This window comes from Bos mutus, chromosome 19 (assembly GCF_027580195.1).
Source record: "Bos mutus isolate GX-2022 chromosome 19, NWIPB_WYAK_1.1, whole genome shotgun sequence".
NCBI lineage: Eukaryota > Metazoa > Chordata > Mammalia > Artiodactyla > Bovidae > Bos > Bos mutus.
In genome coordinates this window covers 1,706,021-1,776,671 of record NC_091635.1, presented here as the reverse complement: position 1 = coordinate 1,776,671, position 70,651 = coordinate 1,706,021, and the positions used below count along the sequence as shown (strand labels likewise).

At 50.7% G+C, this 70,651-nt stretch overlaps 1 protein-coding gene and 1 long non-coding RNA gene across 3 annotated transcripts in view; both read left to right on the top strand.

The window, feature by feature from the left end:
* Positions 1–13,346, top strand: part of LOC138983961 (uncharacterized) — a 20,609-nt gene extending 7,263 nt beyond the window's left edge. The window contains exon 3 of the long non-coding RNA XR_011461319.1: positions 13,021–13,346. This is a non-coding gene — a long non-coding RNA (uncharacterized lncRNA). The remainder of the gene's footprint in view (positions 1–13,020) is intronic.
* A 16,027-nt stretch (positions 13,347–29,373) lies between these two features.
* Positions 29,374–69,745, top strand: FAM20A (FAM20A golgi associated secretory pathway pseudokinase). 2 transcript variants are annotated; one of them, XM_070388975.1, is made up of 12 exons: positions 37,942–40,416; positions 40,895–41,013; positions 58,670–58,854; positions 59,716–59,766; positions 61,328–61,406; positions 63,809–63,901; positions 64,771–64,886; positions 65,532–65,712; positions 66,514–66,623; positions 67,094–67,175; positions 67,875–67,934; positions 69,084–69,745. In XM_070388975.1, exons 3-12 carry the CDS (start codon positions 58,680–58,682, stop codon positions 69,346–69,348), a joined length of 1,212 nt encoding a protein of 403 aa, XP_070245076.1. In that variant the 5' UTR covers positions 37,942–40,416; positions 40,895–41,013; positions 58,670–58,679; the 3' UTR covers positions 69,349–69,745. The 2 variants fall into 2 exon arrangements, with proteins under 2 accessions (XP_070245075.1, XP_070245076.1); XM_070388974.1 differs by lacking the exons at positions 37,942–40,416; positions 40,895–41,013 and adding an exon at positions 29,374–30,093.
* The last annotated feature ends 906 nt before the right edge of the window (positions 69,746–70,651 follow it).

The following is a 70,651-nucleotide window of genomic DNA, read 5'->3' as shown; positions in this document are numbered from 1 at the left end:
AAACCACAAGCTACAAAAGAATTAGAAAAATAGACAAAATATTTTTGTAGCTTTAAGGATAAGGAAGACTTCACAATGAAGACATAAAACTGAGAAGGTCAAAATGAGAGACTCTGACTGACCTGACAGCACCGGGATGGGAGACCCGCAGACGGAGGGCGTCAGAGTCAGAGACGCCAGAGAGTCAGTCAGACCCCAGCCAGTCAGACCCCAGCATGGGACACCCGCACACGGAGGGCGTCCAGAGTCAGAGACGCCAGCACAGTCAGAACCCAACAAACCGATAACAGCCTGGAAAGAAATGTCTCTAGCAAAGAGAAAGAAGCGATATCCAGAATGCTGTGTTTATTACAAATTGACAAGAAATGGGTGAACATGGCACAGAAAACTAGCAGACAATGAGACCAGCTGAAGGGAAGACCCGGCAGCAGGAAAGGAACCCAAATCACGAGCACACACGAAAATAGGCTAAACTCTGTCTAAACTCTAGAAGGACAAAAATGGTTACAGCAAGTATTTTCATAATATTGATAATATTCACTGTTAGCAAGAAGGCAAGATCAAAGACCCTGCCACACACTGTTGATACGATTGTAACCCCATAAATATTAACTCATTAACGCCCACATCTCTGGAATCAGAAATTCCATTTCTAAGAGTCTATCCTCCAAAAATATCAGTACTACCAAGAAAAGTCATTTAAAAAAAAATTATGCAGTTGCCCGTTGCCACGATACGGAAAAAACCTAAGTGTCCATCAACAGATGAGCAAATAGAGAAGATACGGTATACACATGGGCTTCCCAGGGGGCGCTAGCGGTCAAGAACCTGTCCGCCAATGCAGGAGAGGTAAGAGATGAGGGTTCGAGCCCTGGGTTGGGAAGATCCCAAGGAGGAGGGCATGGAAACCCACTCTGGTATTCTTGCCTGGAGACTCCCATGGACAGAGGAGCCTGGCGGGCTATATAGTCCACAGGGTCACAAAGAGTCAGACACAACTGAAGTGCCTTAGCATACACACACACACGTACATACACAGGCAACAGAATACTACTCAGCTACAAAAAAGAACAATTTTTTTTTCCATTTGCAGCAACATGGACGGACTTAAAGGGCGTTGTGCTAATTGAAACAAGTCAGGCCGAGAAAGACAAGTACTGCATGGTATCCCTTACGTGGATGGACTTAAAGGGCGTTGTGCTAAGTGAAACAAGTCAGGCCGAGAAAGACAAGTACTGCATGGTATCCCTTATGTGGAGTATAATAAAAACAACAAACCAGCACATATAACAGAAAAGAAGCGGATTCACAGATACAGAAAGCAGACTAGTAATTACCAGTGGATTGGGGGAGGGGCAATGCAGGGATGGGGAGAGGGCACAAACGATCAGTGTAAGACGGGCTCAAGGCTGCACTGTTCAACATGGGGGATACGATCAACACTGTGAAATAACTGAATGAAGTATAGTCTTTAAAAATTGCATAAAAAATTAAAATGAAAAAATAATTTTAAAAAATTAGAAACATCCAAAGGCAGAATTCTTGGTCAAAGGGTAGGAAGATTTTTAAGTCCTCTATTTTAAACTGGCCTATTTCAAAAAATACTCTGTACATGTTCCACACAGGACTCAGGATAAAAATACTTACCCTACCCTATAACTGTTCATTCCGCTATATTAGAGTTCTGCTGTGTTCTGTAAGCCACGCCCAGCCTGGGCCTGATGGTCATTATGGAATAAGCGAAACTTTCCCAGCCTTGATCAAACACCAAATTCTAATGAAAGAAATAACTTCAGCTATTTATGAGAGTATGAGACTTAATCCGAAGGGAAGTCAACTCTGAATATTCACTGGAAGGACTGTTGCTGAAGCTGAAACTCCAAAACTTTGGCCACCTGATACGAAGAGTTGACTCACTGGAAAAGACCCTGATGCTGGGAAAGATTGAGGGCAGGAGGATGAGATGGTTGGATGGCACCACTGACTCAGGGGACATGGGTTTGAGCAGGCTCCAGCAGATAGGGAAGGACAGGGAAGCCTGGCAGTCCACGGGGCCACAAAGAGTCGGACACGACTTAGGGATGGAACCACGACGTGAGCCTCCAAGGACCAGGCTTTGTCTAATGAAGATGAAATTAAACTAGCAACTGGAAGACGAGATGACCTGAGTCAGATCCCCTTGCTGTTTAGCCCCTAAGTTGTACCCGGCTCTTCTGTGACTCCATGGACTGCAGCCCCCAGGCTGCCCCACCCATGGGATTTCTCAGGCAAGAACACTGGGGCGAGTTGCCACCTCCTCCTCCATTTCCAAGTCACCTTAAGCAAGCTATTTCACCTCCCTGACCTCCAACGAACACGTTTGCAGAATGACGATAATAACACCCGTCCTTCTAAAGGATTCTTGTGAGGATTCACGACACGAACTAGGAGATCGAGCTCTATGGAGACCTGGAGGATTATCAGGGCTGAGTCTCTTGGGCAATAAAGTGAAAACTGAAACACATGCCTGACAGCTAACTGCCTCTCTCAGGAAATGGTTTCTCCTAATTCTTAGAAACACCAGCGACGGTTTACCCCGTCCCTGGCACCTGTGTGTCAGCAGCGCCAAGAGTGAGCAGAAAGGACACCCCCCCTGAGCTCTCAGGAACCAGGACTAAGCTTCAGGAAATGAGCCCTTGTCACTTTGTTTCCGTGTCAAGCTGGGGTTCTGACATACATCTAATCTTCGCATCACCTCCTGACTTCGTGTGGTGGGTACTTGAACAGGGTGGGTCCGGAAACCCAGGACATGTCCTTGGGTCCCTCTGCAAAGCCATGAATGCCTGGGACTCATTCTGGGCGTGGTCAGTCCCTGGCCACAGGGTGAGAAAGGGGTGGATGCCCAGGCTGGTCCAATCAGAGCATCTCTTCTAGACTCTTGCAAAAGGTCAGCCTCTCTGTTGACAGAGGCTGTTAACTTTAACCCTGAAACGGTACAGCAACCTGGCCCTGCCTCACCGTAGAGGATTTACAGCAGAGGTGAAGCCGAACTCACAACCCCTTCCGTGGCTCTGGCCCTGGCTTTCCTCTCTGTCTTCCCCTCTCCCTCCATCTCTTCCTCTCTGTCTCTCTGATCAATCTCTTGATAAACACGCACATAAATGGGGGCAGAGAAAGTCACAGAACGTTCGTACTTGTTAGGAACAACTTCCCCCACCACTGTGCATGTTGAAAAAGCAATAACAATAGTAAGCTTTCTCATGCACACCTCCCGCTCTCCACCAGCGGTTGATATTTTATGCACCAACAAAACAAGCTTGTGGCTGGACAAAAACAGCACACCATAAACAGACAGACTGCTTCCCAGGTCAGAGTTCACCTGGAAGCAATAGAGAACTCTGTGTGGCTTCTCCCAGGCATCAGTGCAAATTTTTGCGGCAGCGAACACATGAGCAGAAGCACGTGACCTTGGGCTCATCAGTCAATATGACAAACGACTTTGAAGAAGACCTGTGTCACCAGTATGGAAAGTCCCCAAAAAAGTGTTGTAAAATAATGTCTTGCAAAGCCAAGTTCATACAGATATCCTCCCAAAATCCCCTTCCCCACAAAAAGTAGCTGAGAAGTGAGTCTGATGGGTGGGGTGAGAGAATGAAACTTTCAGCAAGGGAAAAGTAGAAAAGAAAGAAGTTTTTATTCCTGGATTGCCACTGGCTTTCCTGCTCCTGGTTTTTTTTTCCTCTTAAGTTACATGAGGTAAACCTGGGGTAGGGAAAGAACCATGAAATTAAAAGACACTTGCTCCTTGGAAGGAAAGGTATGATGAACCTAGACAGCTTATTTAAAAAGTAGAGACATCACTTTGCTGACAAAGATCCGTCTAGTCAAAGCTATGGTTTTTCCAGTAGTCGTGTACGGATATGAGAGTTGGACCATAAAGAAGGCTGAGTGCCAAAGAATTGATGCTTTCAAACTGTGGTGCTGGAGAAGACTCTTGAGAGTCCCTTGGACTGCAAGGAGATCAAACCAGTCAATCTTAAAGGAAATCAGTCCTGAATGTTCATTGGAAGGACTGATACTGAAGCTGAAACTCCAATACTTTGGCCACCTGATGCGAAGAACTGACTCATTGGAAAAGACCCTGCTGCTGGGAGAGATTGAAGGCGGGAGGAGAAGGGGACGACAGAGGATTAGATGGTTGGATGGCATCACCAACTCAATGGACATGAGTTTGAGCAGACTCCAGGAGATAGTGAAGGACAGGGAAGCGTGGCGTGCTGCAGTCCCTGGGGCCACAAAGGGTCAGACGTGACTTACGGGCTGCACAACAGCATGAGACACAGATGCAGACTTAAGATAGACTGCTGAGGTTGTCTTGAGTGAGGTTCCAACGTTTATAACAGAGGAAGTCTGAATATTTCTGATAGATGTTACGGGTCCCCTTTCTTAATGAGAAAACAGAGGGTTAATGAAGAGAAGGGACTTGGTCAAGGGCAAATGGTTCTCCACCTCTCTCCCCACCACCAGGCTCATCTAACCCAAAGCCTGTGGTCTTTCCCCTGAGCTGATGAGCACAGGATGCGTCCAAGCCCCCAGCGGTCTGAATTATCTGGGTACACTGTCTCATTGATTTCCTTCTTGGCTCCAGGCAGTAAGTTATCCAATGAGAGAATCTCGTTCCTTCCTTCCTCCGCTGCTTCCCATTCTCCTGGTCAGGACTGGGATTCCATGCCCGGCCACAGCCCTTGAAATCTCTTGGTCATAGCAGCTCAGGGAGAGAGGAACCTGGGGAAGAAAGCTTTGCGTACCTCTCCTCTCAGACTCAAGACTGGAAACTGTTGACCCCTGTATTATCTGACTGTGCTCTTAAAGATTAAATGGCAAGAGATAAACTCAAGTCCTTCCAAAGGTCAACTCACTCCATCTTACCTCCCACCTTGCCTCACAGAGAGGCATTTCTGAAATCAAGGATGTGGGCCCTGCTGTTGAACAGAATTAATGAGTTATCCTTATTTGAATTATCCTTATTTCAGTAAAAATTAGAGGAGGGCTTCCCTGGGGGCTCAGTAGTAAAGAACCCGCCTGCCAATGCAGCAGACGCGGGTTCGATTCCTCGTCCAAGAGGATCCCACACGCTTTGGAGCAGCTAAACCTGTGCACCCCAACTACCGAGCCTGTGCTTTAGAGCCCGGGGGACACAGCTACTGAGCTGACGTGCGGCAACCACTGAAGTCTGCGTGCCCGAGGCTGCGCTCCTCCGCACAGGAAGCCACTGCCGGGAGAGGCCCACGCGCCACAACTAGAGGAAAGCCCGCACGGACTGAAGACCCAGTGCAGCCAAAAATAAGTAAATAACACATGTTTAAAAAATAGAGGACCAGAAAGATGTGTCACACAGAATCCTCCCATTCTAGCACTACCAGTGTTAGGAGTTTGGTACATTTTTTCCCATCCTTTTTCTTAAGCATCTGTTTCAAATACAGTTGTTATGAAGAGGTCTAATTTTGTAGCATATTTTCTTTAATCAGCATTTTCCATGTTGCTGTATGTTCTTTACAACCATAAATGTAAGGATAGAGCAGTCCTAAGGATATCGTATCATTGCGATGGACATTTACAGGGGTTCTTCGCAGGGAACTGAGTCCCTTTGCTGTCCACCTAAATCACCGTAAATCAACTTTAATTTTTAAAAAAAGGTTAAATAAGCCCTAGGGATGTGCACAGCAGGATGACTATAGTCTCTATTGCTGTGTGATATGTAGGAAAGTTAAGAGAGTAGAGTCTAAAATTTTTCATCACAAGAAGAACATTTGCTGCCTTTTATTTCTATTGTTTCTACAAGTGGAAAAAGTGAAACTTGCTCAGTCATGTCCAACTCCTTGTGTGACCCCATGGAGTGCAGCCCACCAGGCTCCTCTCTCCGTGGGATTCTCCAGGCAAGAATACTGGAGTGGGTTGCCATTTCCTCCTCAGAGGATCTTCCCAACTCAGGGATCGAACCCGTGTCTCATATCTCCTGCATTGGCAGGTGGATTCTTTTACCACTAGGGCCACCTTGGAAGCCCCTTATTTCTCAGTAATACTGGGAAAATACATATACAGTTAGTGGGTTTTGAAAAACACACACATCTGAGTAACTACCAGCATAATTAAGATGTGGAGCTTTGTCTTCACTCCAAAAAGTCCCCCATCTCCACCCTCAGCCCCAGACAAGCACTAAACCGCCACTGTGGATGAGCTTTCTCTGCTACAGAATTTCATATAAATAGAAACATACATTTATTCTACTTTCATGCATCATAATATTTTTGAAGTGCAGCCATGTTGTTGCATATGTAAGTCATTTTTGTTTCTTTTTATTGCTGAAGTATTCTACTGAATGGACGCGTTACAGTTTCTTTACTCATTCACTATCTGATGAACATCTGGGTTGTCTCCAGTTTTTTTTTTGTTTTTTGTTTTGGTTATTATAAATAAAACTGCACTAAGCATTTCTGCATAATTCTTCTTATGGATGTATGTTTTCATTTCTTTTATGTACATACCTAACAATGAAATCTCTGGATTGTATGGTAAACGTATAAACATCATAAGAAGCTGTTTGTAAAGTGCTTCTACAATTTTACATTCCCCCCAGTAATAAGTTAGGTTCTCATTTCTCCACATCCCCACCAACACTTTTTATTGTTAGCCATTTCAATGTGAGGTGGATGGAGGCAGGATCAAAATTTCAAACTTTTTTTATTTTTGGAAAGAGGTAAAGTATTATTCTACTATATAAAGATATAACTTGTGCCATGCCAAATGATACTGGTTAATTTCTGTGATGTTCGTTTCGTTAGAAAGCAGACTAGAAAGACTCTAGAAAGACTCTACTACGGTGGAGGTAGAGATGTGGGAATATTAAAGAAGTGGAGGAGAGTCTATCGGTGGGAAGAGGGGCCCTATGGAGACACTCCAGGAGGATTAGCTGGGTGACATAGGAGCCACCCACATGAGCCGGAATTCAGAGGTGGGCAGATGTTTATCACTCCCAAGCTTAGGGTCCTGGATTTAAACTCTATAAAAGGAGTTCCTTATATGTGGAATCTAGGAAAATGGTACAGATCAACCTATTTGTGAAGCAAATAGAGTCACAGACGTAGAGAACGGACGTGTGGTCACAGGGGCGAGCAGAGGCAGGGGTGAATCGGGAGGTCGGGCCAGACGTGTACACCCTGTTGATGCTGTGTGAAAAGCAGACAACGGCCGGGCACAGCTGCTCAGCACAGGGACCTCCACTCGCTGCTCTGTGACGGCCTGAGGGGAAAGGAAGCCTGAAACAGAGGACCAGATGCATCTGGTGCCTGATTCACCGTGCTGCACAGCGGAAACTAGCACATTATAAAGCAGCTGTACTCCAAATGAAAAGTTAAAAATAAATAAATTTCACCTTTATAAGTTAAAAAGCGGGGAGGAGTCCATAAAATTGGAGCAGAAGCCCAGAAATCACACTTATGACAGCAGACAGAGATTCCTCCATATTTATAAACTTCCCAATGGTAAGACGCAGCTTAGAGTTCTGTGAATTTGATCAGTCCTTACTCATGGCCTTGTGAACCCTTGTCTAGAGTTGAGAATATCTAGCCTCAGTTACTGAAATGAGCTGTGTGCTCAGGGTGAAAGTACTCTTTCCCTTGCCAACTCCAAACCACACGTCTCGCTTTTTGGCCGTAACCAATCATGAGGTCAGCAGGTTCAGCCTAACCTAGCCTACCTAACACAAGCATTAGGGAATATTTTGCAAGTGGCCATGCTTCAGATCTTGTATGTTAAACCCAGGGTCTGAGGTTTGTTGAATCAACACACTCACAATAAAATATGCGAGAGCCATAATTCCCATGCAGAAAGACACAATGGTTAGTGTACATCATAGGCTTTGCCCGCTTTCAGAACCTCACACAAGTTAAATGATGTCTTTGTGCCTCTTGGGTTTTTTCCATCTTCATAAACAAGGACCGAACAAAGGACCTCCTTGATGATAACTGAAGGGGGGAAATTTTCAGAAAACCAATGCTATTTGTACAACGATCATCATAAATTAACATTTATTCTGTGCTGGCCAAACTCCAGGCACTTGTTGTCCTGAGCTCTCACCATGCATTAAGCAGCCCATTCTGTCATCAGACAGTCCTGCCCCACACGCCCTTCCCTTGGCACCCATGGGGAATGGGCCCCAGGGGTCCCTGTTGATGCTAAGATCCAACGATGCTGAAGCCTCTCGTGGAAACACCTTCTAAGGGAAGAAGTGCGCTTCCCAGGTGGCTCAGTGGTAAGAAATCTGCCTGCAATACAAGAGACCTGGGCTCAGTCCCTGGGTCAGGAAGATCCCCTGAAGGAGGAAATGGCAACCCACTCCGGTGTTCTTACCTGGGAAATCCCATGCACAGAGGAGCCTGACGGGCTGTAGTCCATGGGGTCACAAAAGAGTCAGACACAGCTGAGCAACTAAACAGCAGCAATGAAGTGAATACGCAGACCGTCCACACCTGCAGATTCAACCACAGTGAAAGTCATGGTCGCTCAGCCGTGTCCGACTCTCTGCGACCCCATGGACTGTAGCCCGCCAGGCTCCTCTGTCCATGGGATTCTCCAGGCCAGAATCCTGGAGTGGGAGCCATGCCCTTCTCCAGGGGATCTTCCAGACCCAGGGATCAAACCATGGTCTCCTGCATTGGAGGCAGATTGCTTACCATCTGAGCCAGCAGGGATTCAACGAAGCACAGATCTAAATTTCACGACTGGAAATCCTCAGTGGGCTGAATTCCCAGAAATAAAACCCCAGGACGCGGAGGGTGGGTACTGCACTTGCCCACAGTCAACCACATGAGGCGTGTGAGACCCAGGAACCGAACACAGGCTTTCTCACCCCAACGCTAGTGTCCTTAACCACCCCCCAGCCATAGCACACAGTAGAATGAACTTGCCTCCAGCACTGTCTTGATGAATTGAACTGAGTTAGCTTATCTCACATCGCGACAAATGCACAGAGGTTGGGGCCTCGGTGTAAGTCACATTTTTTGAAAGCATAATCCAGCCAAGTTCCTGGGCGAGTTCTTTTATTCTCCTTCCTTTTCCAGCCCTGAATTTCCCACCTCTTGGGATTTGGTACTACTTTAGCAGACATGGGGTGAAACTGAAGGAAAAAAAAACAAATGTGAAGAGCACCTTCTAGGAGAAACATAGCATCATTAAAACGCCTACAAGGTGGAAAAGGAGTCGAAACACACTTATTACACACAGATTACACGGCAATTCATCTGAGGCGTTAGATTTTGCAGCAAGGTTAGCATATTTCAAATACTCTTCACTTTGGCTCTCTCCTTTTTGGCCCTTCGTTTTTAACAGCAAAGGTATTGTATGCTTTTGTTTCAGGGGATGATGTAAAGAAGGAAGTAAAGAGGGGAAAAAAAACAGTATTTTCCTGGCTCTACTGTTTTAAAAGCTTTGGATGGCAGGAGCCTGGAAAGGACTCTCAGTTTTTACAAAATACTTCTTGGAAAACATCTTGAATAAGAGGAAAGCCAGGTAGGAACTGTGCAGACAGGAAAAAGGGAGTTCCTACAGAGACAAGCTTGGGCCAACAAAGGAGGACGGAAGTGGGTGGCAGAGGTCTCATCCAGGAGCCTGACAACCAGATTAAAGAGGAGACGCGCCCACGGGACGTTTATTTTCCCAGATTTAAACACAATCCTGGAGCAGAGAAAGAAAAAAAAAAAATTAACTGAGGTGAAATGCTTTTCCACTCTGCTGAAATGAGGGTTGGAAAGAGAAGTTAGACTGAATCTCAAAAATCCATCGAAAGTTGTTTTTCCTGTATACTCGGGCTTCTGGGCTAAGATTCGATTCACACCTACAGCAGCTCACACAACGGAGTGCAAACCAGGCGCGCACTCCCGGCAGGCTGCTGTCCCCCAGGGTTTCTCAGGGAAGAAGCGAAAGGAAGAGGCTACAGGCCACGAGTCAGGGAAGTTTCTGGACAGCCGAAGGGACGGGCCACACTCTCCTGCCAAGTCAGCCCGGGTGAAAGGACAGCTTGTCTCTTTACAGATGTCCCACAGCAGGGACGGCAGGCGGTTTCGAAACACTTCTTCTCAGGAAAAGGGCCAAAATGTTACATAAAGTTAAAAACCAGTGTGCAGCCTAAACCCCAAGATGAGCGAGCACTGAACCTTCTCTGAAGGCTCTGGGAGCCCTGCTAACCTCCACTTCAGTGCTCCGTGGACGCCAGGCCACAGCTCGCTCTTCTCCTTAAGAGGAGCTAGACAGGCTTCATTTTTAGCCCAAAAAGCGATAGGAGAAATCCATAGAAACACAGGTGCTGAATCTAGCTCCCCTCTGATTGCAAACATCCCAAAGTGCATCCAGTTTCCTACACACTTTTGACTCAGTCGATGGCTTGGGGATGGTGCAAGAACAGAAAGGACAACAGAGGTGCCTCCTGCAGACAGAAGATTCTGGGTCCTTACGTGCAAGGTGTGTGTTCCAAGGATCCACAGGAACCGGGGCGCCCAGGAGCTTGTTAGAAATGGATGGTGGACCACACCCCAGGGCACAACAGAGGATTTCTATAGCAGTGAAAATACGCTGTCTGATATTATAATGACAAGTACGTGTCGTTATATCTGCCTGCAATGTGGGAGACCTGGGTTTGATCCCTGGGTCGGGAAGATCTCCTGAAGGGGGACATGGCAACCACTCCAGGGTTCTTGCCTGGAGAATCCCATGGACAGAGGAGCCTGGCAGCTACAGTCCATTGGGTCACAAAGAGTTGGACACGACTGAGCGCATGCATGCGCACACACTCACAGACACAAACACACACACACACATCATTATAAATTTCTCCAAACCCATAGGATGCTCAACATCAAGAGTGAACCCAGGGACTCCCCAGTGGTTCAGTGGAGAAGACTCCCTGCTTCCACTGCAGGGGCTACAGGTTCAATCTCTGGTCGGGGAACTAAGATCATGCATAGCAAATGGCACGGCCGAAAGATGTTTTTTGAAAAAGAGAGTGAACACAACGGTGAACGAGGGACTTGGAGCGATGGCGATGTGTTAATGTAGGTTCGTCCGTTGTACCAAACGTCCTGCTCTGGTGAGTGATAGGGATCTCGGTGGGCGGGGGTGGGGAGGAGGGGCAGGGCTATGGAGAAAACTCTCTGCCTTCCTCTCAACTTTGTTTTAAACCTAAACTTCTCTAAGAAATATTGTTGCTACTGTTGTTTAGTAGCTAAGTTGTGTCCAATTCTTTGAGACCCTATAGACTGTAGCCTGCCAGGGTCCTCTGTCCATGGGATTCTCCAGGCAAGCACACTGGAGTGAGTTGGCGTTTCCTTCTCCAGGGGATCTTCCCGACCCAGGGATCGAACCCAGGTCTCCTGCATTGCAGGCAGATGCTTTGTCCTCTGAGCCACCAGGGAAGTCCAAAATTCATGGGCAGTTCAGCCAATTCTAGGAAGGAGAGGTTTACATTGCTGTTTCTCAAACTTCATTCATTCTAGAAACATTCACTCTTTTTTTAAAAACCATTTCCATATACAACCCTTATACATTATTTTTACATTAGTCAATTTACAATGAATTTGGTTTCTTTAGAAGCAACCTTCAAGTCAATAAATAAGACCAATGAAATCAGAAATCTGATGGTCTAAGTTGTGTTTTTTTTTTCCCTAATCCACTTTAAAGGGAGACTATTACTTAGGAAATAAAAACAGTCACACCTGCATAAAAATGTGACTTAGAACTCCAGGAAGCCCCTTCGTTCCCACATTCGCTTCTTATTAGCTCTCAGTGGTAGCTCTGTTTTGACATGGAATCTCTTCACCCAAGTGGTGGGAGCAAAACTTCTCGGCTCCCAGCTCGTCCAGGTCAGTCAGGGACCAGAACTGACAATCCATTTGCCCAAAGTGACGCGCGTGCTGCGAGGTGGGAAGACTAGAGCGCGGCTCTGCCCCGCAGGGCTGAGCGTCCACACCCCACCCCAAGCCCCAGCCGCTCCGGGACTTGGGTCTTGCTCCTGCAGGTGTATAGCACCCCTCCCTCATGTCAGGATGACTGGTGGGTCTGTACCGCAGAGTGAGGAGAAACTATTCCTGAGTGTCAAGCCTTTCATTTTGCAGCTTTCTGACATCCAAGGGGCCCGATTTCTTTCAGAGCCGCTCATCAAAGTTTCTCTTCACGGAACCAAAGCCGCGTCTTGCTCTTCCTGCCATGCTGCTTGTCACAGAGCAGATTTCAAAGGCTGAGCTTCCCAGGCCAAATTCTATCCTCCTTAAACATGTTTTTTAAAAACAGCTCCTACAAAAGGAATGTGTGAGCAAGCTCCCGTGACTGACAGCCTCTGGCCCAATGATTTCTTCTCAAAGTTTTTTTTCTCTGTGACTTTCCTGGCGATATTCTAGTGATTCTTGGCAATATTGATTCATGTCTGAGGAACGAGGGTAAATTAGCAGTGTCTTTCTGCTCTGCTCTATGACAAGCATGAGAACATCCTTGCACACTATATTATCAATTCTCAGTTCAACTCTGGAAATACGTTTTGAGGGTCCCAGACAAGCCACAGGTGGTAAATGCTTCCGGGTCACAAGAATTCCATGTGACATATTGCAGTCTTCGCAAAAGAGGGATGTGTCTTTTCCACCCAACAAAAAAGTTGTCAACTTCTATTTTTCTAAATCATGTGTCGTCAGTGGGGGCAAAGTTTGTTCTTGGAGGAGAAAGTATCTTGGCTATGAGAATGGTATGTGGCCCTTCAAAGCTCACCTCAACTCAACAAAATCTTCACCCTAGAATTTAATTTCTCTCATCAGACTGAAATTTAATTTTAATCAATTTAAGTAGTCCATTGAATTTAAAATTCAAGTTTAATTTTTTTTTTCCTTAGGGACAGTGATAATGGCGGCGGGGGGAAAGGTTGAGAAACACTGAAAACGCAATGAAATTGTATTTCAATTGTACTTCTCCTCTGACCTATAAATTCTTCTATTTCCCTCCTAGAGAAAAGATTCCCAAAAGAAGCATTTACACGGAGTTGCTGACAGCACCATCTTTTTTAATGGTGGAAAAACCTGAATGTTCATCAGTTGAAAATGGTTAAAAAAAAGAAGAAGAAGGTCTGTATTACGAGAGGCTGTGTATGAGTGCTCCTTGGAAGGCAAGCTGTGACAGACCTGGACAGAGGATTATAAAGCAGAGACATCGCTTTGCCAACAAAGGTCTGTAGTCGTGGACTGATGTGAGAGTTGGACCATAAAGAAGGCTGAGAGCTGAAGAATTGATGCTTTTGAATTGTGGTGCTGGAGAAGACTCTTGAGTCCTTTGGACTGCAACCAGTCAATCGTAAAGGAGATCAATTCTAAATATTCATTGGAAGGACTGAAGCTGAAGCTCCAGTACTTTGGCCACCTGATGGGAAGAACTGACTCATTGGAAAAGACCCTGATGCTGGGAAAGATTGAGGGCGGGAGGAGAAGGGGACGACAGAGGATGAGATGGTTGGATGGCATCACTGACTCACGGACATGAGTTTTCGCAGACTCCGGGACACGGCAAAGGACAGGAAATCTTGACGTACTTCCAGCTCCTGGGCTCACAGAGAATCGGACACAACTTAGCGACTGAACAACAGCAAAGGACACGCTGGCATTTTCTGTTCCTCCTGGAAGTAAATGAGACGCTCCCAATAAAGTCACAGCACAAAGTTTACTTATCACTTTGAATTTTCTGTCTACTTATTGAAAAAGCTGCTTTAGACATCAGCGATTGTTTATCACAGATTCCTCGTATGTCTTAATGAGAAAGAAAATATAAGAGATATAAAGTGTTCAGAGTCTGAATGATCTAAATTGTTTTTCAATTAGAGTCAGCAACCATCACATTTTTCCAAAATCACCCGTCAAGCGACCAACGATTCTCCTCCAGGATTTTCTTTTAACGCTGACACCCGTTCTGCAGCTTTTGATGTCGGCACTTTCTTGATCAGCAACAATCCATCACAACAACCTTTCATGGCTTTGAAATTTTCTTCATCCAGTCTGTGGAACTTCACAATTTCTCCTGCCTTCAATCACATGGCTTAGCATGGGATAATAAAAGGAAAAAAGCCCTCTTGTGTGCATTTCCAAAATAAATAAATAAATAACAGCTTTATCAACTTAAGAATCCCTTCCTTAGGTCTCATGAAGCAGTCATCATCTGGCAAGAAAAAAAAAACATGGAACCGTGATCATTTCTCTAATGATGAAAACTTGCTTCACAAATATGCAATTTATGCACCAGCTGGCAATAATTGTAAGATGCATCACTGATTTCAAAGATGTTAAAATATGTACTATATACACCCTAGAATTAATGACATATAGTGTCTTACTTGGGGCTTCCCAGGTGGCACATTCGTAAAGAATCCACCTGCCCACGCGGAGGACACAAGAGACTAGGGTTCGATCCCTGGGTCAGGAGGATTCCCTGGAGTAGGAAATGGCAACCCAGTCCAGTATTCTCGCTGGAGAATTCCATGGACAGAGGAGCCTGGATACATTAAGTGTCCTGTTTGAGCCTCCCAGCAGCCCTGTGAAGTAATTACTGTGTTTACAGACGAAGAGGCTGAAACGTAACTAGTGAAAAGAACTCTCCCAAGGTCACAGAGCCATCGAGCGAACACAGATACTCAACTCCAGAATCTTCTGACGCTATACCCAGAGCACATGACCTCCGCACTCTGGCTTCTCAAGTCAGCAGAGTCATCTTCATCCCTGGCACCATTATCAACACGATGGTCATTGTCACCACCAGTCGTCCTGGGCATAGCCCTCATCATCAAAGTCACAGTGAGACAGACGGGGCCTCGGACTCTGCTGCACTGCCTGTGCCTGGACGGACGTCTCCCTCAGCAACAAAGCGCAAAGTGACCATGAAAGTGCTGCTCGGCTCAGCCACGTCCAACTCTGTGGCCCCATGGACTGTAGCCCGCAGGGCTCCTCTCTCCTTGGAATCCTGCAGGCAAGCAGTTGGAGTGGGTTGTCATTGCCTTCTCCAGGGGATCTTCCTGCCCCAGGGATCGAACTCCCGTCTGCATTGCAGGCAGATTCTTTACCATCTGAGCCACCAAGGGACTGAAAATATTTATAAATACATGCATGCGTAGTTGGGGCAAATGCTGGACAATGAGATACAAAGAGACCAAGAAGTCCAACTGCCACTTCTGAAGAGCCAGGAGCGAAAGTAGAGTGCCCCCTGCACACAACACCACATCAGGGGTGGGCAAAACACCCAAGCCACCCCTCCGTCCTGATTCCTGGACACCTCTCTACCCTGACCCCAGGTAAAAACCAGCTCAGCCCGCCTGAGTGGGCAAGGAAGCCTGTTACTTGTTCTTGCTCCTTCCTGCTGCAGCAAGGGCCCCGTAAAGCCTTGCCTGAATGTCCTGTCCAGCCTCTTATCAATTTCTATTGATTAAGGAGGCCAAGAACCCTGGTCGGTAATGACAGTAATCAGCAGCATTGTCGTCACCATCGTAGCTAATATTTACTGAGCACCTATTTACCATGTGCTAGGTTCTATGCTAAAGTTCAGTTCAGTTCAGTCACTCAGTCGTGTCCGACTCTTTGTGACCCCATGAATCGCAGCATGCCAGGCCTCCCTGTCCATCACCAACTCCTGGAGTTCACTCAGACTCACATCCATCGAGTCAGTGATGCCATCCAGCCATCTTATCCTCTATCGTCCCCTTCTCCTCCTGCCCCCAATCCCTCCCAGCATCAGAGTCTTTTCCAATGAGTCAACTCTTCACATGCCAAAGTTAGCATAACTACCCTATAGATACATTTATTATAGCTTCATTCTACAAGCACTGATAGTAAGACTCAACAGGATCAAGTAACTTGTTTAACATCATTCATCTGAGGCCCAAATTCATACCCTGGCCATCTGACTGTAGATACCACACTCATAACTACTAAGGATTAAGTACAGGACCCAGCAAACTGTAGGCATTCAGTAAATGATGCGTATACTTGTGCCTAGCCCAGTGACTGGTATGTGGAAAATAAACAATTATAACAACAGTAGGGGCTCCCCTGGTGGTTCAGTGGTAAAGAATTCACCTGCAGTGCAGGAGACCCGGGTTCAATCCCTAGGTAGGGAGGATCCCCTGGAGGAGGGCATGGCTACCCACTCCAGTATTCCTGCCTGGAGAATCCCATGGACAGAGGAGCCTGGAGGGCTACAGTCCATGGGGTCGCAAAGGGCTGGACATACTGAGGAACTAACACTGAGAGCCTTCCACTCTCCGATGGCAAGATGTGGGGCCACCGTAAGCTGGATGGAGACACACGCAACGTCCAGCATCTTTACCACGTGTCTCTGGTCCCTAAGGCAGGACTCACCCCACAGCAAATGCTCATTTGTTTTCCCCTACGTGTGATGCTTTGTTCACTTCAAACTCCCTGTTACAAAAGCACAACCTTTGCCACCTCTCAAACTCGATGTAAACACACCCAAACGCAACGTCCTCTCCTCACTTGCTCCTCCTTTTTCTTAGAAGGTCCTTCAGCTGCCTCCAAGTTCTTCAGGGGCCCAGGCGCACCCTCCACTATGGTTGGAAACTCTGACCACTCTCCTGAATTCTGCCTGAGTCAGCCTCTTCCCCAAGCCTCCCTTCATCCTGGCCCATCTTACACACTGCTTCCCAGAAATGTACAGGGTTGAAAAAGCCTGACTCCATGTGGATCTGCTTCTTCTACTTTAGCTTTTGTGCTCTGTTGCCTGGGCTGAGTCATCCTGACTCGGCACCTTCTGTACAAGAATGCTGCCTATAGCCTGAGATATATGGGACAGCCTGTTCCCAAGGCTCTGACCTTTAAGGGTGTAACACTTTTCCATTCATACAGAGATAGAGAGCTGCAGAACAGAAAATAACATTTGTCTTGTTGGAGGTTTACGGGAAGATCTAGACCTGACCTAGGTGGACAGCTGCAAGAACAAAGCATTCCAGCACCAAGAAGTTTGTACCAACCAACCCCACACCCCTTCTCGCCTGGCCTTTAAAAATGCTTTCCTGAAACCCTGTGGGGAGTCTGGGCTTGGGGACAGCAGCCACCCGTCTCCTTGCATGGCCCTGCTATAAACCTTTCTCTGCTTCCAACTGATGTTCCATTTTGTTCGACCTCTTGCGTTGGGCACATGAATTTGTGTTCAGTAACAAAACCCACGGAGAAGGCAATGGCACCCCACTCCAGTGCTGCTGCCTGGCAAATCCCATGGATCGGGGAGCCTGGTGGGCTGCAGTCCATGGGGTCTCGAAGAGTCGGACACGACTGAGCGACTTCACTTTCACTTTCATGCATTGGAGAAGGAAATGGAAACCCACTCCAGTGTTCTTGTCTGGAGAATCCCAGGGACGGGGGAGCCTGGTGGGAGCGACTTAGCAGCAGCAGCAGCAACAAAACCCAACTATTCACTCCGCTGCTTAAAAATGCGCCATGGCTCCTTACCTCCCATCTGCTACTGCTAAGTCCCTTCAGTCGTGTCCGACTCTGTGCGACCCCAGAGACCGCAGCCCACCAGGCTCCCCCGTCCCTGGGATTCTCCAGGCAAGAACACTGGAGTGGGTTGCCATTTCCTTCTCCAATGCATGAAAGTAAAAGTGAAAGTGAAGTCGCTCAGTCGTGTCCGACTCTTCTCGACCCCATGGACTGCAACCTACCAGGCTCCTCGGTCCATGGGATTTTCCAGGCAAGAGTACTGAAGTGGGGTGCCATTGCCTCCCGTCTAATAAAGACCAAATCCCTTAATGAAGCTTGGGAAGGCCCCTTCTAGCTCCTCCCAACCTCAGTTTCCCCCGTCTCTTCGCCCTGTCGGGAACACCACCCGCCCTACGCTCTTGCGTCTCTGTGGGTCTCTCCATGCCCCGCGCTGCTTCGCTGTCACGCGAGGTCACAAGTCGCTTGAACCCCAGCACATGTGCTATTCACCTTTACGCCTGCCTGGGCCGCCGCACACAATACGAGCGCCTGGTTTGGGGAGGGGCACTTAATACACAGCCCACGGGAAGGACATCTACTAGATTCACACTCAGGGCTCTCTCCCCCCACTCGGTGACTCCACCCCAGGGAAGGGGAAGATGACCCGGCTGACTCACGAGTTTGGCAAAAGGATCTGAATGTGCTCAGCTCAGCATCCCTTCCTCCATCCTCCCTTTGAGGAAACAGCCACTTATACTTAACCTGTATTTGCGCTGAATTCTCTTTTCTTTTTGGCCATCCAGAAAGTTTATTCAGGCAGGATCATTCCAGCAGAGAAGACTTCCACTTTGCGGGAGGGATGGAAGTTTGAACGAGGGATATGTAAACAAACTTACCGGCCAGATTAGCTCCTGCCCTCTGACAGAGCGCTTTGTGAGTAAGAAAGGTGATATTTTTATCTCCATCTGTCTGCTTCTTATAACAATTTTTCAACTCTTTCCAATTAAGGCAGGTTAGAGGGATGTTATGTTTTAGGTTGTCTTAAGACCTAGTGTCTCGTACAGACAGTGTGTGTCTTACATGTGTCCTTGATTTAACTGACTTGAATTCCTTCCCAAAGACTTATTTTCAGCTTTCTTATCCTGAGTGAGATTGAGCAAACAAAGCCTTACTTTATAAATAGCACAGCAGCGAGATGGCATCTTTCAGCTGAGGAAACTGAAACATTTGGGGTTTGAGAAACATCATTTGTTATTTCACAAATAGCAGGCGGTTGGGAAAAGCCAAAAATGGATTTTCCATGTCAAATTTCTCTTCATCTATAAATCCGTCCCTTCTTGGGGAAATTTATAGGTTTCTGGCTTCCTTTTCCCAATGGTCATCAAATTTAATTTCCCAGGAGCTTTTTTTTTTTCTTTCTCTTTTTAATTTCTACTCAAAACTTGTAAAATTTTCCTGATTCTTGATGTTCCATATCTTTTAGCTTATTCCTTCCTTCCACCTCCACTCTCCACTTTTATTCCTCTATAAATTCTAGAGATGACCAGACCTCCTGCTTCTCTAAGATCTATGTTGAGCCTTTGTATTTAACATCTCAAAACATCTGCCAACATTTTCATCCTTCTCTCCAGCCTCTGATTATACATATGCCTCTCTCCCTCCAAAGTGAGCTTTTGACTTCTACCTTCCGTTGAACCCAGGAGACCCCCTTTCCTCCATTCCTCTTGCATCCTTTCTATTTCATTTTCTCCCCTGGCTCCTCCCCACCTGCCTTTAAACATACCCAGATCCCCTCATTTTGAAAAACTTCTCATTGTTCACTTTGTTCCTTGCCCACCTCTAGCTGCTTCCCTCTGCTCCGTTCACTATCAAAGCTCTAAAAACATCATCACACAGGTTCTACCTGTATTTCCACGTCACTGAACTGTTCCACGATTCCATGACCTTTTGCTTCCAACCCAAGCATTCAATGGAAAGAATTACTCTTAAAGTTCACCAGCAGTTTGTTTATTGACACATTCTTCAGCCTTTACTCAGTCCTAATTCTTCTTGATTTCGTTGCTTCTTTCAACACTGATGGCCACTGTCCACCCTACCAACACCAGCAGCTTATTTACCTGTCTTTTCGTCTTAGTCTAGTATTCTTTCTCTCAGAACTGGGATCCAGTCCTGAGTCTTGATAAACTTCACAGCAAGGTTGCCACTTGACAGCGAGAGGCGCAGGGATGAGCAGGTGGGCCGTTTCTGATCCAGGGTAAAGGGGAGACCTCTTAGGAGCTCAGGGAAACATTTTGTTTCCTGTAAGAGAGAGGCCCAAGGAGAAAAGCACTTTTTTCCTGCCCATCCCTTTTTCCTTGGGATGTTGTCACATAAGAACATGAAGTCCTGAGCTGTGCCACCTTGTCACCAAGCAGGAAGGTCAACAGAAGAGCACGGAAGCCAAGACTGTTTCTGACATGAAGGAAAGCTTCCAAGTCAATGCTGTAACTTCTGACGTGTTTGAGTAACAATAGGTCTAGATGTAAGTAATAACTATTGGCTATATTTCTATTACTTGCAGCCAAATACATTGAAACATTCTTCCAAAATGCACTGCCTCATCCACTCTCAGAGAATAGGTTGTAGTGTCTAAGCTGACATCATCAAAATCCTTATTTCCGAATGTCTCTCCCACCCTCGACTCCCCAGATCCTAGATGTTTCCACTCGGATTCTCACACCATCAGCTTGAAGTGGCGTGTTCAAATCCACACTGATCAGTTTCCCCCTAAAGTCAGCCAGCCTTCAGTCACCTTCATAAAGACTAAGAAGCCCTTTGAGCTTTATTAGAAGAATGTGCATCTCCAACCAGCTAGTTGCGGTGGGGGATGCAGCCAATGTGCAGACACGACAGACAGAATTCAGTGTTCCTGTCTTAATGGGGCTTATCTCTGTCTGGGTGTGCTAGGGATTTCACGATGGATTTGGGTATAAAGGCGTGGATGACACACAGGATACCCAGCAAGAAGTGGCCAAAGATAACGCTGAAATGAAGACCATCAGGAGGCCACGAGAGATGCCTTCCTAAAGAGCGAGGCTTTGGGAGTGAAGATCCTGTCAGATTGTAAGCGGTGGAACAGCGTGATCAGATTTACATTTTTCAGAAATAGCTTCAGCGACAGCATGAAGAATGGATCAGAAGATGAAAGCCTGAGATACCGGAGCTCTCAAGGCAGTTAACTGAGCCAAGCAGCAGTTGCCAAGATCCCTTCTTAGCTGAGGTAGCCCTGCCAACGACGGAGCAAAGCATGGTGAAAACCCCCACCGACACAGGACGCCTCCACCAGGCACTCCTGACTCCAGAGCTCTCTGAGGGGCTTGGAGATGGTCAGAGCTGCCTTGCAGTCAGATGGCCCCCTCTGCCCAGGAAATCTTGTGCACTTAGCCTCTGCATCCCAGAGAACCCAGCTGATACCACATACATGAGTTAACACCTATTATTTGATTTGGTTAAATAAGCATTTAATAAACATTAAAAAGGTGACAGGCTGGTGATTTCCTCAACTAACTAAGACTACCTAATACAGCAATTCTTACTCAAAGCAATTCACTTTCTATTAATTAATGTGCTCCGTCCTCCCTGGTTCTTTGCTTCTCTTAACTTAGAATATAACCACATCCCAGCAATATTCTCTCCAAAATATCATCCATTTCTGTTGTCCTACTTTGTTCTTAAATTTTACCTTGCAATCAAATATTACACAGGAAAAATAAACAGGGATGAATCAATCAGTCACGGCTAACAGAATTCATCCAAGCCCCTTTGTGCATGTCATTACTTATTATTTCCCAGATTCAACTATATTCGACATAAACCACAATCATTCAACACATAACTCCATATGGCAAAAGGTCTGTATGGTGAGATGAACATACAAGGCATGTATTATGTCTGTTCCCAGGACATCATGGTCACAAGCATTGCCAATAGGAGTAACTGAAAAGATTCTTGTTTCTGAGAATCAAACCGTTTAGTTAACAAAGACAGAGATTCATTTTCTCTTTCTTCCTTTTATGCCAATCATCACTGATCCCAGATTAATCTTCCAAGAAAAGCACATAGAACTACAAATATGTTGGCATTTCCTTCTTACAAGGAAAACATCAAAGTAGGTAAAAATCTGCTTTCTCAGATTCTAGAGAGCCAGTACTGTATTACTGGTATCCTATTCAACTTTCAGGGGTCAGCAACCTACCAACCTTGGACCTAACCTGGCCCACCACTTGTTTTTATGTATAAAGTTTTATTGAAACACAGAGATGTAGTGAGTTTATGTATTGTCTCTGGCTGCTTTCCTACATCAATGACAGTGTTGAGTCATTGCAACGAAGACCATCGAGCCATAAAGCCTAAAATAGTTATTATCTGGCCCTTAACAACAACAACAATAAATATTGCCTTAGTTAAAACAGCGTGGTATTTACTCTCATATTGGGTATTTATTCATTCATCATTTTTCATTCATAATATTTTAACTGACATTTTAACATCACTGCTAATGTGTCAACCTGAAATTAGCAATGATTTTTGAAGATCACAATGAATGCTCTCCTTTACTTTTGATTAATCAGTTCAGTTCAGTTCAGTCGTTCAGTCGTGTCTGACTCTTTGCGACCCCATGAATTGCAGCACACCAGGCCTCCCTGTCCATCACCAACTCCCAGAGTTCACTCAAACTCACGTCCAACGAGTCGGTGATGCCATCCAGCCATCTCATCCTCTGTCGTCCCCTTCTCCTCCTGCCCCCAATCCCTCCCAGCATCAGAGTCTTTTCCAATGAGTCAACTCTTCGCATGAGGTGGCCAAAGTACTGGAGTTTCAGCTGCAGCATCATTCCTTCCAAAGAAATCCCAGGGCTGATCTCCTTCAGAATGGACTGGTTGGATCTCCTTGTAGTCCAAGGGACTCTCAAGAGTCTTCTCCAACACCACAGTTCAAAAGCATCAATTCTTTGGCGCTCAGCTTTCTTCACAGTCCAACTCTCACATCCATACATGACCACTGGAAAAACCATAGCCTTAACTAGACAGACGTTTGTTGGCAAAGGAATGTCTCTGCTTTTGAATATGCTATCTAGGTTGGTTATAACTTTCCTTCCAAGGAGTAACCGTCTTTTAATTTCATGGCTGCAGTCACCATCTGTAGTGATTTTGGAGCCCAAAAAAATAAACTCTGACACTGTTTCCACTGTTTCCCCATCTATTTGCCATGAAGTGATGGGACCAGATGCCATGATCTTCGTTTTCTGAATGTTGAGCTTTAAGCCAACTTTTTCACTCTCCACTTTCACTTTCATCAAGAGGCTTTTGAGTTCCTCTTCACTTTCTGCCATAAGGGGGTGTTCTCTGCATATCTGAGGTTATTGATATTTCTCCCAGCAATCTTGATTCCAGCTTGTGCTTCTTCCAGTCCAGCGTTTCTCATGATGTACTCTGCATAGAAGTTAAATAAGCAGGGTGACAATATACAGCCTTGACGTACTCCTTTTCCTATTTGGAACCAGTCTGTTGTTCCATGTCCAGTTCTAACTGTTGCTTCCTGACCTGCATATAGGTTTCTCAAGAGGCAGGTCAGGTGGTCTGGTATTCCCATCTCTTTCAGAATTTTCCACAGTTGATTGTGATCCACACAGTCAAAGGCTTTGGCATAGTCAGTAAAGCAGAAATAGATGTTTTTCTGGAACTCTCTTCTTTTTTGATGATCCAGCCGATGTTGGCAATTTGATCTCTGGTTCCTCTGCCTTTTCTAAAACCAGCTTGAATATCTGGAAGTTCACGGTTCACATAGTGCTAAAGCCTGGCTTGGAGAATTTTGAGCATTACTTTACTAGCGTGTGAGATGAGTGCAACTGTGTGGTCGTTTGAGCATTCTTTGGCATTGCCTTTCTTTGGGATTGGAATGAAAACTGACCTTTTCCAGTTCTGTGGCCACTGCTGAGTTTTCCAAATTTGCTGGCATATTGAGTGCAGCACTTTCACAGCATCATCTTTCAGGATTTGAAATAGCTTCACTGGAATTCCATCACCTCCACTAGGTTTGTTCGTAGTGATGCTTTCTAAGGCCCACTTGACTTCACATTCCAGGATGTCTGGCTCTAGGTGAGTGATCACACCATCGTGATTATCTTGGTCGTGAAGATCTTTTTTGTACAGTTCTTCTGTGTATTCTTGCCACCTCTTCTTAATATCTTCTGCTTCTGTTAGGTCCATACCATTTCTGTCTTTTTATTGAGCCCATCTTTGCATGAAATGTTCCCTTGGTATCTCTAATTTTCTTGAAGAGATCTCTAGTTTTTCCCATTCTGTTGTTTTTCCTCTATTTCTTTGCATTGTTCACTGAGGAAGACTTTCTTATCTCTCCTTGCTATTCTTTGGAACTCTGCATTCAGATGCTTATATCTTTCCTTTTCTCCTTTGCTTTTTGCTTCTCTTCTTTTCACAGCTATTTGTAAGGCCTCCCCAGATAGCCATTTTGCTTTTTTGCATTTCTTTTCCATGGGGATGGTCTTGATCCCTGTCTCCTATACAGTGTCACGAATTTCCATCCATAGTTCATCAGGCACTCTATCAGATCTAGTCCCTTAAATCTATTTCTCACTTCCACTGTATAATCATAAGGGATTTGATTTAGGTCATACCTGAATGGTCTAGTGATTTTCCCTACTTTCTTCAATTTAAGTCTGAATTTGGTAATAAGGAGTTCATGATCTGGGCCACAGTCAGCTCCTGGTCTTGTTTTCGCTGACTGTATAGAGCTTCTCCATCTTTGGCTGCAAAGAATATAATCAATCTGATTTCAGTGTTGACCATCTGGTGATGTCCATGTATAGAGTCTTCTCTTGTGTTGTTGGAAGAGGCTGTTTGCTATGACCAGTGCGTTCTCTTGGCAAAACTCTATTAGCCTTTGCCCTGCTTCATTCCGTACTCCAAGGCCAAATTTGCCTGTTACTCCAGGTGTTTCCTGACTTCCTACTTTTGTATTCCAGTCCCCTATAATGAAAAGGACATCTTTTTTTTCTTACCCAAGTAAGACGGTAGGTGTTGCGAGCGGGCATCAGAGGGCAGACACACTGAAACCATAATCACAGAAAACTAGTCAATCTAATCACACTAGGACCACAGCCTTATCTAACTCAATGAAACTAAGCCATGCTGTGTGGAGCCACCCAAGACGGCGGGTCATGTGGAGAGGTCTGACAGAATGTGGCCCCTGGAGAAGGGAATGACAAACCACTTCAGTATTCTTGCCTTGAGAACCCCATGAACAGTATGAAAAGGCAAAATGATAGGATACTAAAAGAGGAACTCCCCAGGTTGGTAGGTGCCCAATATGCTACTGGAGATCAGTAGAGAAATAACTCCAGAAAGAATGAAGGGATGGAGCCAAAGCAAAACAATACCCAGTTGTGGATGTGACTGGTGATAGAAGCAAGGTGCGATGCTGTAAAGAGCAATATTGCATAGGAACCTGGAATGTCAGGTCCATGAATCAAGGCAAATTGGAAGTGGTCAAACAGGAGATGGCAAGAGTGAACATCAACATTCTAGGAATCAGTAAACTAAAATGGACTGGAATGGGTGAATTTAACTCAGATGACCATTATATCTACTACTGCGGGCAGGAATCCCTCAGAAGAAATGGAGTAGCCATCATGGTCAACAAAAGAGTCCAAAATGCAGTACTTGGATGCAATCTCAAAAACGACAGAATGATCTCTGTTCGTTTCCAAGGCAAACCATTCAATATCACAGTAATCCAAGTCTATGCCCCAACCAGCAACGCTGAAGAAGCTGAAGTTGAACAGTTCTATGAAGATCTACAATACCTTTTAGAACTAACACCCAAAAAAGACGTCTTTTTGATTAATAGGTGATTATTATTTTTCAGTGAACCTAATCTTTAAAAAAAATCTACATCCCAGAAGACATTTAGAATTTTGAGTTGCAGTCAATATTTATCCATGTTTTAGGCTAGCTTTAAACTTTAAGCTTTAAAACAAAAAGAGATTAATCTCCAAATGAGGCTGGAAATAAAACTACAGCCTTAAGAAAAATTAAAAGATAATTTTCCCCTAACTGCCATGTTTTCCTGTCTTTCCTCTTGGAAAGATCGCCTCTCTAAATACAAGATGTCAGCCTTTTAAAATGCCTTTCATCCCCAGATCTTTTGACATCACAGACCTTCTTTTTTTAATGGAGCAACATCTTCCCAGGAACTTCTCAATGAATCATAGCCTGAGAATGAAGAGGAAACGGAGGAGGTCTGCCCTGAAACAAAGTGACACAGGGAGGCTCCAGCCTTGATCCGGACTCTAGGCAGTGAGGGCTGCACAGGCCACAAGTCTGTTCAGTAAAGACTTACTGAGCACGAACTGTGAGTTGGATCTTCTACGGAGGAATTGTCTGCAAGACACCAAACCTTTCAGTCTTTTTCTACTTCTATATAGAAACATATGCAAAAATATATTTTAATGGGTAATAATGTATAAGTTGCAATTACTACATCTTTTTACCTGATAATATAGACACATTTTCATGAAAATAAATAAATAGAGGAGCTTCCCCAATGGCTCAGTGGTAACGATTCTGCCTGGCGATGCAGGAGACACGGGTTCAATTCCTGATCTTGGAAGATCCCACATACTGCAGAGCAACCAAGTCTGAGCGCCACCACTGCTGAGCGGGTGCTCGAGAGCCTGGGAGCCTCAGCTGCTGACGCCCGAGTGCCCTGGAGCACATGCTGCACGACAGGAGGCGTCATCGCCTGTACTGCAGGAGAGGGCAGCCCCTGCCTGCTACAACTGGAGGTAAGCCTGCACAGCAACAGAGATCCAGCCCAGCCAAAAATAAACAAACAGAATTATTTAAAATAAAATTATTTTAAAATAAATAAAATAGAGCTTCATTTTATAGATGAACCATCATTTTTCTTAAGTAGTTCTCAATTGTGGAACATTGAGTTTATTTCCTTTTTTCTTCCCTATACAGCCATAACCATTCTTTATCTAAATACTCATGTACACCTTTGATGACTTCCTTAAATTTTTTAAAATGGAATTTAGAGGCCAAAGTCTGTGCCGACGATGCTGGATGCTTGGGGCTGGTGCACTGGGACGACCCAGAGGGATGGTATGGGGAGGGAGGAGGGAGGAGGGTTCAGGAGGGGGAGCACATGTGTACCTGTGATGGATTCATTTTGATATTTGGCAAAACTAATACAATTATGTAAAGTTTAAAAATAAAATAAAATTTAAAAAAAAAGAAAAAAAAAACAAAGTCTGTGCCGAATGTCAATTTCTTATCTCCGTTCCAAATCTGTTCCTCTTCCCCCTGCCTTGTGAAACCAGAGCCGGACCCTGTACACGTTTCTCCTCCACCAGCTGGCACCACGCGGGGCTTTGTCAACAGAGGCTGTTGGAGAAACCCCAGCAAGCCAGTGGTGGTAGAAAGACCACGGGTCCCGGCACACAGCGGCTGGAGACAGCACGGGTGTGTGATGTGAGGGGCCACAGGTGAGGCTGGCGAGGAAGCCCGGGCCGAGACGCGGAGAGCCGGAGCCGGAGCAGAAGGGAACGCGTATTTCCAAGAGGGAGAAGGAGCGGCTTAGACAGACCTTGAGGCTGGTGACACGCACTGCCCATCCCGCCCCTAGATTCCTCTCTGCCCACAGCCGCCGCCACACTTAATATCTGGCTTCCACGTGCAGTTTGCCCTTGACCTTTATGTAGCAGAGGAAAACGTGTTTAGACAATTTCTACTTGAGTTAGGAATATTGCTTCCTGAATGGAGCTCAGACAAAATGGGTGTGGAAGGAGGGAAGTCGTAAGACTCGTGATGGCTCCGCGCCCACACCCTTTGCCAGCCCGGAAACGCAAACCACACTTCCTCCTCGTTGTTACCGACTCAACGCCGACGGGTGCCTGACTCCTTCATCCTGGCCAGGAGGCCTAATTAGGCACGTCCGAAGCGTCTTAGAAACTGGAGACCTGCTCGAATATGATTGCGAAAAAGAAGGTGGTTCCAAAACCCTAAAACTCCCGCCAGCATCCTCAGCTGAGCAGAGCAGCTGGCGATGGGATCATCCGGGCACCCCTCGCATGGACGCGGCTCCGCAGGCCACCACGTTGTATTGCTGACCACGGTCCTTTTCTGGCGTCTTCCTTTTCAGTACTTTCCTGTCTTCGTCCCTCTCATGAACAGTCTCCAACCTTCCCCAGTGTATGACAGGAACTAAGAAGCAATCGTATTTCTGACAAACACATCTCTCACACTCACCACGTGCTGGGGGCTGTTCAAAGCGGGTTATATACTTAAAGTCTCTTAGTGAAAGTGAAAGCCGCTCAGTCATGTCCAACTCTTTGCCATCCCGTGGGGTAAACAGTCCATGGAATTCTCCAGGCCAGAATACTGGAGTGGTCCCGCCTCCAGGGGGTCTTCCCAACCCAGGGATCGAACCCAGGTCTCCCGAATTGCAGGCGGATTCTTTACCAGCTGAGCCACTTTAAGCCACACAGTCACCCTATGGTGTGTGTGTGTGTGTGTGTGTGTGTGTGTGTGTGTGTGCTTCACTTAGTTGTGTCCGACTCTGCAACCCCATGGACTGCATCCTGCCAGGCTCCTCTGTCCATGGGATTCTCCAGGCAAGAATACTGGAGTGGGTTGCCATTTCCTCCTCCAGGGGATCTTCCTGACTCAGGGATCTTACCCCAGTCTCCTGTATTGCAGGCGGATTCTTTATGGCCTGAGCCACCAGGGAAGCCCAACCCTGTGGGGTAAGCTCTATTATTAGCTTCATTAACAGATGATGGGGCTGGCAGAGGCCACAGGGATCTCCCACCAAGCCACAGGGGGAGGAACTCGAATCTGAACCCACAAGCCCAAGTGCGTCTGAGAGTTCTGACTCCAGGAGGGCAGGAGGGGGTTAGAGAGCCAAGTTCACAGAAGGGGGACGTTTTGTGCCTGGGCGGGCAGCTCCTGGCAAAGATGCCTCTTCATACCCAGGAAGGGCTTGGGGGTGGGGAGAGGGGGTGCTGCCTCCGCCGTCAGACCAGCATGTCTCCATCCCACCAGCTCATTAAACGGAGGAGCCAGGAGTTCAGGGCCGGGCAACCACCTCGCCCTCCGTCTTCCTCAAAGGGAAAAGGGGTGGGAAGGGGTGTGAATGACCTCACAGGATACCAGGGGAAAGCCTAACACAGTCCTTCAGTGATTCATTTGGGCGGACCCGCTTTCGCACCCAGCTGAGCACGAAGTTCGGAGTGGGGTCAGCGGGAGGGCCCGCTCCTTCGCGAAAGGACACATTCCCGCTCCGTAGACGCGGGCACAGCGGGGACCGCGCTCCATCCAGACAGGAAGTCTGCAAGACTTCTTTTCAAAGGTCAAACTTTTCCCCTGGCTGAGCGCGGCTGTTTCCTGAGCGCCTACTACGCGCCGAACACCGGACACGCGGTCTTTCTGGATCTGGACGGGGCTCTGCGGGAAGACGCAGAGAGCGAAAGGGCCACACACACGCACGCACACACACCTGGCAGCTCTTAAGGGGAAAGGCTCTCAGGGAGCTGTCTTGTTTCTAGGAAATAAACACGAAAATCGAAGGTCTCTCGTGCGCAGCTTCGAGCCCCCTCAAGCGCTTGGCTGAGCCCCGAGCGGGGCCCGCGCGCGTCCGGGGCGAGAGGCCGGCGCGCGGTGGCCGGGCGACCAGGTGGCCGGGCAGGGCCGGAAGAGGGCCCGGAGTCGGCGGGCGGGCGGGCGGCGCCGGGGGCAGGTGCCAGCGGCAGTGGGCGGGGGCGGCGGCGTCACCCCTCCCCCGGGGGCCGGGCGCGCACACCAACTCGGCCCGAAGAGCCGGGGGCACGGGCGTCCCCGCCGCCCGCCGGAGGAGCCGGAACGACCGCATCCTCCGGAGAGACGCCCCGCGCTCCGCGGCCGCCCTCCTCCGCCGCCGCCGCCGGGAGGCGAGCGCCGCCCGTCCCCGCGGCCCGGCGCCCCGATCCTCCACCTGCCGCGGCTCCCGGGGCGCAGAGGGTGTGAGAAGCAGGGGCCCGGGGACACCGGCCTCCGGGGGCCACTGGGCGCGGAGAGGGACCGCCGCCCCCGCCCGCGCGCTCTGCGCCCCGGCCGCGACTTCAAGGGCGACCCCCTCGGAGGGGGCTCCGCGCGCGCGGCGCGTCCGGCCGCGGGGCTCGGGCGCCTCTGCGCGCACCCGGCGGGGCCATGCCCGGGCTGCGCCGGGACCGCCTGCTGACCCTGCTGCTGCTGGGCGCACTGCTGGCCGCCGACCTCTACTTCCACCTCGGGCCCCGCGTGCGGAGCCGCCTGCAGCCCCGGGAGCGCCCGCTCGGCTGCCCGTGCGCCCGCCGTGCCGCCTCCCCGGCCCCCGCCCCGGCCCCCTCGGCCCCGCGGCGGGTCGAGCCGAGCGGCGGCGGCGATCCCGGCTCCAAGCTGCGGGCCCTCTTCGCGCACCCGCTGTACAACGAGCCGGAGGAGCCGCCGCTCCTGGGGCCCGAAGACTCGCTGCTGGCCGGCCCGGAGGCGCTGCGCTATTACCGGAGGAAGGTGGCCCGCTGGAACAGGTGAGCCCCGCCCGGCCCCCGGCCGCGCCGCGCGCCCCGCGCTGCGCCCGCGCCCATCTCGGGGAGAGAAGTTTGCAGGCAGTAGCGCGCCCGGAGATGCTCCCAGACCCGCCCCTGAGCCCCCGGGGTTCACCCCAGGCCCCTTCCGTTCCCGGGCCATCTCCTCGCTCTTTCTCCCGCTCCTGATGTGGGATCTCGGTTTTCCAGAATGAGGTTTCCAAACAGAGCAAGTCCAGCGCTTCTCCGCACCCAGCACTTAGCTCTAGACCTGGGCGCCTTTCAGAAACCAGGGCTACTCCCGGAAACCCCGCTCTCCCCTCTTGTTTATTCCCCTGCCCGGGGTCAGAGATCAGGAGAGGTCAGCGGGCCAGAAAGTCAGTTTCCCCAAGTGGTCACCACTCTGTTAAGTGTAAAGCGTGGCTTGCCCCTTTCTCCTGAGTGTTATAACCTACGAGCAGTTTTATTATTGAGGGGGGGGGGGCTCACTTGGAGCTGAGCCTCCATGCTTGCATAGACTACCTGGGAATTTTTTTACATCCAAGACTAAATATAGAGGGGGAAATGCCAAACATATGTAGGGTAATATCAAGAAGGATTTTGTGTGTGTGTGAAGAGGTGGGGAGGGAGGGTGTTAGAGAAGCTGGGATGGTCAGTTCCGAGACCCCCAGCTGATGACAGAGGCCTTGGAGGAGTTAGGACTCTGGCTGAATATGGACTGGTCTGAGGATAACTCAGCTCACGTTTGGACACATTCATCACTTTTCTTAACACAAGAGATTTCCAAATGAGCCCTCTTGGCTGGTTTTATGGTCCCCCCAGAGGATGGACAAACATAAGTCTCTGGAAATTCAGCGCTTGTCCAAGTAAAAACTGTTTGCTCCTCATTCTATAGCGCTGAGAGTGGCCAGGGGTGGAGGGGGCCTTTGGAAAGTGAAGAGAAAAAATGAGAGTTATCAGCTGAAGTCGCTACAGTGCGTTTCAATTGCAACTCTGTGGCTGATAATTTTATATTAAAAAGTGGTTCCCAAGTCTCTTGCTAATTGAATGCAATAAAAAGGCAGTTTGAGATTGCTTCTCAGATGCTGTCATTTTCGATATTACCTTTATTTCATCAACCACATGAGGATCGGTGAACTACTAAATTATGCCCTTGGAAAATGATCGACACGTCAGTTGAGGATTTGAGGGGGGACGCGGGAGACTGCGCTGTGTCAGTGTTGATCAGTATCCACTTATTCACACAGCTGTGGCCTTAAATTCTGTATGCTGGTTTGGTCCTTAAGGAGAGTCGGAGGAGTATTTTGGCAGAAAAGCAAGACTCTTTGTCACCAGTCTGTCCTACAGACCATTTTGAGCTTGACCTCTGTGTCATTACGTGTCAGAAAACTTCGTTTACTGATTAGGAGTGATCTTGGCCGTTTAACAGTGGATGGGTGGGGGCTGTGGCCTCGCTGTACTCGGAGGTAACGGGATGGGTTTGTGTGGTCCGTTGAATGTGATAGTTGTGATATTGACTCATCAGTGAAGTGAAAGTCACTCAGTCGTGTCCGACTCTGTGTGACTGTTGAGTCCATGGAATTCTCCAGGCCAGAATACTGCAGTGGGTATCCTATCCCTTCTCCAAGGGATCTTCCCAACCCAGGAATCCAACTGGGGTCTCCTACATTGCAGGCAGATTCTTTACCAGCTGAGCCACCAGGAAAGCCCATTACTTCCTCTTAATCCATGAGAGCTCAGATGAGGTTTGTGGGCTGTAACAGGAGGGGGAGCTGTTCTTCCAAGTGTTGAAACTGGACCCTAGAGGCAGAGAAGCTTCACCCAGAGTGCATGGTAAGCATCCAGGCAAGGATGTTAATAAGCATATTCCGGCTTATGTGGTGTGTATCAGGGCTTCCCTGGTGGCTCAGCTGTTAATGAATCCACCTGCAATGCAGAGACCCGCGTTTGATCCCTCCGTCAGGAAGATCCCCTGGAGAAGGGAACGGCAACCCACTCCAGTATTCTTGTCTGGAGAATGCCATGGACAGAGGAGCCTGGCGGGCTACAGTCCATGGGCTCGCAAAGAGTCGGACACGACTGAGTAACTAGCACTTCATCAGGCTAGAAATGGAATGTGGGGGACTGCCCTGGTGGTCCAGTGGTTAAGACTCTGAGCTTCCAATGCAGGGGGCCCAGGTTCAATCCCCAATCAGGGAAGTCAGATCCCCCATGTCGCACAGCATGGCCAAAAAATAAATAAATAAAACCATGATGTAGAAGAATTTTTAACAAAAGATAATAATCATAAATGGAGCATGGAAGGCCCACTAGCCAGGATGCATCTGCATCGCACTCAGAGTTCCGTTATAAGAGACAGCCACCGTCACCTTACGTGAGGTGGTGCCCCGTCGACGTGAGCACGCGTGAACGCACCTGCTGTGATGCGCAGGGCCATCGAGAGCTGCAGGCTTCAGTGCCGACGGCGAGAACGAACAGCAGAGGAGAGAAGCAGGGAGGGACCGTGCCAACCACTTCTCTCTTGCACACACAAGCCCGCGCCCCCACCCTCGTCTGCAGCCACTATCCAGCCAGTACTGAAAACCCAGAGCTTTGCACACATATGTGGATGCCGTCGTGCCAATAATTACTTAACGTTAGCTGCTTTCCAAAATAACTGTGGCAACAAACCAGCTGCCTCACCTGGAGAAGCGCAGGTAACACAGTAGCCAAGTCAGCCGCCCTCCCACGTGCTCAGGTGAGCCCGTCGGTCTGCCTGACTGATTCTTCTAACCACCGCCCTAGCAAGCAATGCATGAAGTCAGAAGTACGTTCCTATAACTTGAGCTTGTGACCAGAGTTAGGATATGTCCCATCTTACCTGCCGCCTCCCAGCACATCCCTTATTTCAGTGGAAGATGGAGCTCACACACTGTTTTGCATATTTCAGGTCCTCGATCAATATTCATTCATGGAATGTCAATACCTAGTTAAGTTGAAGCGATGCGAAAGGCATGTCATGGGTCAGGTGGGCGATCCCCGTGCTGACCTGAAGCCTGCTGCAGACCTCCTTAAGTGCCGTCCTTCCTTCCCTTCCTCTCTGTCCCCCTCAAAGTGTAACTAAGTGAGGCACAGTTCAGTTCAGTTGCTCGGTTGTGTCCGACTCTTCGCAACCCCATGAATCGCAGCACGCCAGGCCTCCCTGTCCATCACCAGCTCCCGGAGTTCACTCAGACTCACGTCCGTCAAGTCAATGATGCCATCCAACCATCTCATCCTCTGTCGTCCCCTTCTCCTCCTGCCCCCAATCCCTCCCAGCATCAGGGTCTTGTCAGATAAGTCACCTCTTCACATGAGGTGGCCAAAGTATTGGATTTCAGCTTCAGCATCAGTCCTTCCAATGAATATTCAGGACTGATTTCTTTTAGGATGGACTGGTTGGATCTCCTTGCAGTCCAAGGGATTCTCAGAAGTCTTCTCCAACACCACAGTGAGGCACAATCCAGGTTAAAAAAGTAATCAGGGAAAATGTTCCTGTCGCATCGTCGGCCGCTGATCCCTCCAGTGGTCCAGGACCAGCCCTCGACGGGCGTGAGGACACAGGGGGCACGGGGAGCCAGGGGGGCCATGGGGAGTCAGGGGCGGCCATGGGGAGCCAGGGGGCCACGGGGAGTCAGGGGGGCCACGGGGAGTCAGGGGGCACAGGGAGTCAGGGAGGCATGGGAAGCCAGGGAGCACCAGGAGCCAGGGGGGTCACAGGGAGCCAGGGGGCCCACAGGGAGTCAGGGGGGCACGGGGAGCCAGGGGTGTCGCGGGGAGCCGGGGGGGCCACAGGGAGTCAGGGGCGGTTACGGGGAGCCAGGGGGGCCACAGGGAGTCGGGGGGCATGGGGAGCCAGGGAGCACCAGGAGCCAGGGGTGTCACGGGGAGCCAGGGGGCCACAGGGAGTCAGGGGGCACGGGGAGCCAGGGAAATGGGGTCGTCAGTATTTCAGACCTTAAACCAACAAGCTGCTGCTGCTGCTGCTAAGTCGCTTTAGTCGTGTTCAACTCTGCGACCCCGTAGACGGCAGCCCACCAGGCTCCCTGGTCCCTGGGATTCTCCAGCCAAGAACACTGGAGTGGGTCGCCATTTCCTTCTCCAATGCATAAAAGTGAAAGTGAAGTCGCTCAGTCGTGTCCAACTCTTAGCGACCCCATGGACTGCAGCCCACCAGGCTCCTCCATCCATGGGATTTTCCAGGCAAGAGTGCTGGAGTGCGGTGCCATCGCCTTCTCCACCTTTTCCTGTCAAAGCAGTGATGAAGGGCAGTGCATACCTGGATCCCAGGTTCACGGTGCCACTACCCTCACAGCTTAGAGGCTGAGCTCTGGGTTTCGCCCCCTCCCAGAAGCTGCGAGAACCAGACCACATCTGTCCTTTGACTTGTCAAAGCTGGTCAGCTCAGCTTGGCCTTGCGCCCACATATCTTTGGTCGGTTCCTCTGTAACCCTCTGGTTGTTACAGTCAAGGTCAAACGGGGTCATGCCTCCGTGGTGTAAAAACTCCTGCAGCTGCGACACAGACACACATTCTCTTCTCTCTGCTTTTCTCTCTGGACCCCCTCCTCCAGGATCAAGAAGGTTCTGTTTTCCTGTAATTACCGACTGTGTCCATCTGTGCTCTTCCCCCCATCAGATGCCCCGTCTCCCTCCTCCTGCATACTTGCTCTCACTGAAGAAAGTCTGGCCCAAGACTCTCTTTGAAAGCCACAGCAAAGAGACGCTGCAGCTCTGCGAAAGTGACAGGCGTTCATGGGGAGTAAACTGGCTCCAGTTTTTCTGGGAGAAGCTCTGACAAACTCCAGAAGCCAAAGCAGTGATAGGAGGGCAGGGAGAGAGCCAGACAAGACGAGAAAGAGTTCAACCAGGCACGAGAACGGTCTGGCCTAGGAATCGGCGGAGGGAAAGCTGCTTCCCACCGTGCATCTGGGGAAGGAAAAATAAAGTCTCTTCTCGCCTCTTCCTTTTTGCCTCTTTCCTACTGATCTCACGCTCGCCCAGATCACTTGGAGAGCAGGGTTATTGGGAACGGGCGGCTCCCCTACAGAGCCTTGGATAGAAGCCCAGGGCCCAGCTCAGAGACTGCTGTCTGTCTTTCGCCCAGAGTCAGCAAGGCCAGCACCCCCTGCTGGTTCTTCTGCCAGTGATGCCAGGCTGAGAACGGGTCTGAAAAGGGCCCTCAGCCACCACCCACCCGCATGTGGTTAGCAGAGGGGGTGGGAGTCCGGACGTCCATTTCTCTTCTCTCCCAATTAGAGCCTTGCTGGGCTAGTTGGGGAAAAGCTATGACTTCAGTGGTTTCTGAGTCCCTGGACTTTCAGCTGGAGGAAACCTCCCCTCTTGTCAGAGCCAAGAGCTCCAAGCAGATGGTTTCGTAGAGGACTGGGCCAGCTTCCTAGTGCCTCATCCCAAAGCCCAGTCCTCGCTGTGGTCAGCATGGCAAAGAGCCAAACTGGGGAGGGTACCACGCAAGGGAGACCCGCACCTCCTGTCTCCAGTGTCATCAGAAAGAAGCCCTTTGGCTGAGAGCCGGAAGGTGCTCATCGACTGCTCTGCTGGTCCTAACAGCTGCCACCCCGCCTCCTTCACCCCCAGCCAAGTCCTTGTCCATCTGCGAGAAGGGCTGGCCAGTTCTCTGCATGCAAATCCTGCCCGAGACAGGCGTGGTAGCTGCCGTGTACTTGACATACACCTGCTAACTCAGGCCTCACAATTTCTCAGGAAGAAGGTGTATGAGTCCTAGACACGTCCCTAGAGGCCCGGCCCTGGTGGGAGTTTACAGATGTAACTAAACCTCTCTACCAGAGAGGGTGACCTTGGGATAGGGAGATTACCCAGATATTTGTTGTCCTTATTGTTCAGTCGCTACATCGTATCTATCTCTTCAAGACCCAATGGACTGCTGCATGCCAGGCTCCTCTGTCCTTCACCATTTCCAGAGTTTGCTCAAATTGAGGTCCACTGAGTCGGTGATGCCATCCAACCATCTCATCCCTTCTCCTCCTGCCCTCAATCTTTCCCAGAATCAGGGTCTTTTCCAATGAGGCGGCTCTTCCCATCAGGTGGCCAAAGTATTGGAGTTTCAGCTTCAACATCAGTCCTTCCAATGAACACCCAGGACTGATTTCCTTTAGGATGGACTTGTTGGATCTCCTTGCAGTCCAAGGGACTCTCAAGAGTCTTCTCCAACACCACAATTAGAAAGCATCAATTTTTTGGTGCTCAGCCTTCTTTATGGTCCAACTCTCACGTCCGTACATGACCACTGGAAAAACCACAGCCTTGACTAGATGGACCTTTGTGAGCAAAGTGGTGTCTTTGCTTTTTAATACACTGTCTAGGTTGGTCAGAACTTTCCTTCCAAGGAGTAAACTTCTTTTAATTTCGTGGCTACAGTCACCATCCACAGTGATTTTGGAGCCCAAGAAAATAAAATCTGTCACTGTTCCCACTTTTCTCCCATCTATTTGCCATGAAGTGATGGGACTGGATGCCATGACCAAAAAACTCAAGTTTTTTGAATCTTGAGTTTTAAGTCAGCTTTTTCACTCTCTTATTTTACCCTCATCAAGAGGCTATTTAGTTCCTCTTCACCTTCTGCCGTAAGTGTTGTGTCATCTGCATATCTGAGGTTATTGATATTTCTCCCAGCAATCTTGATTCCAGCTTGTGCTTCATCCAGCCTGGTATTTCGCATGATGTAGTCTGCATATAAGTTAAATAAGCAGGGTGACAACACACAGCCTTGACGTACTCCTTTCCTGATTTGGAACCAGCCCATTGTTCCACGTCCGGTTCTAACCGTTGCTTCTTGACCTGCATACAGGTTTGTCAGGAGGCAGGTAAGGTGGTCTGGTACTCCCATCTCTTGAAGAATTTCCCGCAGTTTGTCGGGATCCGCACAAAGGTTTTAGCATAATCAGTGAAGCAGCAATAGATGTTTTTTCTGGAAGCCCCTCGCTTCCTCTGTGACCCAGTGAACGCTGGCAATGTTGACCTGGCTGTGTTGGACCTGATGACACGAGCCCTTTGAAGGCAGAGAGTTTTCTCCAGCTAATCAAAGAGGAAGTCGAATAAGGGCTGGAAGTGCCTCTGCTGACTTGCAGATGGGGTGGGGGGGCTGTGGCAAGAGAGACAGTGACCTTCAGGACCTAAGCTGAGCCCCGCTGACAGCCAGCTGGGAAACAGGGCCCTCGGTTGCACAACCACAAGGAGAGGAATTCGTCCAACAACAGGAACAAACACGGCAGCAGAGCCTTCTGCAGACTCTCCGGAGGAGCACGCAGCCTGGCGGACAGCTTGACCTCAGCCTTGTGAAGCCTGCGCTGGGCACTCAGTCACGCTGAGCTGGAACCCTGACCTGCAGCTCGGAGAGCGGGTCAGTGTGGGTAGCGTAAGGCCACCAGGGTGGCGGTAATTTGCTCCTCGGCATAGAAAACAAACGTAGCACTACCATTGACTTCGTTTTCTGGAGAAAACCGGGGATGGGAAGCTGGTTGCCACTTGCCTTCTGTGTCAGGCAGCTGGCAAACCTCAGATGGGCTTGGCACCCCGAGGGGCTAGGATCCACGCGGTCTCACCATCAGCTCCAGCCCTCTGCATCCTTGGAAGCTCCAGGTCCTCATTTCTCCTCTCTGGGAAAGGCGTTTCCGGCCACCTCCCTCCACGCCGGTCCCTCCCCGACGGGACGCATCCTCCCCTACAGCATCACGGGAACTGTTGTGACTGTGCAGCCTCACGGCGGCTGTCACATGAGCATGAATGGCCCTCGCTCCTGGCATGAGAAGCCCCCAGCCTGCACGTGGTCGCACGGATACATCTGTTCCGTGGTTCCCCCTACGGGAGAGCCAGAGTGAATATCTGTGGAACAAATAATTAGGAACAGACGACCTCAGGACTTGGGGGCTGTTACTCAACATCCTTTTAGCCCCTGTGGGGGATGAAAGCCTTGAACAAAAACAATCTTGACCAAAAACAAGTCATCCCACCTATAACCTGCCTCTTCCCCCTTTGAAAGTCTCAGGCGAAACCCTCCTACTGAGACATCCTGGCATTTAGACCAGGGGTGCTCTCTCTATTGCAGTAACGTAAATAAAATCAACTTCCAAAATAAAATTTTTTTTAAAGCCCTGGAAGAAAGTCGAGAAGGTGCTGTTTGCCAAAAAGAGAGAATTTCCTCAGCTTCCTGCATTTTCTGAGGAAAGAGCAGCCAAGAAGTCATGCATTTAAAAAAGCGGGAACCACAGAGAAACCCTGATTTAGCCAAAAGCACTCCCCACTCACCCCTCTGTAGGCGCCGACCTGTGTCTTCCCCGTGATCATCTGTTAAACCAGACACTGCTGAGGACCTGAGGGTTCTGCTGAAGTCGGCTTTCGCGTGGCTCCAAGCCGAGGCGGGGACACCATTCCAAACAGCTGCAGCCCGGATGGAGCAGAAGTTCTAGGAGTCAGAGCATATGAGTACCTGTTATTATAGGCAGGCGCACACACACAGGACTAATGAAAACCACAGTATGGAAAAAAAGGCCTAGTTCTCTTTATGGCTTGTCACTTGGCAGGATGTCTTACGGTGGAAATGTGAAATCAACCCCAACCCTGAGTCTGAGTGCCCTGGAGACGCCGGGATCCGGGAGTGTGGGTCCCTGGAGGCCGACCTTGGAAATCAAGACCTGGAGCCCGCCAGCATCTTTCGTCTGGAACAAGAGGTGAAGCTAAGACCCAGAGAAGGCCTGTTTTATTGGACTCTCTGGTAACAAACCCGATAAATTTGGACAGCCACAGGGGATAGAACATGGTGGAGGACTGTGATTGCTAAGAAGCCAAGAACCTGTAAGAAAATTCAGCAAAATGTGGAGAGGAGAGCGAAACTGAAGGAGTTGTTGGCACGAGGGCAGATGAACAGAAGAGCTGGACGATGAAAGTAAGACGGCCTGGGAAGAAACAGGGTTTTAGGAAATTTGGGGGAGGTGGGTGGGTGAGAAGAGCGTTCTGCTGGCAGAAGAAAAAGCGAAGCTGTTCAGCCCTGGGAAGCGAGTGCAGCTCTCACGTGGCGCCCTGGCCTCCAGCTGTCTCCACCGGGTCAAGCGCATGGGCCGTGGGTAAGCTCATTTTTCGTGATGCTCACCACAGTGGAGTCTGTGTGGAGGGACAGATAGTCATCCGAGTTTCATCCATTTAAGTGGGACTTTTATTTTATACTGGAGTATAGGTGATTAACAATATTGTGATAGTTTCAGGTGGGCAGCAAAGGGACTCAGCCACACATACACATGCATCCCTTCTCCCCCAAACTCCCCTCCCACCCAGGCTGCCACAGAACACTGAGCTGAGTCCCTTGTGCTGTACAGCGGGATAACCGGAATTTTTCTATTTCTGGTTCATTTTCTTCAGTGGCCGAGTAGTGACTTTGTGGGGAAAGTGTGTTTATCTGCACTCACAGCCCAGCTCCTCTTTTGTTTTGTATTAACTCTGAGTTAGGAATCCTGCACCACCAGCAGCTGCTTATTTCTGCCTCCTGTGCTTCTCCGGGCACTTAGAGATTCTGGAGGAAGTCAGACTGACCAGCTGCAATTCCATCATCAAGTCAAGCCCCGATTCACCAACATTTCATTGCAGCGTTGTTTTTTAAACCGGGATCATTGGATCCTACCCAGTTCAACTGATGAGGTCTATATTTCCCTTACATTTTACACATACTTTGCATTCTGTGGCTACGTTTATTTTCTTAAGAAATAGTACATGATATTTGCAAAGTGCTGCCTACTCTCTTCAGGATACTTTGATGTCAAGCGACAGAAATCCGACTCCAACCAATGCAAGCAGTTAAAGGAAATGTGGAGAATCAAGTAACCAAAGCTCGGTGAGGTCAGCTAGCTCTACTCTATCGCTTAGTCCTTCTGCCTGCTTTAATCCCCTCTGCAGGTTCGGAGCCCCAAGAGCACTGGGACCCGAGAGAGAGAAAAGTGCTTCTCAGATTTCCAAAAAGAAAGATCCTGGGCAAAGTCGCTGATTGGCCAGACCTGGGACAGCCAGGCTGTAGAGGGTTATGATTGGTCCAGTTCTGAGGAGTGCAGGTGCTTCAACCAATCACTGGCTCTGGGGAGGTGGAGTCATTGGAAACTTTCTATTGATGCTCTCTATTCGAGCCACGTGGCTCAGGGTGGGAAGAACAGTTCCCCCAAACCAGGCTGGCTGCCCAGACCTCGAGTGACCTGGAAGAACTTCTGTGACGGGCGTGAGCTAGACATTTTCTCAACTTGTGCCTGCTGCAGTTTCTGACTCTGATAGCCACCGTTCTCGAGTTTTAGTAAGACATTTTAAATTTTTATTTTTGGCTGTTTGTTGCTGCTCTGGCTTTTCTCTAGCTGTGGCGAACGGGAGCTACTCCCTAGTTGCAGTGTGCAGGCTTCTCATTGCCGTGGCTTTTGTTGCGGAGGCTTCTCTTGTTGCCGCGGAGCACGGGCTCTGGGGTGCGAGGGCTTCCTTAGTTGCGGCTCGCGGGCTCCATAGCACAGGCTTAGCTGTGGGACAGCAGCTCAGCTGTTCCGCAGCACGTGGGCTCTTCCCGGATATCCTGGATAGAGCCCATGTCTCCTGCGTTGGCAGGCAGATTCTTTACCACTGAGCCTTTCAGGAAGCCCAATAAGACATTTTTAAAGCAAATTCATTTGTTAACAAGTTCCTATTGTGCAAATCTTTTATACCAACCATTAGAATTCCTGCAAGAGGATAGGAATCTTTATTAATTTGGGCTTTCCTTTAAATCAACCGTGCTCTCTTTATAGGAGTCCAAAGGAGGAGTGGATGTGAGCTCATGTGTCTTTCTCTCAAAACTCCACTGGGACCCAGGATGCCTTGTGTCAGTCCCCAGGGAAGCACTTGCCTCCTTTTTAACATGAAGAGGGTGAGTCTGTGGTTCTTCTTGAAGCTCCAGCAGCCCTGTTTTCCAAGCTCTCTCCCCCCTCAACCAGGATTTCTTCTGTCTGAGTGAAAACACCGGACAAGCACTTTCCAAGTGTGCTTCATGAACTTCCAGGGTTTCTGGAGGTGCTTCACAGGTTCTGAAAATGATTGCTTCCGTTTGCATTTTGAAAACCTGTGCTTCAAGGTAATTTTGACAGAATATGAGAAAACGCACACCAAGCTGTGTTATGCACACTGAGCCATTGGATCTCTTAGCATTTCCTGAGCAAGGTCTGAAAAGGGAGTTCAGTCACTGTATTCGTCTCCCAGGGCTGCCGTAGCAAATTGCCCCTGTTTAAGCCACTGTTGGTTGCTTGGAATAATGTAAACTTACTCTTTCACAGTTCTGGAGTCTGTGTTCTGAAACCAAGGTGTGGGCAAGGTAGCAGGCTCCTCGGAGGGTCTATGGGAGAATCCGTTCTGCGCTGCTTCCAGCTTCGGTGGCCGCCTGCATCACTCCAGCCCCTGCGTCCCTGATCGCCTCGCCTCCTCTTTCACCTCTGTGTGTCTGTCTCTCTCCTATAAGGACGCAGGTTGTGAACTCAGGTTGTGGTTGTCCAGTCACCCAGTCATATCCCCCCAGTGACCCCGTGGACTGCAGCACACCAGGCTTCCCTGTCCTCCACCATCTCCCAGAGTTTGGTCAAATTCATGTCCCCTGAGTCAGTGATGCCATCCAACCATCTCATCGTCTGTCATCCCCTTCTCCTCCCGCCTTCAATCTTTCCCAGCATCAAAGTCTTTTCCAGTGAGTCATCTCTTCAAATCAGGTGGCCAAAGTATTGGAGCTTCAGCTTCAGCATCAGTCCTTCCAATGAATATTCAGGGTTGATTTCCTTTGGGGTTGACTGGTCTGACCTCCTTGCTGTCCAAGGGACTCTCCATTCCATCTGTGTCTGTCTCCTATAAGGACCCAGGTCGTGGACTCAGGACTCACCTGGATAATCCAAGACAGTCTCACCTCAAGAACGTTACTTACCTCTGTCATAGCAGATCCAAAAAAATCGGCTGGGGAGAGGCCAGCTGCTCCCAGCCCTTATTTTCCAAGTAAGGTCATGGTCACAGGTTTCAGAGGTTAGGGATAGGATAGGTATGAGCATTCAGTCATGTCTGACTCTGAAACCCCATGGACTGTAGCCCACAGGCTCCTCTGTCCTTGGGATTCTCCAGGCAAGAACACTGGAGGGGGTTGCCATTTCATTCTCCAGGGGATCTTCCTGACCCAGGGCTCAAACCCGTGTCTCCTGTGGGTCCTGCATTGGCAGGCAGATTCTTTATCACTAGCACCACCTGAAGGTTAGGTCATGGACATGTGTTTAGGGGAAGCCCCGCGAAGCCCACTGTAGTCATGCACATCTCATGATGCCTAGGAAGGCCATGCAGCTGCCATTTTACTTTCAATTTTTAAAAGGATTGTTTTCCTGTTTACACAAAAGAGCACTTTACCATTTACACAGCAGATCTTGCTCTCTCTGCCAGAGCTTCTGATAGGCGTTGAGCAGCAGTGCATTTAGGATGAGACTCCGGGGGGTGCCTGGAGTGTGGTCGTCAGGGTCGTCATTCGGGACAGGGAAATAGATCTGCTAATTAACTGAACTTGGATGTGGGAACAAAGGCTCTTTATGAAGGTCTCAGAGTCAAACAGGACGGGCAAGGGAACTCAAGCCACCGGCCTCAAGCCACAGAGCCCAGACAGGGGCCAGACTACTGGGACAGCCCGCAGCCTCCTCGGCCGGTTCGCCTGGATCTGCTGTGACAGGCAAGCCAACGGGAGGTCCATACGTGAAGCCCACGTGCTGCGGAACGTGACCACAAAACGTCTGGCTGGAAAAACACCAGAACAGACGATACGCCAGTGCTCACCTGAGGTATTAAAAAGCCATCAAGAAAGCGACCATCGGATGCTTAATTTGAGCAGTGTAACTTACCAGGGGCCCCTCCAGGTTAAACTCGGAAATGTGCACCCCAGGTAACTGGATGAGGTGGCGTTCTGTTCTGCCATGGGCTGTAAATCCGTCAAAAGGTCAAGGGAGGTCAGCCAAAAATGATGGGCTTGGATTTATAGCAGTTGATCTGCAGCCCTTCTTTTTGGCAGGAACTGAGCTAGCACTGTTTAGGCCACTTGTGATTTGTGATGCTTAAAATCACTTTATCTGCATCTGTGACAATGCTTTGTTCTCACTCTCTGGGCGGGGGTGGGGGGCAGTTGCTGTGCCTAACACACCCCGTAATGTTATTTACTCTTTAAAGTGTAAATAAGCAAGCAGGTGAACAAGGCGAGAACCCTGGGCACCACTGGAGGTGGTCAGCTAACTCCTGTCCTTCAGGACAGCCTGCAAAGCGGCCCACTCGGAGAATCTGTCCTGTCCCTCCAACCCAAAGAGAGGCCCGCCTCTTTCACCAACTCCTGCGTGACTTTCATCAGGGCTTTTGTCACGCCATACTGGCCTCTCGTTTACTGGCATGCTTCGGGTGCACCCTCACTGGACTGTCAGCTTTTCAAGGACGTGTTGAACTGAGTGGATGTAGCCAAACCCCGATCCCCAGAACACCGTTATCTTCTTTGGAAAAAATATCTTTGCTGAGGTACTTAATCGTCTTGACAGGAGGAGACCCGGCTGGAGTACGTGGGTGGCCCTGAATCCCACGGCACGTGTCCTTGGCAAGAGAAAAACAGAGCGAGCTTAGACACAGACAGGAAAGGAGATGTTGGGACCAAGAAGGCAGAGGCTGGAGGGACGTGACCACAAGCCAAGGAATGTCAGCAGCCACCGGAGCCAGAAGAAGCAAAGAGTGGGTCCTCCCGGAAGGAATGCAGCCCTGCTGACACCACAATCTCAAACTCGTGGCTCCAGAACTCTGAGAACACATGTCCGTAAAGCCCCCAAGTCTGAGTTGCTTGTTAGAGCTGCCACGGGAAACAGGCAGAAGGCTGGATGTTTGCTTGCTTCTTGGCCATATGACCCCAGAGTCTAAAATGCTGCTTGTGTACAGCAGGTGCTTGATAAGTGTTTCCAAATGAGTGAAGAAGGCAGAGCACTGAAGAACTGATGCTTTCAAACTGTGGTCCTGGAGAGGACTCTTGAGAGTCCCTTGGACTGCAAGGAGAGCCAAGCAGTCAATCCTAAAGGAAATCAACCCTGAATATTCATTGGAAGGACTGATGCTGAAGCTGAAGCTCCAATACTTTGGCCACCTGATTTGAAGAGATGACTCACTGGAAAAGACTTTGATGCTGGGAAAGATTGAAGGCGGGAGGAGAAGGGGATGACAGACGATGAGATGGTTGGATGGCTTCACCGACTCAGTGGGCATGAACTTGGGCAAACTCTGGAGGATGGTGAGGGACAGGGGAGCCTGGCATGCTGCAGTCCATGGGGTCACAAAGAGTCCGTCACGACTTGGCAACTGAACAACAAGAAATGAGTGAATACATGAGAACTCCAGAGGCTTTGTGGTTGGGCAGCTCTGGGTTTAAATCCTGACTCTGCTACATAAACACTGGGAGACCTGAGGCTCATTTTCTCGGTTTCCTGCTCCGTAAAGTGGGCCGCAGACCTGACCCAGTGGGTAGAGGGCAGAGTGAGGTCTCCAGGGTAAGGCACAGGGCAGAGGGCCTGGCTCCCGCCGCCCTGAGTCAGCAGCAGGTAAAGCACCACCAGTTGGTTATTGCTCTGCGTTCCGTGTGGGTGATTTGATTTCCATCAACAGCCCACCATATTCATTAATGTTTAATGCCTGCTTGGGTGCACAAGACACGAGAAGCAGGATCTGCATTCTCCAGATGCCAGGAAAAAACCCCGGAGCTTCCAGCCCAGCCCTGGCCTGCCTCAGCCTCTGCTGCTGCTTCCAGAGAGAAAATATGCATGTTCATCTCTCCGTAGTCACTGTGATATCTAGAGCTTACCGAGGGGGAAAACACAGACGGGGCATCTGCAATTAGTCTACCTACCTCAGAAATTACAGGGCTTCCCCAGTGCTCAGTGGTGAAGAACCCGCGTGCCAATGCAGGAGACCCAGGTTCAATCCCTGGGTCAGGAAGATCGCCTGGAGAAGGAAATGGCAACCCACTCTAGTATTCTTGCCTGGAGAATCCTGTGGACAGAGGAGCCTGGTGGGCTACAGTCCATGGGGTCACAGAGTCAGCACGACTGAGCGACTGAAAGAACAACTCCAGAAATTATATGCGCCCCCCACACACACACACGTGCACACACACACACACACACACATGTACACACAGGCACACATGTGCTCGCACAAGTGCACACACACATACGCACACACACACCTGGGGAAAGCCATTAGCTGATGTTTCTCACTGACTTGGCAGAAATCCTCCTTTTCCTCTTCTCTTTTTTTCACAAAGCACTTATCAAGCCAGTTCAGTAGGCTGCTCTTGCCTCACTGGGGACCTTTCCTTCTGACCTTGAGCTGGTGGCATTGAAAATGGGTGACAGCCATTCTGCACAGGTGCAGGGCTGGCCCCACCCCACGGACCATCACCTTGAACCCTCAGAACCGCCCGCTACGAGAGGCACTGGTATCCCCACCTTCACACGAGGATGGCCGCTCAGACAAGCTGGGTCTCACCGGAACACGGACGTCAAAGGCCGTGGTGCAACAGTGATGGCAACTTTGCCTTGCGTCTCAGGCTGGGTCCTGGAGACAAAGCTGAGATGCCACCGGAGCGCACTGGTGGGCAGCAGTCAGCGTCCCAGAGGCAGGACGGCCAGCACCGCGTCCAGCTCTCTGCTCTGGATGCAGAGAGCCTGTGTGGTCCTGCCAGAGAGGAGGTTGTCAGTAAGCAGCAAAAGCTTTGGAAAGAGCCGAATTCGTCCGCCCTTATACTCCACAGACCTGCTTTGTATGGTTATACTGTAATTTCTTTGTTTTTATAACCGAGGGTGAAAGCGTTACTGGAATCTCTCCCCCACATTCTGACTCCAGGCTGGAGTCTCATCACACGTCTGCCGCTTCTTAGCCGGGCGACCTTGGAGAGTTCACCTGTGCTGCCTTCATCCGGGCCCCATTTCTTTAGGGTGGATGGAGTAACAGTCACACTGACCTTATAAGCAGTTTCTGGGAGGAGTCCACAAGTAAAAGTTGCAAATTGCTTCAGACAGTGCTTGACAAAAGGACTGATGCTGAAGCTGAAGCTCCAATCCTTGGGCCACCTGATGCGAAGAGCCGGCTCACTGGGAAAGACCCCGATGCTGGGAAAGACTGAGGGCAGGAGGAGAAGGGGAACACAGAGGATGCGATGGTTGGATGGCATCACCCACTCAGTGCACATGAGTTTGAGCAAACTCCGGGAGACAGTGAAGGACAGGGAGGCCGGGCGTGCTGCGTGCAGCCTATGGGGTCGCAAAGAGTCGAACGCGACTGAGCAACTGAGCAAGAACCATGAATAAAACCTACACAGTGCTTCAGGCAGCACTGGACGTGATCCAGGAGTGAGGTGAGGGTGAGCGATCGCCTTCCTTCATTCAGGCCTCTTGGCCCAGTCGGGGTCGCTGCTCCTCTTCCTCCTGATTTCTGTTCTCGTGACCGCGGTCCTCGTGGTTCTCCGCCAGGGCTGGCCTCTGAGCACCCCTCCCCGCGCTGGTCCCCCGCCCTCCGTCCCCTCCGGCTCGAGCCCTGACCTCTCACCGTGAACCAAGCCTGAGCCGTGACTCCGGGAGGTCAGGACGGGCCGGGCCAGTGAAGCCCGAGTGGAAACACAGGGTCTATTGCGACACCGCTTCCAAGGAGGAAGTGATTGTATTTCAATCAGGAAAGAAGGGGTTTGTGTTGGGAAATCAGCCCAGTTAGCAAAATCTCAGTGAAATCTTGGTACAGTTATTACTTTCTCAACAGAAAACAGACCAGCGGATTCAGTGTTTCCACCACCATCCTGATGCTTAAGAAGTTTCTATCAGCATTCTCAGTGTGAGTGTGTGTGTGTGTGTGTGTGTGTGTGTGTGCTCAGTCCTGTCCAGCTCTTTGCGACCCTGTGGACTGTAGCCCGCCAGGCTCCTCTGTCCCCGGCGTTTCCCAGAATACTGGAGCGGGCTGCCATTTCCTCCTCCAGGGGATCTTCCCGACCCAGGGATCAATCCCAGAACTCTCGTCTATCCTGCATTGGCAGGCGGGTTCTTTACCACCGCACCAGCTGGGAAGCCCTAATAGCCTCGATATTCCTTGCAAAGCCTCACGGTCTGTGCGGCCTCCGTGGGAGAGCAGAGTGGTCTCGGCTCAGAACCGTGGTGTCAGGCTCCCCTTTTCACTGACTCTGTCGTCCGCTCACCTATGCGGACCTTCATCTCCTCCCGTGTAGTTTGGAGAAATGTAGTTTGGTCCCAGGACTTCGGGGAGTTAGACTAAGACAATGCAGGGGGAAACCCCAAAAGCCATTTGTAATAAGCTCTTCAGAAACGCAGGTGTAAGAGCGTTAAATAAAGTGATGCCTCCGATGCTAAACAAGCACCCGAGGCTGGGGGCGGAAGCCCCAGAATCCACGTGCCCCCGAGTGGGTCCCAGCCTCCTCGCGGCTGGGAGCCGGGAGGCCCGTGGGCCAACTTCCAGCCCAGCCTGTGGGCGGAACTTCGCAACGTCACTTCCTGGCCAGAGCCTTTAAAAGCTGGGGCTTCCCAGGTGGCGCTAGTGGTAAAGAACCCGCCTGCCAACGCAGGAGACATAAGGGACTAGGGTTCAGTTCCTAGGTTGGGAAGATCCCCTGGAGGAAGGTACGGCAACCCACTCCAGTATTCCTGCCTGGAGAATCCCATGGACAGAGGAGCCTGGCTGGCTAAGGTCGCAAAAAATGAGATACAACTTGGGACTGACTGAACAGCAACAAGAGGACAAGGAAACAGAGTCCGCCACCTTCTTAGAACAGGGGTGGGTGAAATTCCACCCGAACAGAAACCATATCCGCTTCTCAGCAGGCCACCCTCCCCCACAGGTCACTTATTGGGCTGAGGAGGAAAGGAGACCAATTATCCTCTCCGTGGGGAAATCAGATGGAAAAATAATACATGCAAATCAGCACAGTGCACAGGCCAAGGGCTGGGGAGAGTTTAACCTGCAGGGAAGCCGCAGGGAAATCTGCCTGCCAACCATGGAATTATGCAACCCCCCTCCAGAACCCCTAATTCATATCCCTCTCTACTGGGGCAGCCAAGGCCTGGGTGACAGGCGGTAAGGCCAAGTTCAAACACTGTTGAAAACAAGTATATTTGGGTCACCGTCTGTTTATTGAAGGATCCAGTGTTTGGGTCTTTAAGGCACTTCTTTTTCCTTAGTTCACTCTGAGCACTGCCTTTAGACTTAAAGTTCTGTTTTCTGCCCTTGGGAAATGGTGAAATAGCCATCCAATGTCAGTGTCATTGGTTTACTGTGTGTGTGTGAGAGAGAGAGAAACATTTATTTGTTTATTTTAGGTCTCACAGTCAGAGGATGAAAAAAGCCAAAATTCAGCATTGCCTCTTTTGCAAGTACCACGTGTGTTGCTATTTTATCCATATGCTTGTTGGGTTGGTACAAGCGGGACAGCTAAACAGCTGCTGACTCACACTTGTCTTTTTTTAAACAATTAAATAATATTTAAATTTTTGCTGGGCAGAGTGTGCAGGGGGAGGGTAGCAGAGCCTGAGGAGGGTTTTAGGCTGTGTATGGAAAATCTTGAGTTTCTCAGAGTCCAGAACCCATCACAGCAATTTTCAGGTCGTTATCAGAGGATTAAGTGCTTCATTTGCTCATGATTCTGTGGCTCCGGGCCAGGGCTTCTCAGCCTCAGCACTGCTGACATTTGGGGAAGATGATTTTCTGTCTTGCTGGGCTCAACAGAAAATTAAATAAAATAGGAGAATGCATTGCAGGATGTTTGGTAGCGTCCGTCAGCACTGCCCCCACCAGCCGTGATGCCAAGATGTCTCTCAGTGGTGCCACCCACGAGGGGTGCGGTTGCCCCTAGTCGAGAACCTCGGGTCTACACCACGGAGGCGGGATCCTATGGGAACGTGTCGTTCTCAGCCGTGGGCCCTCCGCTCTGTAAACGGTCACACTGGGGTGAGAGTGAGGGCTCAGTGTTAATGTTTGGTGTTTCTCAAAGTCCATCGTGCCCATACAGAATCCAGGGCATGCCCTCCTGTGCTCGGAACGGAAAGGTTTAGGAAGTGCCTCCTGCACAGGAGGCCTGACCGCAGGACTTCTCAGAGCCTCGACTGTCTTTGTGTAACTGAGACTCTCCCTGAGAGGTTACGCTTTGCAACTCTTTCCAGTTTTGCTTGCATGGAGCGAGTGATGTTTGGTGGTCACTTCGGTGCTTAGCTCTGGGCCCAGGACCAGAATCTGGGAAGCTTGGCCCAGCTGGAAGCTACCTGCTAGTTCCCTGCCTCGACTCCAGGGATCCCTCGGACCAGAGATCATGCTGCCATCTTCTCCAGGGTGTCCAATCTACTGTCACCTTCGGCGACAGGTCTGGAAGTTGTTGCTGGGGTAGAGATACAGGCTGCTCACTGAGGCCAGAGTCCCAGCTCCAGGAATGTCCCTCTAGGCTTGCCATAGCATCCAGCTCATTGTGATGGGCCGCCCAAAGTCGGCAAGGTCTGCTGACAAGGGCCAGGACATGGTAACAACCTAGGTGTCCATCCACGGGTGAATGGATAGAGAAGATGTGGTTTATACAGTGGAATATATTAGCCTTTAAAAGGAACGAGGTCTTGCCATTTGCAGCAGCATGGGGGGGACCTGGAAGGTGTCATGAAATAAGTCAGACTAAGTGAGATAAGCCAGACCGAAATAGAGATACTGTGCATCATTTATATGTGGAATCCTAAAAAAATACAACGAACTAATGACTATAGCATAAAAGAAGCTTCAGTTCAGTTCTGTTCAGTCACTCAGTCGTGTCCGACTCTTCGCAACTCCATGAATCGCAGCACGCGAGGCCTCCCTGTCCATCACCAGCTCCCGGAGTTCACTCAGACTCACGTCCATCGAGTCAATGATGCCATCCAGCCATCTCATCCTCTGTCGTCCCCTTCTCCTCCTGCCCCCAATCCCTCCCAGCATCAGAGTCTTTTCCAATGAGTCAACTCTTCGCATGAGGTGGCCAAAGTACTGGAGTTTCAGCTGCAGCATCATTCCTTCCAAAGAAATCCCAGGGCTGATCTCCTTCAGAATGGACTGGTTGGATCTCCTTGCAGAGTCCAAGGGACTCTCAAGAGTCTTCTCCAACACCACAGTTCAAAAGCATCAATTCTTCGGTGCTCAGCCTTCTTCACAGTCCAACTCTCACATCCATACATGACCACAGGAAAAACCATAGCCTTGACTAGACGGACCTTTGTTGGCAAAGTAATGTCTCTGCTTTTGAATATGCTATCTAGGTTGGTCATAACTTTCCTTCCAAGGAGTAAGCATCTTTTAATTTCATGGCTGCAATCACCATCTGCAGTGATTTAGCATTATGGCATTATATGACTCACAGATGTACAGAACAGACTGGGGTTATCAGTTGAGGGGGGAATATAAGGGGGTGGGGTGGGAGGTAGAAGCTATTGGGTGTAAGATGGGCTCAAGGCTTCCGTGGACTTGTCTTGGCCTCAAAGACACAGGGATAAATGCAGTGGGAGGCAGGGGAACAGAAGGGGATAAGGTGGGGCTGTGCTGTTTGTTGGCATCTGCAGGATGGAGCAGCAGGGAGACGTCCCGGCCCGTTTATGAAAAATCACAGGATTCATTTTATTTTAATTGTAGTGAAGTATAGTTGATTTACAATATTGGGTTAATTTCTGCTGTACAGCAAAGTGACTCAGTATATATGAATATCAGTTCAGTTCAGGCGCTCAGTCATGTCCAACTCTTTGCAACTCCACGGACCACAGCATGCCAGGCCTCCCTGTCCATCGCCAACTCCCAGAGTCTGCTCAAACTCATGGCCATCAAGTCGATGATGCCATCCAACCATCTCATTGTCCTCTGTTGTCCCCTCTCCTCCCGCCTTCAATCTTTCCCAGCATCAGGGTCTTTTCCAGTGAGTCAGTTCTTCGCATCAGGTGGCCAAAGTATTGGAGTTTCAGCTTCAGCATCAGTCCTTCCAGTGAATATTGAGGACTGATTTCCTTTAGGAGGGACTGGTTTGATGTAAGTTACTCAGTTTATATATATATATATATATATATGTTGTGCTTAGTCAGTCGTGTCTGACTCTTTGCGACATCATGGACTGTAGCCCACCAAGCTCCTCTGTCCATGGGATTCTCCAGACCAGAATACTGGAGTGGGTTGCCATGCCCTCCTCTAGGGTATCTTCCCAACCCAGGGATCAAACCCAGGTCTCCCACATTGCAGGTGGGTTCTTTACCAGCTGAGCCACCAGGGAAGCCCATAGATACATGTTCTTCTCCATATTCTCTTCCATGATGGTTTACCCAGGATATTGACTATAGCTCCCTGATGTCAGGGATTTCAGTGGAGAGCCCACCAGACTGCTGAGGGGCATTTGGAGAGAATCCTCTGTTCCAGATAATTCTGTCTTGGGGACATGCAGCCTGCATGGGCCCAGTGGTCTCAGAAATAAAGTGCATTTCTGAGGCAGGTTGCAATCAAGATGTATTTCTATGTTATGTATGAAATCTTATGTATGTATGAAAAAAAGGTTCTAGAAATTTGTTGACATCCTTTCTCATTCCAAAGAAATAGTCACTCATGCCTGATTTTGTGATCACAGTTTTGTACTCTTTTTCTTAGAAATTGTCTTCCAAATATATAAGCATCAGGTCCCATTAAACCTGGATCATTCTTATTCACAAGAGAAATAGGATAAGAAAGAGGAAGGTATTTCCAAACTTGTCACCACCCAAACAAAATAACTCTGGGAAAATGTTCTTCCTATGACCATTGTCAAGGATAAGAATATTGAAACAGACAATATGGATAAAACAGATGCACAGATTTAGGTAGAAAGCCAAGTCTCTCAGAGGCTCACCGTAATGCTTTTATAATTTTCTTTATGGCAGAGTGCTTTTGGAAATTCAGGAAATGAATAAGATAATAAATAAGTCAGAAAGTAACTTTGTGCGTTCCCATCCAGCAGAGATAGAACTCTAGGGTGACAGTGTGACCCCTGTATTCCAAACATTTTTCCCCTTGAGTTTTTTGATGCTAGTATTTTGGAGTCTGATGGAGTTTTTGCAGCAGGAAAATTGTTCGGGCATCCAAGGACCAGTTATTTATAGAGCATTTCCTGCACGCAGAGCACTTTGTCAAATACTAAGATGCAAAAATCTTAGGCAGGTTCCTGCCCTCAAAAAACGTAGAGTTTAGTTGGGAAGAAAACACACGATGTGGCTCTGAAATCTTTCCCTGGTGCCCCCATCTCCCTCCCAATGCGGCCACACAAGGACCATGGAACTGTTTCCAGCAGAAGGAATTTGCCTGAGCACCTGCCAGCCTCTCCTGCCTCCCTCCTGCTGTTCAGGATCTTACATGCGGATGGTCTGGACTCTGTGAACCTCCACAGATCATCTGTCCTGAGCCAGGTGATGGGGTACTTCTGCACCTGACTCAGCATCTTCCAAACATGCTGGGGAATGAACAGAGCGGGGCAGGGCGGGGACACAGTAAATTAATTAGAAAATAATTCATGGATAATCACCAGATTCCTCCCTAGGGGACCTCAGTAAAGCAGAGAGGATGTCACTTCTCATCACTGCTTCGTAACCAGCGAATGTAGCAAAATATAAATTCTAAGTCATGCAGTTGAAATAGCTCTGCTGAGAGGGCTTGGCACCCTTGCTCTTGGCAGGGAACATGCGTCCAGATGCCAAAGAGAGACTGGTTATTTCAGCAGAAAGGACAGAAATGAATCCTCAAGATCAGTTCAGGCTGTCCTGACTCAGGAGAACAGAGAAATTTATGAGATGATACAGTCAGAAAGAGGGAAGAGAGGCAGGCAGGATTCAGGGAACTTTAGCATCAGAGCAAACCTACACTATCCGAACAGCATGCAGGTCAGCTTCTCCTGAGTAAGCCTGTGATTCCCACTAACTGTCTTTCCAGAAAAATACAGAGGGTAGTTCTCACTGCAGCTGAGATAAGGAGCACATTCATTCATTCCCCAGGGATTTGTCAAGTACCTGTTACATACGGCAAGGACAACAAAAGAGATGGGAAGTGTGTACAGATTTGCAGGCTCGAGAGAGAAGCTCACATTCAGCTGTACAACTGGAAACGCTTCAAAGAGGACATTCCTAGGGAGTTTGGCCCTGGAAGCTGGAGAAGAAAACGCGGAGGCGGGCATTCCCACGGGAGAAACAGCATGAGGCGGGGAGGAACCATCGCAAAGGCAGTTTTTGTGTGCGTCAGTTGTTTAATTGCAAAATTACAGAAACACGTAAAAAGTGGAAGTCACTTCTCCTCACCCCTAAGGCCAGCTATCACTAACGCTTGTGTACTTGTCATGCACAGCAAATCGTCTGTGTTTATATGTGTATGTAAACAATATTTTCAACAACAACAAAAACATGAGATCCACCCCACAAACTGTGCTGAAATTAGAAACTCTTCTATGTCACTAAATACAGAGCCATCCCTGTAACACCCTATCATAGACGCTTGTATTTTCTCCATTTCTGTAGTTACGAACAACACTGTGTGTTTAGTCTCTCAGGCGTGTCCAGTTCTTTTCTACCCCATGGACTGTAGCCGGTCAGGCTCCTCTGTCCATGGGATTCTCCAGGCAAGAATACTGGAGTGGGTTGCCATACCCTCCTCCAGGAGATCTTCCCAACTCTGGGATCGAACCCAAGTCTCCTGCATTATGGGTGAAGTCTTTCCTGTCTGAGCCACCAGGGACACACAAACAGCGCTGTAGTGAACATCTGTGAACACACTTTCTTGCACACTTGTGCAAGGTGGATAAGCTGCAGAAATTAAATTGCTGATTCAAGGGGTGTGTATGTGTACGCTCAGTTGTTCAGTTGTGTCTGGCTCTTAGCTTGCCAGGCTCCTCTGCCCAAGGAATTTTTCAAGCAAGAATACTGGAGGGTTGCCATTTCCCACTCCCATAGATCTTCCTGATCCAGGGACTGAACCCTGGGTCTCTTGTGCGTCTCCCACATTGACAGGCAGATTCTTTACCACTGAGCCACCTAGGAAGCCCCACTGAATATAATTCTGAAATGGAAAATTGCCCTCTGCAAAGATGTGCCAATTACACTCTCATCAATAATGCAAGAAAGCACTATAATAATGCTATTCAATACGCCTGTTTAAGCCCTTTTAAGGTTTCCATTTTAAAAGTGTTTTGTAATTGTAAAGTTTGTGTAGATAACCACACAAGTTGGGCTGTATAGGAAAACTATTGACAAGAGTGTAAAGCAAGTTTCAGGACAGTGCGGATGTTATGTTATCAAATCCATAAGAATAAAAGTGGAGAGGGACAAGGGAAAAAACACTGGCCACATCAGTTACCTCTGGGGACGGGAAGTCGGTGAACAAGCAGACATGAATGGAAGAGAGGGTTCCGAAATTTAAGATTTTGAACCATGCAAGTATTTCCTATTCAAAAGTAAAGAATGTTATATATATTTTTTAAATCTAAAAGAGGTGCTGCTTCTTCCAGGAAACAGTTTTCGTGGAAAATTCCAGTTCTGCAGAGAAAAAGGAGCAGAGTGGTGTTTCCTCCTTCCCTCAAGGTCACGGGACTTGTAACCCAGGTTTTCTTTTTATCGATGAAAGCAACATCTGTCAGTACTTCGTGCTTTGTTTTTTGGTATCTACTTTCAGATCAGATCAGTCGCTCAGTCCTGTCCGACTCTTTGTGACCCCATGAATCGCAGCATGCCAGGCCTCCCTGTCCATCATCAACTCCCAGAGTTCACTCAAACTCACGTCCATCAAGTCGGTGATGCCATCCAGTCATCTCATCCTCTGCCATCCCCTTCTCCTCCTGCCCCCAATCCCTCCCAGCATCAGAGTCTTTTCCAGTGAGTCAACTCTTCGCATGAGGTGACCAAAGCATTGGAGTTTCAGCCTCAGCATCAGTCCTTCCAATGAACACCCAGGACTGATCTCCTTTAGGATGGACTGGTTGGATCTCCTTGCAGTCCAAGAGACTGGCAAGAGTCTTCTCCAGCACCACAGTTCAAAAGCATCAATTCTTTGGCGCTCAGCTTTCTTCACAGTCCAACTCTCACATCCATACATGACCAGTGGAAAAACCATAGCCTTGACTAGACGGACCTTTGTTGGCAAAGTAATGTCTCTGCTTTTGAATATGCTATCTAGGTTGGTCATAACTTTCCTTCCAAGGAGTAAGTGTCTTTTAATTTCATGGCTGCAATCACCATCTGCAGTGATTTTGGAGCCCAAAAAAATAAAGTCTGACACTGTTTCCACTGTTTTCCCATCTATTTCCCATGAAGTGATGGGACCAGATGCCATGATCTTAGTTTTGTGAATGTTGAGCTTTAAGCCAATTTTTTCACTCTCCTCTTTCATCTACTTTAGGTCTTCCTTTAAAGGTAAGGCTACTTTGCCAGGAATATCTTGGCTGATATTATACATAGCAATCCTCTGTACATATAATATTTTTTCATACAGTGATATTTACTGTTGCCACATTAAGTTGCATTTTTAGAAATCTACTTTATTTTTTTCATTGGGTATAGCAAACAGGGGTAAAAAGCGGGTAGCTTCTGTGTTCACCATTTTTTTAAAATCCTTATTTTATATTGAAGCAGTGGTAAAGAATCTACTTGCCAATGCAGGAGATATGGGTTCGATCCCTGAGTGGGAACAATCTCCCTGGAGAAGGAAATGACAACCCACACCAGTTTCTTGTCTGGGAAATGCCACGGACAGAGGAGCCTAGTGGGCTACAGTCCATGGGGTCGCAGGGTCAGACCAGCTGAGTGAGTAAACAGCGCAGTTGAGTAGCACTGTTGTGTTGGTTTCAAGTGTGCACCAAAGTGGTTCAGGTGTACACGTGCGTGCATCTGTTCTTTCCCAAATGCTTTTCCCATTTAGGTGACCACAGACTCCTGAGCAGAGTTCCCTGTGCTATACAGTAAGTCCTGGTTGGTCACCTCTGTTTTCACTGTTATCTTTGCAAGCACACAACCCTAGTCAGAACACAGGTCAGCAGGCTGCAAAACGGGCTCTCCTTTAGGGGAAAAAGCCCCGATATGCACCATTTGCCAATTTCCATGCTGTAAATTCTCTCACGATGGCATTTGTCAAGCTCCCTATGCAAGTCAGCTCAGGCAGTCTCTGCTGGTTGTCCCCAGGGAACAAAGGGTACACAAACATTTCTAAAAAAAAAAAAAAAAGATGACTCTTAGCAGCTCTACCTTAACCATTAAAAAACAAACAAACAAACAGGCCCAGTGGGAAGGATCCCCTGACGCCCTCTCTCCCTCTGGCCCTGCTCTGCCCAGGTTGTGGGTCAGGCTCTGGCAGGGGCTGAACAGCTACCCAGAGAGTCCTGAGTCCCCACCCAAAGGTAAACATGGACATTTAAAGAGCAGCTTGTCCGCTGTCACAAGTGACACTTAATTTGCCACGTTTATTTTTCTGTTTGGAGGCTGGAACCCTGACTGTTGTTATAACCAGAAGCCGTCAGCTCTCACCTCCACTTAAGAAAACTCGACCCCGCCCCCCTGCCCAGTCCAGTCTGGCCGCAATCCTTGTCTCTCTTTCTCTGAACTTCTTCTCTGAGCTGCCCGACCTCAGGGAGCCTGACGCAGTTCAGGACTGGGCAGCCTTCCCACCAGGCTCCCGGCAGAGCTAAGCAGTCCCAGAGTTTTAGCCTCAGAGCAGCCTTGGGAACCAGAATAAAATACAGATGAATGTGAATAAAGTAAGCAAAAGCTGGCAGGTGTGGCCCAGCAGGTAAACATCAGGGGCTGCCGCAGTTTAACGGGTCACATTTCAGATGACAGCAGCAGGAGCTCAGGGACCCCAGGACCAGGTCACAATTGGATGCGCACTGTGGCCTAGAGGGAAGGTGAACGGGATGCAGAAAGTCAGCCTGGAGACCGGCCCGTGCGGTCCCTCATCCGATATTCAGAAGGCTGCAACATAGGGAAGGAAGCTATTCTGCATCAGCTCGTGGGGTAGAGCCAAGATCCGCGGGGGAAGCTCTGGAAAGATCTTGGCTCAGTTTTGGAAAGTGCTTTCTCACAGAGCTAGCGTGATGGATTGGGCTACTCCTGGGTGTAGCCCAGGAGGAGAAGGGGGTGACAGGGGAGGAGATGATTGAATGGCGTCACTGATTCAATGGACATGAATGTGAGCAAGCTCCGAGAGATGGTGAAGGACAGGGAGACCTGGGGGGCTGCAGTCCATGGGGCCGCAAAGAGTCAGACACGACTGAGCAACTGAACAACAACTCTGGGTGTTGTACACCCCCTTCACAGGAGCTGACCAAGTACAAAATAGACAACACCTTGGTAGGAATGTTGTAAGTGGAACAAGGCACTAAGTTCAAGGGTCTTTCAGATCACTCCCAAGAGAAATAAGGATGTAGCAGGACACCCAAATCCTGCCCCATCAACCCACATGACCCTCACCGTCACTTAACTCGCCAGATGACCGGTACCGCCTTGCCTTGCCTTCCAATCTGAAGGGCTCCATCTTCCCACGCACCCATCTGTTTATCCACCTTTCCTCCCCGATCCTCAGGTACGCCTGTCCCTTGCCTGCCTCTTGTAGTTGTGTGCACCTTGTCCCCAGTCCCAGAGCACATCTCCTCTTCAGTCCAAACGCCACCCATGTGAACCCCCTGAAGTCCACTTTCTCCCACCTGGGTCTTCCTCTGACACTTGGCCACACAGCCGCCTGTCCCTTCCCCAGCAGGTCAAGACGTTTTAGTCTGAACACGTGTCTAGCAGTTGATCTACAACTGCCTCACATTTGCTCTGAATATTTCACAGACACGCAACTTGTCTCCCAGACGAGACTCTGAGCCTCTGCACTGCAGTGGTGCTGTTTTTCACTTTGCTTTTTTTGTGCTGGCAGAAAATTTCCTGAGCAGAACAATCTGTACATGGCTAATTAATTCTTCTTATCTTATAGGACATACTAATTAATCTAACTCAGCTTCCAGCTCTCCGTACTGACCCTGATCCTCATCCTTTTCGTTGTCACCAATTACCTTCTCTCTCCTATCTCCTGCCTCCTAAGGTCAAGAAATCACTGGGAAATATAAAATATAGACTTTTTCGTGGCAAAGTCCAGGAAGAGGCCCAGGATCACTCCCAGAGATACCAGATTGTATGAGGCCCCTAAATTTACTCTCAACCACACCCATGTCCCTCACAGCATTTGTCAGTGTCTGTGGTTAGGTGCTTGTGTATGTGCGTGTGGCACTGTGGACCTGTCGGGCCGTTTCACTCGCTGGATTGTAAGCGCTCTGAGGGCAGGGAGTCTGGTGGCCGCTGTGCCCCCCCACAGTAGCTAAGCTCATATCGAGCCTCGTGTATATTAGATGCCTCGTGATCTTGCTGAAGGAACGAAAGAACGGATGGAGCGTCCAGATGCGGCGCTCCTGCAGGCCTTTGCATTCTCTTTCCCCAAAACTGAAGAAACACTCTTCACGCTTTCAGACGACGCAAGATGTACAAAGAGCAGCTGAACCTCACGTCCCCGGAACCCCCAGTGCAGCTCCGCCAGGAGGCCAGCTGGGTCCAGTTCCACCTGGGGATCAACCGCCACGGCCTGTACCCCCGGTCCAGCCCCGTCGTCAGCAAACTCCTCCAGGACATGAGGCACTTTCCCACCATCAGCGCTGGTGAGCGTCACAGACCAGCAGGGAGACTTTCTCCCCGAGAGGCTGGGAAACCACCTCAGGCTGGGCTCCAGGGTGAAACAGTAGAGGGCTGATTCTGACACTCAACAGAGAAAGAAGAAGAAAAACACAAACATTGCTCTTTTAACCTTTGAAAGAGCTCTTACGGCCATGATCTCATAAGGGAGGCACAGGAGGTGTCTGTACCTAAAAAGGTGATGTCACTGTTGATCCTGTTCGCCTTTCCAGTCTGGCCACTGTCTCTCATACAGTGATCTTATGATGTAGACCAGGGGTCCCCAACCTCCTGGCCACTAATTGGTACCTCCTGCCTAATCAACAGTGGCATTAGATTAGAAATAAAGGGCACAATAAGTATAACACGCTTGAATCGTCCTGAAACTATCCCCCCCAACACCCCTAGGTGGGTAGAAAAATTGTCTTCCACGAAATTGGTTCCTGGTGCCAAAAAGCTGGGGACCACTGAGTATAGACAATATCATTGCTGTTTCACAGATGGGAACACTAAGCCTCAGAAAGCTTAGGCAGCCTGGCCGAGGACCCAGTGGTGGCCTGCTGTCTCAGGTCACAAGCAGTACGCCAGCCTAAGGGACACACTGAGGGATTTGCAGACTCCAAACTATTGACAGCATCGGTTTCCCCAACAGGCGTAGCTGGAATGTCCATTGAAGGGCCAGGGAGCACGAGGTCAGGATGGAGCAGGGTGGGAGATTGCAGCCCCAAATGGGGCTCGGGGAGACTCCCTATGGAACAGTCAAGGGCCCCAGGCCGCCTCCCACTCTCCCTCCTCTGATGTCTGAACTAGAGTTGATGTCCTCACAGGCCTTCTCATCCTTTTTGCAGATTACAGTCAGGACGAGAAGGCCCTGCTTGGAGCCTGCGATTGCTCCCAGAGTAAGTGGCCTGGCCCCGCCCCTGGTCTTGGCCCCGCCCCGCCCCTGGCCCCGCCTCATCCCTGGTTCCTCCCTAGCCATGGCCCCGCCCTGTCACTGGCCCCGCCCCTAGTCTTGACCCCACCCCACCTCTGGCCCCGGCCCCGCCTCATCTCTGGTTCCACCCTAGCTGTGGCCCCGCCCCTGGCCTTGGCCCCGCCCCACCCTGGCCCTGGCCCTGCCTCATCTCTGGTTCCTCCCTAGCTGTGGCCCCGCCCCTAATCTTGACCCCGCCCCACTCCGTCCCCGGCCCCGCCTCATCTCTGGTTCCTCCCTAGCCGTGGCTCCGCCCCTTCCCCACCCCCTTACCCTGGGAACCCGGTACCTGGTGGCAACCTGGAGGTCCCACAGGCCTCCCCAGGGGACCAGGTAGCGAGCGGAGGGGCATGAGCCCCCTGCCTCCTCTCCGCACTCGCACAGAAGGGAAGGTGGGCCCGGTCGGGCGGCCTGCGGCCCCCACCCAGAGTTGTCGCGGGGTCGAGGAGCTGATTAGAAAAGCGGAGTCTTGGTCTCCACTCTGATTTTCTGAATCAGAATCTGGGTTCTCACAAAATCCTCGAGGGACTGGAGTACATTTTCAGAGTTAGGAAGCCGTGGGGCAGGGAAGTGTCTGTCAACCCGGCGACAAGTGACAGTGACCCGGGGGGGGAGGGGTGGTCAGTGGCCTGGGGGAGGAGGCCCAGGCGTCAGCATGGCAGAAACCCTACAGCGTCTCAGGCAGCCAAGCTGACTCCCTGGGGTGAAGATTCATGCAGGCCAAAGATGGGCCTGGGGTGCAGTCCTTGGGAGGGGGTGCTCTGTACTGGGGTTCAGACGTTCACAGACACTGAGGCCACAGCCAGTCACCATCGGTCCAGGAACCTCCTCCATTGGCCTCAGTGAACTGAACACACGTCAGAAATGTCCGTGTGTCCTAACTTGTCAAAGGCTTAAAAGACACAAGATTGTAGGGCCTGGGGCTTCCCTGTTCTTTACTTTCGCCCCTGCCATCCGCTGTTTGTTGGAAGGCAAAGGTGAGGGGCAGGGCCAGGGGAGTCAGGGTTAGGGTTAGGGAGTCAGGAGGCAGCACGCGCCGGCAGGGTCTCGCAGGGGCCCCTCAGGTGTCACGAGGCCCCGTCACCGCCTGGGTGTCCAGTCTTACTAGGAAGAGATGTTGGTCACAAGTCCAGTGCGACGTGACAGGTGGCAGGTTCAGAGTCTCTAAGGCAAGGCTGAAGCAGAGAGGAAGAGGTCAGCTCTTCTCAGGAAAATGTCCTTTTGGGATTTTCAGAGAGTGTCCCTCTGGGGAAACCTGCGCTGTGTGCCCCTTTCCGATAACAGCAGTAAAAGTCTTACCTCGAGTCCCTGGACACTCTCCATAACCTGACCAGACTTTACTCCGCAGGCTTTGAGAGCAAATTCTAGTCTTTAGTGTCTCAAGTGAGAGAGAAGAGAAGAAACGGGCTGGGTTTGTGGGATGAAGAAGGGCCACAGCCCGAGCCTGGGCCCAGAAGCACCGTTAACCCCCCATTATTCCCGTGCAGTCGTGAAACCCAGTGGCGTCCACCTCAAACTGGTTCTAAGGTTCTCAGACTTCGGGAAGGCCATGTTCAAACCGATGAGGTAGGTGACTGCTTTCTGCACCCCCACGCCCAGCTGTGGCAGCCATAATAAAAATTTAATCTTCATTTTATAAAGCTTAGTCCCAAGCCAGAGTATCATTTTAAAATGTACTTCTTGAAAAAGCATGCATTTTTTTTCTATTAAGCAATGTAGACAGAATTTGTCCCTTTTTATAAAAGGAAAGTAGAAATTTATCTTTGGGTAATATAAATGATGACCACAGAGATTATTTTTTTAATGTAATATAATACAGTACAGAAGTGAAAGTCTTATTCACTCAGTCATGTCAGACTCTTTGCAACCCCACGGTCTGTATCCCGCCAGGCTCCTCTGTCCATGGGGTTCTCCAGGCAGGAATACTGGAATGGGTTGCCATTTCCTTCTCCAGGGGATCTTCCCAACCCAGGGATCAAGCCCACATCTCCTGCATTGCAGGCAGACTCTTTACCATCTGAGCCACCTGGAAAGCCCATAATACAGTACATACAATAAGAAACCTGAATATTCATTGGAAGGACTGATGCTACAGCTGAAGCTCCAGTTCTTTGGTCACCTGATGTGAAGATACAACTCATTGGAAAAGACCCTGATGCTGGGAAAGATTGAGGGCAAGAGGAAAAGGGGATGACAGAGGATGAGATGGCTGGATGGCATCACTGGTTCAATGCACATGAGTTTGAGCAAACTCTGGGAGACAGTGAAGGACAGGGAAGCCTGGTGGGCTGCAGTTCATGGGGTCACAAAGAGGCAGACACGACTTAGCGACGAAACAACAACCGTAATAAATATATCCACGCTAGTCAGGCTTTGGGAAGTAAATGATTTTCAAATTTAAAATCATGCCTCAATGTGCCGTGCAAAGATGAAATGATGATTCAGAAAATCCAGAAGGGCATCCGAAGGACCGTATATTCTTTTTTCAATTTTTATTTTTTTTTTACTTTTTTTTTTTTTTAGCCTCCCCAGTCGGCTTATGGGATCTTAGATTCCCAACCAGGGACTGAACCCATGGGTCATGGCAGTGAAAGGGTTCAGTCCTAACCACTGGACCATCAGGGAACTCCCAGAGCGTGTATTCTTACATACAGAATTCAGGAATTAAAGCAAGCTCAGGACACACAGACGGTCCTCAGACCTGGACATCGGGCGATGCTAACGCGTAGCCCAGGGTCAGGCCTGGCCCTGGGAGCCTGTACTTCAAAAGTGGCTGTGCCCTTGAGAGTCCCCACTTTGGGCAGCCCCTTGCTGTGGTTTCCAGGACTGGCTGGTGATTTTCTTTTATGTTTTGTTTTGTTTTTTGAAGGTTTTCTTTTATTTGGACCTTTTCTAAAGTCGTTATTGAATTTGTTACAATGTCGCTTCTGTTTCATGTTTTGGTTTTTTGGCCACAAGCATGTGGGATTCTAGCTCGCTCTGGACCAGGGACGGAGCCCACACCCCCTGCCTTGGAAGGCAAAGTCTTAACCACTAGAGCGCGGGGGGAGTTCCAAGGATGCTGTTTTTCAGCAGAGCGCACGTCACTGTTCCCGGGCAGGTGCTGCTTACTTAACGGCTTTCCACAAAATGACATTTGTTGACATTGACATCACTCTTGCAGCCACCGTGCAGCCCCACGCAGTGGATTATAAAATTATTCCAAGACCGTCCCTCTTCAAATGATTATCGGCGTCCAGGCCAGTCACCGCGGGGCCAGCAGGCAGGGCGCCCTGCACTAGTGGGAGACGCCTTTCTGAGCTTATATACCCAGCAGCCGGCTCCTCACGACCAGGCAGGGGATGCTTTTCAGCGATGCAGTAGAGATTTCTTAATGTTTATAAACAAATATCCTCGACGCCAGCCTCCCTCCCATCTCTGGCAGGGCCGGTCTCACGACCCAGTGGAGGTGCCTCTGTGCGGACGGTGGGTCCATGCACCCAGGACTTTCCTGCTCTTCCAATGTCCATCCTGCTGAATCGCATCTCTGGGGCACTTTTCCTTTTATAAGGTTCTGTCTCGGACCCGGCCTCTCAGTCCTCGGCCTCCGAGTCTACCCCACCTCTGGTCTGCTAGCCAGCACCCCGTCCTCCGTGTGTCTGCAGGGAAGTGCATTTTTTTCACTCTAAACGACTGGGCTTTTCAGAGAATCAGCCACTGTCATCAAAGCGGCTTGAGTGGGAGGCCTGGTGAGGAGGGGGCAGGGGGCTACAGGACGGTCAGCGGCCTACAAGCAGCCTGGCTCCTCCCACTTGCAGGTCCAGCAGAGCAGAGGGGCCTCCAGCCGCTCCTACGTGTGGCCCCTCCCCTGTGCGAGCTAGGAAAGCACAGATGCGCATCTTCTTTCCAGCCAGTTGCCTGTAACAGCTCTGCTCCCAGGCTCCCGCCTGAGGACTGAGTCCAGGGCCTGACTCCTCGCTTCCTTCCAGACAGCAGCGAGATGAAGAGACGCCCGAGGACTTCTTCTATTTCATCGACTTTCAGAGACATAACGCGGAGATCGCTGCTTTCCACCTGGACAGGTAGCGCTGGCCCCACGGAGGTGGTGCTGGCTGCAGAGGCCAGTCGCGAGAGGCGCCCCAGCCCGCCCACCCCCGCCTCCCCACTCCATTCCTCCTGCTGGACTTTCTTGGTGGATCCCAGTGACGCCTTCAAACCCAACACAACCCATCAGCCCCGGGGATCGCAAAACACAAGGCCTTTTAATGTAACAAGGAGTGCTTGGTAAGGAAAGGAGCCCTGCCAGGCTGCCTGTGGCTCAGTCTCCTGACCTAAGAGTGGGGAGAATGCACCCCCTGCCACTTCCCCATAGTGCCTCCTGGCCTGTGAAAAGGCGAAAGCGCATTCCCGAACTTCCCAGCCCCCTGCCTGCCCATCATTCCTGGCTGAGGTGTGGTCTGGGGACTGGCAGCCCAGCACCCCAGTCCCCTCCTGGAACTTTCCAGAAACACAGAATCCCAGCCTCAGCCTGGCCCCGCTGACTCAGAGGCGCATCTGAACAGGATTGGGGGTGACTCATGTGCACACGAGCGTGAGGAGCTCTGAGCCAAGCACAGGGTCATGCTGGGGTTTGCCCGGAAGGGCTGATGGGATAGAGTCCTTCCCCACGCCCCCAGCCCCTGGGGTGCACGCTTGCCTTGGACACTGAAACCCCCACCCTCCACTGGGTGCAGTCAGGAAGGCCCATCCATTTCTTTATTTTTTTTGGCTGTGCCTGGGAGCTGGTGGGATCTTAGTTCCCCAACCAGGGATAGAACCTGTGCCCCCTGCAGTGGAAGCAGAGTCCTGACCACTGCACCGCTGGGGAGTTCTCAGCAGGTCCGTTTCTAGTGGAGGCCACTTCTTTCAGGCGGTCATCCCTCAGACCTCAACAGGCCTCCGTCTCTTTCAGGATTCTGGACTTCCGGCGGGTGCCGCCAACCGTGGGCAGGCTGGTCAACGTCACCAGGGAGATCCTGGAGGTGACCAGGAATGAAATCCTGCAGAGCGTCTTCTTTGTCTCTCCAGGTGGGCTTCTGGCAAGAGCGTTTCTCTGGGTCTGAGAGCGTGGGCTGTCGTACGGTCTGACCTCCTGCCAGCGGTCCCCTGTTCCTGGGTGGCTGCCTGCCGCCTGCAGATGTGGGCCTCCAGACAGTCACACTCAGTGACCTGTGGACCGAGACGGCTGGGTGCCAGGTGCCCGTGCGGGCCCTGAACTCTGATGCCGGCAGCCCCGGAGGCAGATGTCACGTGTCCAGACAGAAAGCAAAAAGAGACTGCAAGTGTCAGTCACTCAGTCATGTCCGAGGCTCCTCTGTCCATGGGATTCTCCAGGCAAGAATACTGGAGTGGGTTGCCATTCCCTTCTCCAGGGGATCTTCCTGACCCAGGGATGGAACCCAGTCTCCCGCACCGCAGGTAGACTCTACCAGCTGAGCCACCAGGGAAGCCCCCGCTAGTGTGGGCATGATGCAGTAGGCTGGGCCCACAAGTCTCGACTCCGACAGTTGAGAGGTGGTTCCCAGGATGCGCGAGTCTGTGGTATCCCCCACAGATGGCAGAGGCCATGTCTTCTCCTCCTGACTTTTCCCGAGACACGAGTTCAGGGATCCCTGGGGCAGGAGGATGGTGCCTGCTCCTCCTCTGACTGTCCTCTCCTCCTCCGCCCTCCAGCGAACAACGTGTGTTTCTTTGCCAAGTGTCCGTACATGTGCAAGACGGAGTACGCCGTGTGCGGCAGCCCGCACCTGCTGGAGGGCTCCCTGTCCGCCTTCCTGCCGTCCCTCAACCTGGCCCCGAGGTTCTCCATGCCCAGCCCCTGGATCCGCTCCTACTCGCTGGCCGGGAGAGAGGAGTGAGTGGGTCCTGGGACCAAGGGCGCTCACCTGGCCTCGGGAGGCCCACCGCTGTCTCCGCCCCTCGGCCTCACCCCATGTGCCTGCAGGTGTCACTGCCATCCCTTTAGTTCACGGATGGTTATAAAAAGCCCCCTGTCTACCCCGTGCTGGATGCCCGGGGAGACCGAAAGGACAGCCCGGGTTCTTCCTTCGAGAAGCCCCCCGGTCCAGCGTGGGGGCAGAGAGCAGCCGGGCTGTGAGAAGGCACAGATGCCCGTGGGGGACCCGGGCTCCCCAAGGTGGTTGTTCCTAGGGCCTGGCCGGGCACAGAGCAGGTGCTTAGTGAACGAGCCGACTGGATGAATGGGTTCATCCCTCCAGACTTCCAGCCGTGGTGGGAAGAGGAGGGAACAGGCAGGACTTCTGGGGGCCGTGGAAGATCCTTAGGGACTCGTGAAGGCTGAGGGGGAGCCCCCCAGATGAAAGGGACCTGGGGGCCTTCTGGTGCACAGAGAGTGGCAGAGGGTGGCTGGCGGGGGCTGCAGATGGCTCGGGAGACAAGACAGCAGCAGCCTAGAGGCCGTTGGGAGGCGCTGCAGAGGAAGCCGGGCCCAGGCACGTGGTCAGTGCAGCACCCCGCTGGGCCGGTCACTGTGAAAGGTCTGGAGCCTCCTCACGCAGCGAGTCAGCCGCTGCCAGGGGCCCTTACCCAGGTCCTCCTGGGGGTCCCCACGGGCCCCAGCCCGGGCAGGAGCGGGGAGGCAGGGACGTGGGGGAGGTGAGGCCAGACTCCTCCACCCCAGCTTTTCCTCCCCCAGGTGGGAGGTCAACCCCCTCTACTGCGAGGCGGTGAAGCAGGCGTACCCGCACAACAGCAGCAGCCGCCTGCTCAACATCATCGACATGGCCATCTTTGACTTCCTGATCGGTGGGTGCGACGCCGGGGACCCCCTGTGACCCTCCCACAGGAGTGAATGGTTGTCCCATCTGGAGGGGCAGACCCACCCGAGGCCGGGTGGGGATGGAAGTCGTCCCCTTCACAGTGGCAATGTGGGGCGAAGGTAGGAAGTGCAGCAGTGGGAGGAGCCAGGGAAGGGACCTGCCATCTACTGTGGAAGCCCCCGGGGGATGGGCAGGCTCGGGAGAAGGGCAGGGATGCAGGCCTCCGCCCTGGGGGCCGGTGAGCTTCTGGAAAGGCAGGGAGCCAGACCCAGTGCGGGCACTGGGCAAGGAGGGCCAACCTTCCAGGCAGGTATTAGGACCCCAGTGGGCTGGGGCGGTGGGATGGCCCTGGGAGAGAGGCTCGGGCGGGTGCAGCCTCGGCCCCAGAGGGAGCTGGGAGGCGGGCGCCGTGTCCACAGGCCCTGGCCTGGCCCCAGCGCCTCGCCTCCTCCACAGGAAACATGGACCGGCACCACTACGAGATGTTCACCAAGTTCGGGGAGGACGGGTTCCTGATCCACCTGGACAACGCCCGGGGGTGAGCACGCCCCACGCCCCCACCCCGCGGGACCTCCGTGGTCACGTCCAGGCTCCCGACCCTCCTGGCTCCTTAGCCTTTGCTCTTTTTTCTTTTTCGCCGCTGCTGGTTCTTTGTTGCTGTGACGGCTTTTCTCTAGTGTGGAGAGCGGGGCTGCTCACTGTGGTGCCATCTTTAATGGGCTCTAGAGCACCGCGCTCAGTGGTCGTGGCTCCCGGGCTCCGGGGCCCAGGCTTAGCTCAGTAGCTGTGGCACCTGGCCTTAGCTGCTCCCTGGCACGCGGATCTCCCCAGACCAGGCATGGGCCCCGCGCCCTGTGCGTTGCCAGACGGACGCTTACCTGCTGCGCCAGCAGGGAAGCCCTGCCTTCGCTCGTCTTTGCTGAGGCGGCGGCCTGCGGCCCTCTCCCCCTCCCTCCGCGTTCACCGCTGGCCGCAGAGCGCCCCTCTCCTCCTGTCAGCCTCCACCCTCGGGCTGGTGGATACAGGGACAAATGGGCGCTATTTTTGCCTTCTCTGGAGGAGGCTTGTGTGACCTGAGGAGAGGGGCGGGAGGGGCATTGGCCTCGAGCCCGGCGTGCACGCGGAGCCGGGTCCATGGGCCGCGCAGCGAGGGCGGGCGGGGGCGGGGTGGGGGACGCGGGGGAGGGGGCGGGGGCGGCTCCGCCCCACGAGCGCCCTCTGTCTGTCTGCCCCGCAGGTTCGGCCGGCACTCCCACGACGAGGTCTCCATCCTGGCGCCGCTCGTCCAGTGCTGCCGGTGAGCGAGCGTCCCCTTCGGGGCAGCTCCGGTGCCCACAGGGCTCTGCAGGGCTCCACCCATTTCCGCTGCTCTAGGACATGAGCGGGCGGACGACAGGAAGCTGGGTATCTCCTGTCCCTTAACTGCAGAATTGCCCCCGCAGAGGGAGACTTAGGGCCTGGGCTTTCAGACCTCTCAGCCGCCTGCCTGCATCCTTAAGCCACGCAGATAAGCATGCGCTCACTCTCGCCAAGCCTGGTGGCCTCTGCTGTGTCCCGGCTCACGTAGCTTGTAAATACCGCTCTCCTGTCACCGTCTAAGCAGAATCCTGACTCAAGTCCTATAAGCGCTTGTCGGAAGAGAGGAAGCCCCCAGGCCTCCATCTGGTCAGCACGTCTCCACAGCATCCCTGACCGCCTCCAGCCTGGCTGGCGCGTTAGCAGGCCGGCCAGGACCACACACCTGCTGGGCAGCAGCGTCCAAGGCTGAACAGAAACATGTGGCTCACGGGGAGCAAAAGTGTCTCCGTTCCCTGCTGGAGCCTGAACTTTCTTCCTCCACTTCCTGGGGTGACTTACACGTATCCCCCTCCCTGCCACCCACCTCCTGAGCAAGAAAGGCAGGGGTTGTGTGTGATCGAGGCTAGGCGCTTAAGTTGCTTACATGTGAGTCCAAGTCACAGCCCCACGTAAGAGAGATCGGAATCCTAAAGGTTGGCCTAACCCCATTTCAGAATCTGATACAGAGAAATCAGAACCATAGAGCTGAGCGGAAGCAAGGTGGGGCCAGCAGTGCCCACGGCCTTTGAGAAGGCTGGCACCCGCGCCGTCTCACCTACTGGGGGCTTCTCACGTTGGCTTCAAATTTCCTGGGAAAGCTCTCACTCAGCACTTGCTTGGATCCCCCGAGAAGCCCCGGATGCCTGGGGTGCCACAGTTGAGAGTCCGGACGGCTCGGCAGACCACTGGGCAAGGACCGCAGGGCGCTAACCGCCACCCCATCCAGTCCCTTCTTACCGGGTGTCATTCAAGAGTGCTCAAGAAGGCCCTGGGGGAGGAGACGGCTCTGCAGCACGAGCCCCCCAGAATGGGCAGTGGGGAGAGAAGGAAGTTCGGGAAGCTTCTCCCTTTACTGTTACTAACTGGGTTTTTTGACTCTGTCCTCCAGGATAAAGAGGAAGACGCTCCTCCACCTGCAGCTGCTGGCCCAGGCCGACTACAGGCTCAGCGACGTGATGCGCGAGTCGCTGCTGGAGGACCAGCTCAGCCCCGTGCTCACGGAGCCCCACCTCCTCGCCCTGGACCGCAGGCTGCAGACCGTCCTCAGGACTGTGCAGGACTGCATTGAGGCCCACGGGGAGCAGAGTGTGGTGGCCGACGGCCCTGTGGGACAGTGGGCCCCAGACTCCAGCCGGGCTAACGCGACGAGCTAGGGGCCGGAGGAGGCACACCCCGGAAAGTGGACCAGAGCCGCGGTGGACTCTGAGTGTGGACCACTGCTTCCCCAGGGCCCCCGTCCAGGCTGGGGCCTGGGTCAGGAGCTCACGAGGCAGGCAGGGCGAGGGGATGATTCTGAAAGAGCGGAAGTGTGACCCAGCGAGCCTCCCTCCTCAGAGCACTGGCCTGGCTCCCCTCCCCCGGGAAGCTCTGCTCCATCGAGGCCACAGACACCTGCTGAGCCCACTGGCAACCTGGACACGGGTCTGGCCTGGAAGCCCGGCTCCCAGGACAGCATTAACTGTCACAAATAAAATGGCAGGACATCGGATGGACTCCTCCAGGTGTTTATTATGGCCACAAGGAGGTTCCTGATCCACACAGAAACATCTGGTGTCTCACAAGCAGACAAAGAAAGAAACTACTCATGGTGACTCTCCAGCTGGTTTAAAGTGCACTTCACTCTATTCACGCGCCAATCACTGTGGCCCCGTCTCAACACAGCCGTCCCCTGTGATCTCTCAGATGTGTATCACAAGAGGTAAACAGAGGGATCTGCTCAGGGTATCCGAAAAGGATGTTTCCATCTCAGAGTAAACACTGACTGAACTGGCATCAAGGATGTCGGGACTGGCGTCAGTAGCTACAAAAGGCAAAGCGAGGGGGTCCTGCAGTGGGACAACACAAGGCCAATCCGGCAGGGGCACGAGCCTGGCCTGGAACAGGGCAGCCGGGGCCCACCCGGCCCACCAACCAGTGCTGGCTCCCATGAGACCTGGCAGTGCCCCCGCCAGTCCCTGAGGGCAGCCGGGGCCCACCCGGCCTGCCAACCAGTGCAGGCTCCTGTGAGACCTGGCAGTGCCCCCGCCAGTCCCCGAGGGCAGCGGGCTGCCCGGAGCAGTCTGACGCTCTAGATGCCCTCCCCTCCGCCACCCGCTCAGACAGGGCTCAGTCCACTTTACTTCCTAAGCCTCCAGCCGTTTTTGGGACTTACTGTCTCGCCAGCCTTGTCTCTGCTGACCTGCTTGCGTCTGAATAGGACGTTTTCTTGCTCACTCCGCAGCCCGTGACAGCACACGCGACGGGAGTGGACTCACGCTGATCGGTCAGCAGGTGACAAGCGCTGCTGTCGTAGGTCGGCTTTTCTGGTGAAGGCCAGAGGCTCAGATGCTCGTGATGAGCGGGGTAAGACTGAGGCTGAGGCGGGTCCCAGGTCAGCACCTCTCTGGACTTCATCCAGGACCTCGGGTGTGCGCCCAGGGACGGCCCCAGGGGACACACTCTAGACGGGCTTCCGGC

Excerpts from the sequence above, each read along its gene's own strand:
- FAM20A (XM_070388974.1), top strand. The coding sequence starts at position 29,735 with ATGCCCGGGCTGCGCCGGGACCGCCTGCTGACCCTGCTGCTGCTGGGC. Across the intron at positions 61,407-63,808 it reads GCCATGTTCAAACCGATGAG|ACAGCAGCGAGATGAAGAGA; the intron begins GTAGGTGACTGC and ends GCTTCCTTCCAG. Across the intron at positions 66,624-67,093 it reads CATCTTTGACTTCCTGATCG|GAAACATGGACCGGCACCAC; the intron begins GTGGGTGCGACG and ends CCTCCTCCACAG.